Genomic DNA, 72,089 nt, shown 5'->3' with positions numbered 1-72,089 from the left:
TATGATAGAAAACATCATCATTACTACATAAACTTTCATAGCACAACTTTCGGACCACCAAAAAACAAGAGTGGCATCTCAAGGAAATAACCAACAACATACCAACTCATCCTGAATGCATCTACAACATATCAAGAATACAAAGCACAAACCAATCACTAAAACACAAAATTAGTACAGTTACATCAATGACAACCATATTGATATACCATCAACTTCATGTTCGCAAAAAAATTAATAATAGAAAATCCCACAACCTTATTTTTTTACTAATGAAGTAATCATATATATATATATATATATATATATAATTTCAATATATAAAAATATATTGAATTAAGATTTTAAGATCTCCCAACCATTTATTAGTATACCGACTATCTACTAGACTCTCAATCATTTGCAAAGGTGATGTTGGTTACTCATTTTCTCTAGAAAACTTGGTGCTACCATCATGAATTCCCTTGTTAAGTTGTTTTTTAACGCATCTTATTTAATTTTTATCAACTAGATAGTAAAATTGATAACTTTGGAATTCAAAATAACATCTATCCATCCTTTCTTGAGATAAGTCTTTTTTAGGTTTTATTTTTCAACGATTTCTTATTTCCTAGTTGTTTATTCTTACCACAAAATTTAATATTTTGAGGAAGATTTTATATTTTCGTTTTTCGTTTTTTATCGTCAATTCAGCCCTTTGTATATGTGATATTTTTTCTCAAACTCTAATAAATTTCTTATTTTATATGATCCACAAATTTATTTCCTTCCATCGAGAAAATTTAAGGTTAGTACAACAGACCATGTAGTATTTAAAGAAATAGCATATAAAACCAAAGGAATACTTAGTTGTCAAATTTGAAGAGTAGGTAAATATAAACATGTTCTTTTAATAATTTTTATTGAATCAATAAAAAATAAAAAAATTATTGAGGACTTCCTATTGGGTGCCAAAATTATAACTCTATAATCCTAGACTTTTAACTCATCCTTAAAGGCTAAGGACTTGTCTTCAAGTGGGCAAGATATGGGCTCATCAATATATTATGGGTAATTAAAGGTCATTTTTTAGAGTGGGTATTGTCTCATTTAGTTCAGGCTCAATAAAACTTAGGATTTCATTCCTAGAGGTATCTTTTATTGGAAACTTGAGTTGTTGTGTTGTGTTGTGATTGATGTCAACATGTCTTGTGTTGTCATTGGTGCCACTATGTGTTATAGGTAGTTATGTGTTGTAGATATTGTGTTGTCATTGGTGTCACTATGTGTTGCAAATTCTTATGTGTTACAGATGGTCCAAAAATTTATGTTATGATGTTGTGTGGACTGGAAGTGATATTGAGGGGTTTCCAAAAAGTTGGTGTACTGGAAGTTGATGTTTATGATTTGTGTATGTTGGACTCTCAAGTTTATAGGTCCTTTGTTGCTAAGACAGTGAAGCTTTTTGTTGTTGTTTCTGAAAGTGGTGATCTATTGGAACCGGTCCAGAGAATGCTTGGTGGTTCTCTGATTTGAGGATTCAAGTATTGCGGCTTGGAGGAATTGTTTATTTATCTTGTGTAGTGTTTTGGTTAAGTTTTTTGGTGATGGTTTGATTGGAAAGAGAAGTAATGGTGTTTAGAGTTCAATATCGTCAACTGGGTTGGTTTCTAATTAATAGAAGTGGTGTATCCTATCTTGATCTTTCCTTTTTAGTTTGGATATACTTTGGCTATTGATTTTTCATAATAATATGGATATCACCATATTTTGTAGATCTGCATTATATTTTATGCATTGTAGAATGGTTTTTGGGCTAACTGGTTGGCATGCTACATTGTTTATCTACATGTTTCATTTGATGTTGACCTTGGAGGATGTGTTAGCATTCATGGTGTGTAGGATGAAAATGAAATCAAGTAAACTAAGACCTAATCCTACTCTCATGCACACATTGGAATATTAAGGATCCTAAGGAGATGATTCACTTTGACTACTTGTTTCAAGAGAGAGAATCAAGGAATATCTTTAGGGTTTCTATTATTTTGCTTCTATGAATAGGAGATGTGCCAAATATAATGAAATGATCTATGCTAAGAGAGATAAGAAAGAATGACGTAAACTAAAATTCTAAAAAATTGTAGATCTAAAACCAATACACTGAGTATGGAATAGAAAAAGGAATTCAAATGTGCACCTATCATCATATTTTGAGGCTTACTGAGCAGGACCAAGGCATCATGCCCTAGTCTCTCATACTACACAGAGCTGTCCTTTTGAAAATCACATCCTCAAACCCTGTACTATTAAACTACCACAAAAGGTTGCAAAATACAAAGGACTAGGGCACCACACCTTGGTCCTAGACTAGGGTGCCACACCTTGGTCTCAAAAAATTAAGATCTTCTTCTGGCCTTGAGTCTACACCTCTATGTTATATCGATCCTGGAGATCATGCATTTGTCATATCTGTGTACCTGCACCAATAACTTGAAAAATGGTGTCTAGGTGGTTATATAAGGTTTTGCCTTAGTCAAATCCCTTTCTTTGGTGATATCCACTTCCATAAATAGTCGGTAATGTACTAAAAGTGTGTGTGCAAGATCCTAAAATGAACGAGGAAGTAAATCTAGAGTTCTACCCTACGCTTGGAGAGTAAACCCTAAATGAATGTAAATATAAATGTAAATGCTTCAAATCACAAATGAAATAATGGATCTAAAGCATCAATATAAATATGAAAATGATTTTTATGAAGCTCATACAAAGATATAAAAATAACATGAAACCTTACCGATCCCTAAGGGAGAGCTACAACCCAATCAATAGTCGGTGATCTATTATTCTTCAATATCTTCAAAGCTCCAAATTATAATGAAAATCGTTGATGTATACTTGAAAAATGCTTGACTTGTTGATTGAAGACTTCACATAAACTTGCACTTTCACTTCATAAGAGGCTCCTTCAAAATTGCTAGATGGATCTTTCAAATAATGAAAGAGAAGGCTATATGTATGAAACCCTACCTTTGTTTTTTATCATAGGCTGACCTAGAATCAATATAATTTTGCAATTCTTTAGATTTAAACATAAAAATACCACCATAGCAAGGAGACCTTGAATGGTGGGAGTAGCGAGAGAAAGTAGCAAAGATGGGAGCGTGTTGTAGAAGGATGGAGGGGTAGATGGTGATGGAGATGGCAGGAATGATCCAAGACAGACTACTAGTGTTTCACTCTTTGTTGGATCTATTATGGGAACTAGATTGGAGTATCCTTCCATGGGGCCTCATGACCTTCAAGTGGACCCAAGTGAGGAGTTGACTTTTGATAATCAGATCCCCCTTTCAAGGGGAATCATGCATTGTTGGGAGATCTGGCAACAATATTCAAGATGGTTCTATTTTGGGGTCCACTAGTGGTGCTCTGGACTTAGGAAAGAAAGTGATAAATTCAAATCTGAGTTTGGGCAGGAAAAATGCAGGAGTTCATTTACCTTGGGTTTCATTTTTTGGTATCAAACCCAATGGTAAATCTTCCTTTCCTCCTGTTACGGTTTCCTGAGAGAGTAGTTCACACAGTGTTTCCATAATTGTTTCAGACCCGATTATAGATCACAATATTTTCCTAATGGCTTTATCTCTGGTTGGGAAATTTATGGGTCCTAGGCCTAATATTGAATTGGTCAGAGAATTTGTGAAGAGAAAATGGTATTTGAAAGGGCAAGTGGAGGTTGTTGCAATGCCTAAAGTTTTTTTCTCATTTTCCTTTTCGTGTGAAGAGGGTATTGTTGCTATTCGTTGCAGAGGGCCCTGGGTCATTGGAAAGTCATCATTGGCTCTGAAAAAATAAAAAACAAATGGTACTAATCCAGGTAATGTTTTTGAAGCAGTTCTTGTCTATGTAAGGTTGTCTGGGCTCCCAACGGAGTTCTAGAATGAAGATGTTTTCAGAGGTATTGCTAGTTCTTTTGGGGATCTATTACTGATAGATCAAATGATTGTCGCTAGGAAGAGGTTATTTTTTTCCAGGATCTATGTAAGTATTATTCAATCCACTGTTCTCCCTTCTTCGATTGATATTCTCTTTAAGTTAGGGAAATTGGTTCAACTGATTGAGTTTGAAACCCTTCCTTTTGTTTGTTTTAAATGCAAAAAGTCAGGTCATTGGGTAAAAAACTACCCAATCAATGTTAATAAATCTAATGAAATGAAAAATAAATCTTAGAAAGCTAAAAGGGACCCTCAAGAAGGAGACAATCTAATGTTAGTATTGTCAACAATGGTCTGAGGGAAGATAACAATGCATCCTTTGAGGGTGATGGTATTCCAAAGAATTCAGATAGAGAAGTTGAGAAAGAAGAAACTAATCCCAAGGGGAGGCTAGAGAAGAAAGGTGAAGACAAAAATGGAGCATCATATCACAAGGAAGTAAGTAGCCATGATGCTAAAAAGGGCAATAAAGATGAGACCTATATTGAGGAAATCTCTGAAGCTCAGCTGGAGAAGAAAAGTAAAGAAATTGTTGGAGCGTCATATCAAAAGGAAGTAAGTAGTCGTCATGGTAAAAAGGGTAGTAAAGATGATACCTATATTGAGGAAATATTTGATTCTCCTACTATGACTATGGAGGAAGTTGTTAAATGTCAATTTGAGAATATCTCAAATGATTCAGTTAGCTGTGTTAAATATACTTTCCTGAATATTGAGATAGATTGTATGGGAGATGCATCTCAACCCAGTTCAGTAATGAATTGGCAGAGCTTAAATTTGGAAAAGGGTATAAATGGCAAGACAATAGAGAAATCTATGATATGGGTAAGGAAACCTTGAGTATAGAAGAAACAGATTTTGAGGATGACAATGGGTACACCACAGTTACCAGGAAGAGGAGCACTAAGAGGAATAATGTGCCTAGGATGTCTACAAGGAACATAGTTAGGGATAATGTGGGGATGAGAGGAAGTGTTGGTAGGAAGTCCTCAAGATGGCATAGAGATCACGACAACAACCAAGATATTTTTGATGGGATACAATGAACTATCCCTAAGATTTGTAATAATTTAACCCCTTATAAGCAATGAAGATTATGTCATGGAATTTGTGGGGGTTAAATAGCTCTCATAAACAATAAATTTTGTGTAAATTTGTTAGAGATCACAAGCAAGATAAAATTTTGGTCCAAGAATCTAAAATGCCTAAGGAAAGAGTTGAGAAATTGAAGTTCTTCACTAATTGTGGGGTTCATGGTAATAGTTCTAATGGTGCTTTAGGAGGAGTTGCTTCTTTTTGGAATCTAATTTTATAATTGGTTCAAAGTTCTGGGAAGATTCTAATAATGTGGCCATAAAATTTTATCATGTTAGAGGTAATTTCAGTTGGATTCTCTCTAAAATTTACGCCCTGAATAGTAAGTCGGTGAGAAGAAAATTATGGAAATCCCTAGCTGATTTCAGAGCCAAATTTCTAAATGAGGCCTAGTTGGTCATAGGTGATTTCAACACTCCAATCAGTGATTCTGAGAAATTTGGAGGATCCCAAGTGCAAATGGATAGTAAGTTGGATCTAATGGAGTTTATAAATAACCAATGGTTGATTGATATGGATCTTAAAGGTGCCTCGTTTACCTAGACCAATAGAAGAATTGGTAATGACCTTATTCAGGTTAGACTTGATTGTGCTCTAGTTTCTAATGATTGGGTCTGTAATTACTTGTGCTCTCTCTCATCTCTATCTAGAATTGGTTTTGATCATTTCCCTATAAGTTTTGTTGTTGATTTTGTGTCTAGGAAAAGGAACTTTCACTTTAGGTTTGAAAAAATGTGGCTTTTACATCCTTCTCTTTATGATAATATTAAGCAGTGGTGGAATATCAAAATCAATGGTTCTACCATGTTTAGAGTGGCAAAGAAGCTTGGAGAGGTCATGAAGAATATTAGAAAATGGAATGAGGAGTCCTTTGGGCATATTTTTCCTAACAAGGCTTCTATCCAGTTGGATTTGAAGGAAATTCAAGATAAAAGTCAAAAGAAAGGTAATAAGGAGGACTACTTAGCAAGAGAAAATGAAATCCTGTCAAAGTTACATGATATTATCTCAAAGGAAGAGGAGTTATAGAAGAAGAGGTCAATAGCTATTTGGTTAGTCATTGGTGATAGGAATACGAAATTCTTCCACCTCTCAACCATGAAAGATAGGGCTTTAAATAGGATCAACCATATTCTCAAGGATGGCACTATGCCTAATTCTAAGGTTGATATCGGTAGTGAGGTGGTCTAATATTTTAGTGGACTCTTATCTACTAACACGAGTCTAAGACCTGAGGCTCAATAGTGTCTCATAAACACCATTCCAAATATTCTTAATGATGAGTACAAAAAAATTCTATCGACTATCCCTTCTAGTCAAGAGATTAAAAAAGTTGTTTTTTCCTTTGAAGGCAATAAGGCCCCTAGCCCTGACGATTTTCCTATGTTCTTCTTTCATAGATTTTGGGAGATTGTTGCTTAATATATTTGTAATGCAGTGAAGGATTTTTTTGGATCTAGAAGGATACTTAAAGAAATTAATTCAACTTTTATTTTTCTTATCCTGAAAAGGCCTAGAGCTGATTCTTTTGATGCTTTTCAACCCATTAGTCTCTGTACCTCCTTTTACAAGATCATTTCCAAAGTGTTCATTTCTAGATTGTTGATTGTGATGCCTCTTCTCATTTCTTCTCAGCGGACTGGATTTATCCCGAGAAGACAAATTCTAGACTTGATAGTTATAGTGCACAAAAATATTCATTCTCTTGTTGAGTCTAAGAGACGGGGATTTCTTCTTAAGTTGGATTTGTCAAAAGCCTATGATAGGGCAGATTGGGATTTTCTTCTTAAGATTTTGGAGGCTTTTGGTTTTGGAAATAAGGTAAGTGAGCTTATATGGTAGCTTATTTCTACAACCAACACCTCTATTTAAGTCAATGGGTTGCCTTCTCATTTCTTCAGATCCTCTAGGGGAATAAGATAGGGGGGTCCCATCTCCCCTGTCCTTTTCACTATTATGGTGGAAATTCTTGGAAGGTATCATCAAAAGATGGTTAGAGAGGGAAGCCTAAAGGGCCTCTGCCCTTCCTCTGACTCTATTATTTTCTCTCATCAACAATTTGTTGATGATACCATTCTAATGCAAACTTCTGCTATTGGAGAGGCTAGAACATGTTTAAAAGTCCTTGTTACCTATGAAGAAGCTTCGGGATAGTTTATTAATAGAGGTAAATGTTCTCTCTTTTTTCTCAACACTCTTGTTGAAGGCGGAATAAAATTGAAAATTTATTGGGGTATTTTATTGGTGACTTCCCTTCCACTTATTTGGGGCTCCGTTTGGGATCCTCACTACCTGACTCTTTCTGTGTGTCACTAGTGGAGAGATTCAATAAAAAACTTTCTAGTTGGAAAGGTTCCATTCTCAGTCAGGCTAGAAAAATTCAATTGTTGAAGGCTACCTTGCACAACCTTCCAATTTACGCCTTGAGCCTTTTTAGAATTTTTGCTAAATTTGCAGACACCATTGATATTATGCAGAATAGATTCTTATGGTCTGGAGTTGAGGAAAAGAAGAGGATTCCATTGATTTCTTGGAATGAGGTGTGTAAGCCTAAGAATCTAGGTGGGCTTGGTTTGAGGGATATAAGTTATTTTAATAAGGTGTTGTTGGCGAAGAAGGTGTGGAGAATTTTCTCAAAGAGAATGGAATGGAACTCAATATTACACAATAAATACTTAAGCCAAATCACCTCATTTAAATAATTCATAACTTTTGAATCTTTACCTCAAGGATCCTATCTTTGGAACATTATTATTAAAGCTAGAAGCTTCCCTGCAAAAGGTGTTAGTCGGAAATTGGGTAATGGGTCAAGCATCTTGTTTTAGGAGGATAATTGGATTGGTAAAGAGCCTTTGGTCTTTAATTCCCCTTTCAATCCTTTTAGGGATAAATGCATTAGAATATTTGGCCATCTAGTTGAAGACAGCTGGAGGAATGGTAGCTAGGTAAATCTACTTTGGGTTAGTCAGGAATTTCTCCCTTTACAAATTATGCTTAATTCAATCTCTGTGGTTTTATCGGAGGACATGATGGTGTGGAAGGATGACCCTTATGGCAAGTATTTGGTCTCTTCTACTTTTTCTATGATGTTTCAGGATCAAAACTCTTATAGTCCTGTTTGGGCTAAAGCTTGGATCAAAAATCTTATTCCAAAGGTCAATATTTTTTTTCTGGATCCTCCTCCAAAACAAAATTCTGACCACAGATAATTTATTTAAGAGAGGATTTCAATTGCCAAATATTTGTATTCTCTATATGGCTAAAGCAGAATTTGTTCCTCACCTCTTCATTTCATGCCCTTTTGATCAGGAAATCTGGGGAAGAATGTCACAATTTGGCAATCTCAGTTGGGTCTTACCTTCTTCTATGCTGGTCTTTTTAACCAATGAAGGTCTCCTAGTAACAATCAAATCATCAAAATATTTTGGTCCTACTCTCTTACGCATCTTGTTTGGGGTATATGGAAAGAGAGGAACAATAGAATCTTTAGAGATACGACGTTATCTACTGAGATTATGTTTCAAAAAATTCGGAATGCTATTAAGGAAAATTTTAATTGTCTCAATGGTGTCAATCTTAGACAAGAGACTCAAATTTTCTCAGATTATGATTATAAGATGGCCACGGTGTGGAAAATTTAAATTGATATCTCTAGAGTTTTCAAGCTGAAAAGAAAACCCCATGTTGGGACTATTTGGCTTGGTCCTCCTATGGGATGTTTCAAAATTAATTTTGATGGGGCGACGAAGGGTAATCTGGGTCCTGCTAGGTGTGGAGGAGTGATAAGGGATAATAATGGCATTTGTATCTCAGTTGTGGCACTCCCCTTGGGTACCCAAACCAACCACATTGTCAAAGCCATTGGAGCCTACTAGGCACTTCTGATTGCTAAGCAGATGAATTTTCTAAGGTTTGGATTGAAGGGGATTCTAAAAAAATATACAATTCTTAAAAAAACTCTCAAGTCCCTCATAGAACATTGCAACTTGGATAAATCTTTCACTTTCAATTATTCAATCCTTTGAACAGAGTTATATATCTCACACTTATAGAGAAAACAATAAGGTGGCGGACTATTTTGTCAACCTAGGTATTAAGGCCAATGAAAAGTTAATGTGGAGAAAAGGGAACAAATTGAATGATGACATGAGGGGATTAATATGGCATGATAACCTCACTAGCTATGAAGTTAAATTATAATGATGATGAAAATGATTTATAAATTGTCTATCATATTTTGTATTATTAGAAGTAATGGTGGGTGGCATGCGAAGGACAGTGTTAGCATTTGCATGAAGATTGCATTAATGATATGTTATGTTGTCATTGATGTCAATTAATTGGTAATGATATTGTTGATATTGTTATAATATTGTCTTGTAACCAGTAGGAAGAGCTAAGTGAAGGAAACAGTAACTAGTAAGTAAGTTTGTGGAGTGAACCGGTATTGCTATGTATTGGAGAGTTGAACTGGTAAACCCTACTTGTTGTTTTTTATAAACCCTAACCGATTGTTTTGTGAATTGGTTATATTGGTTTATGATCTGATGATGAGCGGTAATGATTATGCCATGTATGATTATTGTATGAAGAGAATCTCTAGTGATTTTGGCACATTGGTGAAACATTTTTTGTCTAGGGAATGAGCAAGTATATTGCATGTAATGCAAAGCGTGTGATGAGTTACTAAGTTAGATAAAGTAGTGATCAAGGAGCGGTTGAGGTTTTCTTGATTGATGTGCAGAGACTGCTATGTAATCCAACGGTCATACTTAAACCAACTTGTTTGTAATCTCTATGAGAGAATTAGGTTTTTCTTGTGTTACCGACCTAATTGATTTGTTTATAAGGTCGATGAATTGTTTAGTTTAAGAGTTGGAAAATTTTTAGTTGTGTGTGTGGTTGCCAAACCGGATGATGTATCTGGAGTTTGAGTAAAGGCAAATAGGAGCATGAAAAGGATCTGAACAAGCAAGTGTAGTGCTATTCAAATAGATCAGCAAACTCTTGTTGTTTTCTAACAATTATAGCAGAACTGAAATCCCCTAACCGGCTAAGCTCTAACAAGCTTGGTGTGATTCAAGTCCTCTAACAAGGTGATCCATTATCTTGGATTTTCAAATCCTCTACTGAGGTTACTCCTCATAGGGTATTGCTTCTAACAAGGCATTATAGTCAATCCCTTAACCAGGTGATCCCTAACAAGATCTATTCTTAACAGGACTTTTGTAAAGCTTTAATAGGCTTGGCTCCTAACAAAGTGAACTTTAGAAGAGTTCAGATAGTTATCTTGGGAGTCTCATCTCACCATGTTTTTTCCCATTTGGGTTTCCACGTCAAAAATATTGTGTCAAGTGGTGAATGTTTTGTGGTTATTTTCTTATGGTTGATTTTCTTAACTACTTAATCCACTTCGATAAATCATGATAACTGGAAACATTGTGAAATAAAGTTTTACTGCATAAGTAAAATCATTTGGATGTTTATGAGTTTGAAGTTGTTTACTGTTAATTTGTTGTAACAATCAACCAGTTTATCTTAAGAGTTTTTATCTTGACAGTGATATTGCATTGATAGTTCTAAGTTTACTTTGAGAGATTGATTTTGAGATTGGTGAAGTTTGTATCAGTTTTTCTATCTACTGATTCACCCCCCCTCCCCTCTCAGTAGTTGACCGGATTCTTATTCTTTCATCATACCATCAATTGGTATCGGAGCATATCAGGTCCTCTAAGGTCTAAGCCTAACAGCTTGAGGTAGAGATCTTGCAGATCATGATGAAGAAGGAAGGTTCGAAGTTTAATAGAGAGAACTATAGGATATGGAGTGACAGAATGAAAATTTACATCAAGAGTCTAGGAAACAAGTATTGGGAATATGTCAATACTAAATATGTTGCACCTAATGGGATTATTACTGATGATCAAAAGAAAGAACTACAATAAAATAATCAAGCATTAGAGGCTATTATTAGTTCTTTGTCTGATGCAGAGTATGTATATGTTCATGGTCTAGAGACTGCATATGAGGTATGGCAAAAAATTGAAGAGATTTATAGCGGTGATGAACATGTTAAGATTGCTAAAGAAGAAAGTCTAAGAGGGAAGTTTGATGACATGCGGATGGCTGAAGGTGAGAATATCAAGCAATATGGTCAAAGGATAAAAGACATAGTCAATGAAATTAAGAGTGTAAGAGGTAAAGTGGAAGATTCCATAGTGATCAATAAGGTACTGAGAACCCTGCTACCAGTCTACACTATCTGAGTTGTAACCTGTAGACGTCTAAAAATGGTCAACGCTTGCGGAGTCATACTTTAACATGTACGCATTGCCTTATTTTAGGGTTCTTGCATCGCATTAACATTTCTTCTATGTTGCGCACTTGGTCTTTATCATTTGCAAGCATCGAGTCCTTCTTCTGCATTCCTCATTTTTCTCGCTTTCAAATTTGGTCTTGTCGATAACAATCTTCAGTCATGATTTTGGCTGATCTTATCCTGTCGCATCAATGTGCGTGCTCATTTATCATCATTTTGGACATCGTCAATCCTAATCGATGATAGAATTAGGGTTTTTGTCCTCTCGTCAATCTCATCATTTTGCAATAGATTTGTCATCGATCCTTGTCTTGATCAATCTCATCATTTTGCGATCGATTTGTCATTGATCCTTGTCCTTGTCAATCTCGTCATTTTGTGATCAATTTGTCATCAATCCTTGTCCTTGTCAATCTTGTCATTTTGCGATTGATTTGTCATCGATCCTTGTCCTCGTCAATCTCATCATTTTGCGATTGATTCATCATCGATCTTTGTCCTTTTCAATCATGTCAATTTGGATCAATTAGTCATTGTTCCTTGTCAATTGGCGCCTATCAATTTGATCTCCTTGTCAATCTTGGTCAATTTGTCATTGATTTTTGTCACCCAATCTCAATCATTTATCAACATTGGTCCTTTGTCAATCAGAATCATGATCGAACCTACATCAATTATCTTTTGTCAAGACCTAATTATCGTCCTTGCATTTCTAATTCATCTTCTAGGATTTTATGATTTATTCATTTAATCTTGTTTGTCATTTTCCCTCTAGGTTAAATAAATTATTTATTTATCCTAAGTCTTCTTGTCACAATTAAATATTTATTTAATTGGCTAATTAATTCCCTTTCTTTTTGTGAATTAATTAATGAATGAAAAATTATTAATTAATTCACCTCATTTTCTAATTTGCTAAATTCAATTTCCACCTAATCAATTCATCTCTAGTCTCTCCCTATTTTTGTGCTTCGGTGGAAGCATGAATTTCTCATGCGTCATACCGTTGGCATAGCAAGATGTCATAGGCTTTTAGTCCTCTAACCTTTGCATTGGCAATATGTCATAATTCATGACATAGAAGGTGTCATAACCTTCTTCCTTCAACTCAATTTTGCCATCTTTAAAATCAATTGCCTCTAATATCAATTTCATGCTAATCTTATCCTCTCTCCAATTTGTCTATAAATTGGATGAGTTTCTGAGATGGAATCAGTCAATCACATTTTTGAGTAACCTTATGCTACAAATTTCATCAACAACTTGCTTTCCACTTGCAAATGCACTTTGTAGGTGAGAACAACATCAAATTGGAAGGTGAAAGAAGAACAATGGAGCCACATGAAGGAGATATCTGCATTTGGTTTGCTTTGATTTCATTTTGAATATCTTGTCTTCATGTTTTCATTGATTAGATTAGGATTATTTTCATTGCAGTTTTAGGTTTTGTGATTGTCCTAATTGTTATTTGCTTTGATGCATCCTCAATTTCCTAGTCTACATTTTGGTGAACCCGACGTGAACTAACCATTTAACCATGTTTTGAGTGCTTTTTGAGTTGTTTGCAGGTGAAAAACTCAAGATACAGGGCAACTCAGAGCTTTCTGGACACTTCTGCGCCTGTGTTGAGGCATTTTGTGCCTGTGTGGAAGGGATCTACGCCTGTGTAGATGAGATCTGTGCTTGTGTAGGAGGGATTTGCGCCTGTGTTAAGGAGATCTGCACCTGTGTTGATGAGATATGCACCTGTGTAAGGCCAAAAATAGGGGTAAAAATTAGTTGTTTTTCTTGTAAGTTTGTTTGTTTGCAATTTGTTTCTTGCATTAGGGTTTTTCCTTGGTACTAATTCTCTGTGCAGCATCTTGGCATTATGTATGATGAAGACAAAAATGCAACTACTAACGAATCTTATATAGGACGCGGTCAAAGACTCACATAAAAACATCTTGCTTGCAAATTTTTTAAGTAGTTGCACATTTCGTTTCCTAAAGGATAATGAACACCATGCATGCTTTGTTTGTTTTCAATTTGATTGTATGTTTTAAGTCTTAGAGTTAGGCCTGCCTCCCGATTTTCCTGGCACTTCGTACAAGCATTGGTGAGAGGGAATGACCCAAAGTGGTGACAGGCTAAAGCCAAGCTCTTCCGAACCACTCTAAATAACTGTGGATGCAACAAAAGTTGTAGACAACGGGTGCTGGAATGGTATTGCGATGATTTATTCACCGAATCAATACCCACCCGAATGGATGCCCTTACTAGAATCTCTTGTTTATAGAGGCCAAAATCCTTCTATCTGTTGGCTCAGGCGTTGTGATACGTGCATGTCGAAGACACCTCTCATGTACTCCTTAGTTAGAGATAGCAAGTTCTTGGGAAGTGATGCCCCTTGAACTCGAAGCTTGGTATGCCCGAGAAGTGAGTGCACTGTAAGGGGGAGCCAGTGCTACCAAGCGTCTAGCTATCCGGCTGAGTGTTGTATTTTATGGTTAGAGGATTCAATAGATATTTCCCTTGCCAGCCATAGGATTTGTTGTGAATGTGCTTGATTGTCTTGAGTCAAAGTCAAACAAACATTTTGTCTTTCGTGATTGTCAAAAGTTAAATCAAAAAAACAAACTTTCAAAAGTGCTCATAATCAACTTAGGTTTTCAAAATCAACAACCTTCAATTCAAAAAAAAATCCAAACAAGAGTCCAAATTTGTCCAAGTATTCATCCAACATTTGAACATGGTTTGTCAAAACATTGAATACCTTGGTTTCAAAATTCATGTCACTTTAGGTTAGGTCTTTGCATAGTCCCACTTAGGTCCTAGGACATATTGTCATCTCCCTTCATTTTAGTCCTTTTCATTGCAAGCGTCCTCATTTTGCACTTAGGTTTAAAATCATTTCCTTAAGTTTGCATTTCATTGTCATATCCTAAGTCATTGTCATAATCATTGCCTTCTTGCATTTAGTCTCAAAAATTTGGTTTGTCAAACTTGAAAAATCGACACTTTGGATGATATCCTAAGTTGTTGTTAGGAAGCCTTGACCTTGTCTAAATTTTGTCTTTTCATTAATATCATTTTTGTCAAACCTAGCTTAGTATCCAAGCATATAGGTGAGACATTGTCAATTTGTCCTATTGTCATTTGGTCCTTTGTCCTTTAAGGTCTTGGCTTCATTTAAACTTCCCAAGGTTGAGTCTTTAGGTTTTCATTCCAAAAGTTTGTCCAAATCTTGAAAAACAACAAAAACATAGGTTGCATTCTTGCCATAGATTGCATTTTCATCTATTTAGGTTGAATTTAGTGTCATATCATACATCATCCTTTTAAAATCAAAAATCCCAAAAACATTGCATAGTGACATGTCTATTGAAACAAGGTTCCAAGCACCAATGATGCAACAAAGTTTGACATATCAACCAACAATGCAATCGAATTTTAATCCAAGGCAATCACAATTATATCCAACCCAACAACAAGGCAATATCGGTCAAACTTTTTATGATGAAACAGGGCTCCAAATACAAAAACTAGAGGAAAAACTAGTTCGAGAAAAGGAGATTTTGGAACAAAAAGTGAAAAACATTGAGAAGAATAGATCACAAATTTCCAAAACATTTTAAAAATTTCAAGGTCCAAACCCAAAATTTGAGCCAATTGATGTAAAAGCTCTTATCAAACGATCAGACATACCAGCTCTCATCTCTCAAATAGAGATGATGAAACAATTTCAAAAAACAAGCACAAATTTCAATCAAGTCCCAAATCAAAATTCATTTGGTCAAATTTCATTCAATCAAATCTCAAATCAACAACATATCCAACAGACACAACCAATGGTCCAACATATACAACCAACACAACCAATGGTGGAATATCAACAAGTTCAATCAACATATTAATGTCAACAACTACAATCACAAATTCACAAACAAAACTTGCAACATGCACCAAGCCAAATTTTGAACATGTCAAACCAATTTGATCAACATCTAGTTCAAAATCAAAACACGACATCAGACCAGAACCAACTCCTTTCCAAAAAAGTTCAAATTCCAAATACAACTATGTCAAAACCTCGAAAGAAAGGTGGCTTTATTGCAAGGATCTTAACGAAACTACCAAGTGAGTTCTTTGCGGAAGATCAAGATAATACAATTATGTCTAGCAATGCCTCATCTCCCCGCAAACAAATTGACTCTCCCATGGCATCTATCCCTACACCTTTAGAAGTTTCACAAGAACCTTTCATATTGTCCTCATCAAACAATACACCCAAGGATGAAATTATCCAAGGGCTATCCATAATTGATTGCCAAGATAATCCAATTCATGATGCACATCCTTGTCATGTTTTAGAAATACAAGACCCAATGCAACCATGCACTTTATTTCCATTGCCTGTTTTAGAGGAGCCCATTCGAAGTCCTTCTTCCTCATGTTCAAGCATTAATTCTATGTCAGAATCCATCACAAATGTTCAAAGTGCATTTCCTTCATCCCAAAACATTGAGCCCTTGTCAGAATCCTCCATGCATATCCAAATTCCAACCCCATGTCAAGAGGATAATTTAGAGCATGAAGAAATGTGTCTTAAAATAGATCAAGATCAAGATCCTGAAACCTTATCATCCCATCCAATTGTTGGCCAGGACCCCATGTTCCCAGACACTCATGATGATCCCCCTATTCTTGTCTATCCTATCCAAAGTCCTATTGACACTCCATTCCCCGAGCAAGATCAAGATATCCTAGTCCATCCAATCCCAAACGATCCCCTCCCATTTCATGAAAAAAATGTCCTTTCAAATCCCATTGGCATTCCACTTCCTAAGAAAGATCAGGATATCCTTTCCATCATTTCCGATGATCCCATTAAAAGTCAAGAGCAAATCACCTTTAAAGAGGATTTCAATGATCTTCCTCCTTGTCAAGATCAAATTATTCCTTTAAATCCTCCACAAGATCCTTTTGTTCCTCCATCTCCTTGTCTTAATGCTCCATATACACTCCAAGATAGCATTTCTTTTGATGATCCCATTATTTCTCCCATTCCATCTCTTGAAGAGCCTGTCATTGAACCATGTCCACTACACAATCCTAGTCCCCCTCATGATCCTAATCCCCCTCATGATTCTAACATGTCAGTGCAAGATGTTCATGAACCCTCGACATGCATAATGGGTTCTTCCTCTTTGGTCCAATCTGATCCACTTCAAGATCTCATTATTTCTCTCATATCATATCCACCTCATAATGGACTCGCGTCTTCTTCCCAAAGAAAAGAGTATCCTATGTAGGTCCCAGGGACAACTAAGAGGGGGGGGTGAATCAGTTGTCTAATAAATTCAAACCAAAATCTTATTGACCAACTTATTGCTTAATACCGGTAAGACAGTTAATTGTGTCGGTAAACAATGTTAACAGGAAATGTTGTACCGGTAAGAATTAATGCATGAAACATAAGCACAAAGTCAACCACAACACATGACACAAATATTTGTACGTGGAAACCCTGTAAGGGGAAAAACCACGGTGGGAAACCTTACCCACAATCAGATGATACTACTATAGATAGTAAGTGTACAAAGAGGGGTCTGCACATGCAGAAAGGCCAACAGCCTAGAGCTCACTGCTCAAACACAAATGGGAGTCACACTGACTACAGTTGGATGGTTAAATCCAATGAGAATGTACTGCACAAAATAGCATCTTCATATGCTGGATTCAGTACCAATGTAATGCTGATATGCTTTTCCAAAAACCTAACTTCACTTTCAAATGATGTCTTCGTGTATATCTCTGCTTGATCTCGCATATACCCTTCCTTAAATCTTTTTCGCATTCCACACTTGATCTTACAAATAAGATCTTACATTTATACCATACCCTAAGACCAATTTTAGTAGGTCGGCTCTACAAGATATTACAATAAAATATTTTACAAATAATACAATATCCGATGCAATAACCGATTGAACATGTCGGCTTAATGCATTTACAACAATAATAAATCATCTCCATAGCGTGCCATGCTGATCTGGAAAAGATAAACCTACCGGTGTAACCCTAGATAACCTGGACCTATTTGCCAGTAAAAGCAAATATGCAAATAAGAATATACCAATGATATTACTTCAAGGAAAAGTGTCCACATGATGTCTTTGACATTACCAAGTGTCTTCCATGTCATTGCAGGTACCGGTGAACATTATATCCTGTCGGTTAACCATATACCGGTGATTGTTTGAGCATTTTACTGATTGTCGGTGAATGTTGCTGGATCTCCAAAGTAGGTGTGTTAGCAGGTGTTGACATCAATGACAAAACCATACCAAAATACCAACGATCTCCCCCTTTGGCATTGATGGCAACACAAGATGGAAAAACCATCAAAGTGCCAAAATAGAAATGCCAAGTACAAAAACCAATTTTCCCCCTGGGAGTAATATGTGTTTATACAAAGATTTATTTACAATACCAATCTCTCCTCAAAAAGATAATGCATTTTTCATATATTCTTCTTTAATGTTTTTCCATATATCTCTCCCCCTTTGACATCAAATACCAAAGTCACAAAAAGGTCAAGTTCATACAAAATACCAACCAATTCAATATACCAACTGCTCCCCCTGAGAAGTAGCTTTCTCATCAAATACCGGAATAAAGATTTATCCATTTAATTTTGTCGGTTGATGACAATCATCAACTATCTAAGTCTCTACCGATGGAGGTAAGACTCCGAGCTGATCTCTGAGATACTCAAAAGTTTCCTTAGGCAAAGGTTTTGTAAAAATATCTGCAAGCTGTTCTTTAGTATTCACATAAACCAGTTTTATTTCCTTTTCTTCAACTTTTTCCCTTAAAAAATTCAGTTTGATAGAAACATGTTTTGTTTTAGAATGTAATACTGGATTCTTAGATATATCAATTGCTGCAGTGTTATCACAATATATAGTAATAGGTTCCTTGCATTTTACCTTTATGTCTTTCAACATTTGCTTAAGCCAAAGTACCTGTGTACAGTTTGTTGTTGCTGCAACATATTCTGATTCTGCTGTTGATAAAGATGTACAACTCTGTTTCTTACTTAACCAAGAAACTAATCTCTTTCCAAGAAAGAATGCTCCTCCAGTGGTGTTCTTTCTATCATCCACATCTCCTACCCAATTTGCATCTGTGTATGCATATAGATCAAAATTTTCATATTTAGGATACCATAATCCAAGATTTGTTGTGCCTTGTAAGTACCGGAAAATCCTTTTTACTGTTGATTCATGATTTTCCTTAGGATTACTCTGAAATCTAGAAACTATACATACTGCATTCATAATATCAGGTCTGGTTTGTGTCAAATACAGTAAACCTCCTATCATAGATTTGTATCTAGTTGGATTGACGAGTGTAGATTCATCCCTTTGAGATAATTTGTCATTTGTAGTCATAGGTGTGCTTACCGGTTTAGAGTTCTCCATCCCAATTTCTTGAGTAGTTCTTTCAAGTACTTAGATTGACTCAAAAATATGCCTTTATCAGTCTGTAAAATCTGCAATCCTAAAAAGAATTTTATTTCTCCAATCATAGACATTTCAAATTCATGCTGCATTTTAAGAGAAAATTCTTTGCATAATCCATCTTCTCCTCCAAAGATTATATCATCAACAAATACTTCCATAATCAAAATGTCATCATTAGTTACTTTGTAATATAAATTGTTATCTGCATTTCCTTTAGTAAAACCAATTTTTAAGAGATACTTATCCAATCTTGCATACCAAGCTCTTGGAGCTTGTTTTAGTCCATACAAAGCTTTTCTTAATCTACAAACCATATCATTGTTATCTGTCAAAGAAAATCCATCAGGTTGTTCAATATAAACTTCTTCTTCAAGATCTCCATTCAAAAATGCACATTTAATATCCATTTGATAAACTTTGTAATCCTTGTGAGCTGCAAAGGCTAAGAATAATCTAACTTCTTCAATTCTAGCTACCAGTGCAAAGGCTTCATTATAATCAACTCCTTCTTTCTGAGAATATCCCTTACACACTAGTCTTGCTTTATTCCTGACAACCTTACCATCTTCATTGAGTTTGTTTCTAAATACCCATTTGGTTCCAATTACATTTTTATTTTTAGGTCGGGGAACTAATGTCCAAGTATTATTTTTCTCAATTTGTCCTAATTCTTCTTCCATAGCTTTAATCCAAAATTTATCTTCACATGCCTCATTGATAGATAATGGTTCAATTTGAGATATAAGACATACCTCTTCATTTGCCAATCTTCCTCTTGTCATGACTCCTTTAAATTTTCTTCCAATTATCTGATCTTCAGAATGATTCAGTATTACATACCGAGGTGTCTTAGTCTATTGTTGTTCTTCAATTACTGTGGTATCCTCTGATGATACCGGAGTAACTGGGTCATCATTCTGTACTGGTGGATTTACTGTTGGTTCATTTGTCATAATTTTTGTTACCGGTTCAGAGTCTATATACCTTGAAGTTCCTCTGAATTGTTCATCAATCTTTACATTTGTACTCTCAACAATTTTCTGTAATATTTTATTAAAACATCTATAAGCTTTACTCTTAGATGAATAACCAAGAAATATTCCTTCATCACTTCTAGGATCAAACTTGCCAATATACTCATCTCTTCTAATATAACATTTACTTCCAAAAATTCTGAAATACTTAAGAGTAGGAGTATTACCAAACCATAGTTCATGAGGGGTCTTACCGGTTTCACCTTTGATGTGAACTTTGTTGAATGTATAGACAGCAGTGCTTACTGCCTCTCTCCAGTACACATGTGTTTGATTTGCTTCTGATAACATACTTCTTACTGCATCCAAAATAGTTTTGTTTTTCCTTTCAACAACTCCATTCTGTTGTGGTGTCTAAGGTGCTGATAACTATCTTTTGATTCCATTCACTTCACAGAATGTATTACAAACTCTAGATGTGAATTCTCCTCCTTGATCTAATCTTAAACATTTAATTTTCTTACCGGTTTCATTTTCAACCATTGCTTTGAATAGTTTTAACTTCCCAAGTGCTTCTGACTTTTCTCTGAGAAAAGTAACCCAACACATTCTAGAATAATCATCAATAATTAGCATGAAATATCTATCACCTTGTAAGCTTTTAGTTCTAGTCGGACCACATAAATCAGCGTGAATTAAATCAAGAGCATTATTGGATTTTTCTGGAATACTTTTGAAACTAGCTCTAACCTGTTTTCCAAATTGACATTCCTTGCAAATTGTATTCTGAGGTTTCACAATTTTAGGTAGATCTCTAACTGCCTTAGAAGTACTGATTTTTACCATGCAATCAAAATTTACATGACATAGTCTTTTATGCCATAGCCAACTTTCATCTATATGAGCAATTAAGCATGCATTTTCATTGTTATTCAAATGAAAGATATTACCTCTAGTCTGATTACCGGTTGCAATTTCCAAACCAGTTCTATTCATGATTTTGCATTTTCCATTTTTAAATTGTAATTGAAAACCTTCCTCAACTAATTGACCAACACTTAAAAGATTATGTTTTAATCCTTCAACATAGTAAACATTGTCAGTGTTATGTTTACTATCAAGAGATATTGAACCCTTACCTTTGATTGAACAGGCTTTGTCATCTCTGAATCTTACTAAACCTCCATTGTATTCTTGAAAGTTCAAGAATTTGCCTTTGTCTCCAGTCATGTGATGTGAGCATCCTGAGTCAATAATCCATTCATCCGTTATTTCAACTTTAGCTGCTAGGGCTTGTTCTACCGGTGGAGCAATAGGTACCGGTTGATCTTCTGTTATAGCAACAAAGACCCATCCATTGTCTGTTGGATCCTCATCAGAATCATTAGTCACACCTTCATCAGCAATGTAACAGGATTTATCTTTGTTTTTCTTAAATCTGTATTTCAGATATTCAGGATTAGGTTTGTATGTCCTTCTAGCTTCTTCTCTTAGTCTAGCATGTCTATCAGGGCATCTTGAAGCCATATGACCAATCTTATTGCAATTGAAACATTTAAAGGGTGCTTTACCTTCATACTTACTTCCAGTTGGACCTTTTGGCATTTTTCTTGCAAATAGTGTTTCATGTTCTTCAAGCTCTTCATTCTCCTTCCTGGTTTCTTCAAGTTCTCTTGCATAAAAGGCTCTCTAGTCTGATTTGTCAAAAGATGGAGCAAATGATGTTGATGCTTTGAAGGCCAAATCAGTTTTTATAGCAACAGGACCAAATTCCTCTATTTCAAAAGCTGAAAGTTTTCCAATCAATGTATCCCTAGTTACTGATGTATTAGGCATTGTTCTCAGCTCATTAATAGCACTAACCTTCATTTTATATGTCGGTGTCAAACCTCTTAAGATTTTTGAAACAATCTCATCTTCACTCAAGGTTCCTCCACAACATTTGATACCTAAAACAATTTCATTTACTCTTTCCATAAAAGCAGAAATTCTTTCATCTTCTTCCATTTTCAGATGTTCATACCTGACTCGGAATTTCAAGTTTTGCAATTTTGAGTGTGGAATCCCCTTCATTCAGTGTTTCTAAATGATCCCAAATAGCTTTTGCAGTAGATCTATCTGATAATCCCATGATTTGTTGATCTGATAATGCGCTCAAAAGTGCTTCTCTTGCTTTGCAATCATTTTCTTCATCTTTACCTAAAGTAATAGGAGCAGGCTGACCAACTACAGCAGCAGTATAACCATTCTTAGTAACTTCCCAGATGTCTTTACCAATGCAATTCAGATGTGTCTCCATTCTGATTTTCCATATTCCATAGTTGGTTCCATCAAGTTTAGGACTATCCTTCCTGAAATAATTAGTAGACATTGGATCTCCTCAAGTTGTTAAACTTCTGCAAAAAGAGGACTAGGCTCTGATACCAATTGTAGGTCTCGGGGACAACTGAGAGGGGGGGGGAATCAGTTGTCTAATAAATTCAAACCAAAATCTTATTGACCAACTTATTGCTTAAAACCGGTAAGACTGTTAATTGTGTCGGTAAACAATGTTAACAGGAAATGTTGTACCGATAAGAATTAATGCATGAAACATAAGCACAAAGTCAACCACAACACATGACACAAATATTTGTATGTGGAAACCCTGTAAGGGGAAAAACCACAGTGGGAAACCTTACCCACAATCAGATGATACTACTGCAGATAGTAAGTGTACAAAGAGGGGTCTGCACGTGCAGAAAGGCCAACAGCGTAGAGCTCACTGCTCAAACACAAATGGGAGTCACACTGACTACAGTTGGATGGTTAAATCCAATGAGAATGTACTACACAAAATAGCATCTTCATATGCTGGATTCAGTACCGGTGTAATGCTGATATGCTTTTCCAAAAACCTAACTTCACTTTCAAATGATGTCTTTGTGTATATCTCTTCTTGATCTCGCATATACCCTTCCTTAAATATTTTTTGCATTCCACACTTGATCTTACAAATAAGATCTTACATTTATACCATACCCTAAGACCAATTTTAGTAGGTCGGCTCTACAAGATATTACAATAAAACATTTTACAAATAATACAATATCTGATGCAATAATCGATTGAACATGTTGGCTCAATGCATTTACAACAATAATAAATCATCTCCATAGCGTGCCATGCTGATCTCGAAAAGATAAACCTGTCGGTGTAACCCTAGATAACCTGGACCTATTTGCCGGTAAAAGCAAATATGAAAATAAGAATATACCAATGATATTACTGCAAGGAAAAGTGTCCACATGATGTCTTCGACATTGCCAAGTGTCTTCCATGTCATTTTAGGTACCGGTGAACATTATATCCTACCGGTTAACCATATACCGGTGATTGTTTGAGCATTTTACTGATTGTCGATGAATGTTGCTAGATCTCCAAAGTAGGTGTGTTAGCAGGTGTTGACATCAATGACAAAACCATACCAAAATACCAACATCCTACAAGTCAAAATATTCATAAAGGAAAAGGAGTAGATCTCCATAAGCAAGAATCTCTCCATATTAAAGAAAATATTAAGGGTCATGTCTACACAACTCACTCTCAAGACGTTGGTATCCCTCCATCAAAATCAAAACATACACCTTCCCCATCATACTTTCCATCCATCTTAGGTCCTTATATCCCTTCATCCTCTATGCAAGGTCAGCAAAGGCACACATCCTTGAGTAAATTTCATCCATCCAAAATAACTCCATTTCATGCATATCCATCCATGCATTCCTTTCCTCCTCCAAGCAATTTGGATGTCAAGTATAAAAGTCATAAGTCTAAAAATCCACATGTATTCAAGGATCAACATGTCCAATCTAATCAACATGTCAAAGCAAAGAAAAATATGATCCAAAAAGAAAAGAAAAAATCCAAAAGGCCACAAAGGCCCACTAAGAAAAATAAAGAAAAGTCAAAATATATATGGGTTCCTAAATCCCTTATGCAAGCAATGCACTCCAAGGAACCACAAAAACATAAAAAATCAAAAACCATGTGGATCCCTAAGCAACTCCTTGAAGCACAAAAGCCTAAAGAAACATCCAACTTGGCATCCAAAGTTGCTATTCCTCCATCCAACCCTCTCAAATTTGTTCCTCCATCACCTTCTTCATCCATTTTGGGCCCTTATGTCCCAAAATCCCACGCCTTTCCTCCGTCAAAATCTCAATATCCAAAATACATCTTTCCTCCATCAGTCCATCACCCCTTAAGGTGTGTGCCAATGTCGATCTTGCCAACATTTCTATCCACTAAAGCACAATTCTTCCAATACCCTATCCATTATCCAATGCATATTTTCCATCCTTCGATCCCTTTGATCCAATCCTTTACATAAATCCATGCCTTAGTTTCATCTTATTTTCCATGTCCATATCCTACCAACGTCTTTGAGCATACTTTTAAAGGTCATGGTCCATTTTTTTTTAAGGCTACTATCCAAACAAAAAGATGTTTGAGTCCTTCTTCCATCCCCTATCATGTGTCCATCTTCTATTGAAGAAGTCAAAATATTAAAAAAAAAAAAAAAAGTGAAAAAAAAAAAAAAAAAAAAAGAAAAACAGTAAAGCAAAAATAATTCGTCTACTGGTGAAAACCTGGCAAACAGGCGCCTTGGGCAAGTACCATGATGAAAACCTGGCAAACAAGCATCATGCGTAATCCATGAACTTCTTGCACACCACACTTGGGGGTAGGTTTCCTCCTTCATATCTTATTTCCCTTCCATTATCTTATCGAACCCCTATCATTACCCTTCATATCCTATTGTCCCTCATGTCCATTTCCTCTTTCCACCTCTGATCTTGACAAGGCTGAGGATCGTCATGAGCATCATGCATCTTGTTTGTAGCTTTTAGTCTATCATAGCTTTTCGTCCTTATCCATTTTCTTATTATAACCTTTCATCCATATTCCCTAGCTTATTGCAACTTTCTGCCACTATCCCTTAGCCTACCCCGACCTTCAGTCCATGTCCCTTATCCATTCTTGGTCTTGCTTATCCTATCCATATCTTATCACTATCCATACACTCTTTTTCATTCCTTGATCTTGATCTGACATAAGGACGCAAAATTTAAACATGGTTTCAAAAACCTCTTGGCATGTCCCTCATGTCATGTCACTGCTTTACATTGCCATATCCAATCTTTTGTCCCATTGTCTCCATAATAAAAGGCCTTTGTCTTCCCTCTATCCACCATCATTTTATCAAGCCTATTTATTCACCTGTCATATTCCTTGCCTTGCTAGACACTGGGGGCAAAATCATAAAAATTGAAAAATGTTCTGAAATAATCAAAAAAATTGAAAAAAATCCTAAAAACATTCAAAAACATCAAAAAAATCATGTGTTCATTTTCAGCTAAAAATCAAATAATGTCCTGAAAAAAATCCCTAAAAATCAAATAATGTCCTGAACAAATCTCAAAAAATCAAATAATGTCCTGAAAAAATCCAAAAAATCAAATAATGTCCTAAAAAAATCCCTAAAAAGTCAAATAAAGTCCTGAAAAAGGAACAAAAAAATTTAAAAAACTCAAAATTTCTACAAAGTGAAAAATATCAAAATCCAAAAATAATTTCTTTGGCCTTTTGCATTTTGTCAATGAATGGTCCCCTTTGTGCATAGACAAATCGCTGAGCATACATCCAACGATAATCGATCAAACATTTGTGTAGACAATAAACAGCTAACATGTTACAACATTGTACTTTAATGAAATCATGCATTAATAGATGAACTTTTCAGTCAAACCAGGCATTCAAACTGATCAAAATTGTCATGTCAATCACTCAACATCAATATCATTTGTCCTTGTCACTATTATCATGGGTCTTATACATGGTGTGGTATACTCAAAACCAGACTGTGTCCTGTCTTAGATGGGGTACCGCATTCCTTGGAACCAGACAGCATGATCATTCTTGTTTTCCACTTTTGACAATGACGATCAGACTATTTGTTTGACTTGGTTGAATTTGTGCGTCTTATCTTTTTACTAATTTATCTTTGGCTTCGATCATGTTCCTATGTTGCTCAAGGATGTCACTAAGTGATTTAGAGTGACCGAGATGGTTCATGGTCCCTTTCCTTTTTTGTTGTGTTTGTTGTTTGTGGAATGTTTGTCACAAACTGGGGCAACTATATCATTGGGTGTCTGTGATAAGTACGTTCACTTTGTGAACGCCGCACATACCTCGACCCTTGATGTATGCACCCTAGGATGCTTCACTCATTCCTTGTGTGCAATGTGTTTGTCTTTTGCAAAAGGGGTTGCGTTCCAACTCTGGCCTTCAATGCCATGATGCTCTACATCCGCTTTGCTACATTAAATAAAGGTTCTCACCTACTTATGTGCATTTGTGAAAGCAAGTTTTCCTTCATCTCTAACTGTCCTCTGTCTAATTTCTTCTTACTAACATTTCTTCCGTCAGTCTTGGCGATCCGTTCAAACCTATCATCTTTTGTAATTCTTATCGATCAATTGGCCTCTTTTCTGGATTTTTCCGGCCAATTCCATGAGGGGGCATGCATATGTCATTGTTATTCTCTGGGGCATTTTCATTATTGTTCTTTGAAACAACGCTTAAAATCGCATTGTCTCAAAGAGGGGCAAAATGTAGACGTCTAAAAATGGTCAACGCTTGCGGAGTCATACTTTAACATGTACACATTGCCTTATTTTAGGGTTCTTGTGTCGCATTAACATTTCTTCTATGTTGCGCACTTGGTCTTTATCATTTGCGAGCATCGAGTCCTTCTTCTGCATTCCTCATTTCTCTCACTTTCGAATTTGGTCTTGTCGATAACAATCTTCAGTCATGATTTTGGTTGATCTTATCCTGTCGCATCAATGTGCGTGCTCATTTATCATCATTTTGGACATCATCAATCCTAATTGATGATAGAATTAGGGTTTTTGTCCTCTCGTCAATCTCGTCATTGTGTGATCGATTTGTCATCGATCCTTGTCCTGGTCAATCTCGTCATTTTGTCATCGATTTGTCATCGATCCTTGTCCTTGTCAATCTCGTCATTTTGCGATCGATTTGTCATCGATCCTTGTCCTTGTCAATCTCGTCATTTTGCGATCGATTTGTCATCGATCCTTGTCCTTGTCAATCTCGTCATTTTGCGATCGATTCATCATCGATCTTTTTCCTTTTCAATCATGTCAATTTGGATCAATTAGTCATTGTTCCTCGTCAATTGGTGCCTATCAATTTGATCTCCTTGTCAATCTTGGTCAATTTGTCATTGATTTTTGTCACCCAATCTCAATCATTTATCAACATTGGTCCTTTGTAAATTAGAATCATGATCAAACCTACATCAATTATCTTTTGTCAAGACCTAATTGTCGTCCTTGCATTTCTAATTCATCTTCTAGGGTTTTATGATTTATTCATTTAATCTTGTTTGTCATTTTCCCTTTAGGGTAAATAAATTATTTATTTATCCTAAGTCTTCTTGTCACAATTAAATATTTATTTAATTGGCTAATTAATTCCCTCTCTTTTTGTGAATTAATTAATGAATGAAAAATTATTAATTAATTCACCTCATTTTCTAATTTGCTAAATTCAATTTCCACCTAATCAATTCATCTCTAGTCTCTCCCTATTTTTGTGCTTCGGTGGAAGCATGAATTTCTCATGCGTCATACCATTGGCATAGCAAGATGTCATAGGCTTTTAGTCCTCTAACCTTTGCATTGGCAATATGTCATAATTCATGACATAGAAGGTGTCATAACCTTCTTCCTTCAACTCAATTTTGCCATTTTTGAAATCAATTGCCTCTAATATCAATTTCATGCTAATCTTATCCTCTCTCCAATTTGTCTATAAATTGGATGAGTTTCTGAGATGGAATCAGTCAATCACATTTTTGAGTAACCTTATGCTACAAATTTCATCAACAACTTGCTTTCCACTTGCAAATGCACTTTGTAGGTGAGAACAACATCAAATTGGAAGGTGAAAGAAGAACAATGGAGCCACATGAAGGAGATATCTGCATTTGGTTTGCTTCGATTTCATTTTGAATATCTCGTCTTCATGTTTTCATTGATTAGATTAGGGTTATTTTCATTGCAGTTTTAGGTTTTGTGATTGTCCTAATTGTTATTTGCTTTGATGCATCCTCAATTTCCTAGTCTACACAACCATTAAGGAGCTGAAATCTATTGACAAAACTAAGGTAACCCTTGACTCCATCATTGGCAAGCTTACTGCTTTTGAATTAAATGGTTGTGATGGTAGTGTACATAAATCTAAGTCTGCATTTAGAGCTTATGTTTCTAACCCATCTATGAGGAAAATTAGAGATGTCATTCACCATTATGAATCTAGATCTAGCAGAGAAGTTGATGATGAAGATAGTTTAGTTGAGCTTGAAGCATTGCTGGCCAAGCGGTTGCCCAGAGGCACTGGTATATATAGAGGTAAATTACCTTTAAAATGTTTTGCATGCAACAAGATTGGAAATATAGCTGCTAACCCTCACACCTCATGCACCCCTCCCTCTGCTAATTTTGGTGCCTTGGTTGGTAAGTTGTGTAGCCAGGGTAATAACCCTTCCCCCTTTGCTTCTAGCGAGTCTCGTCCTGCTCAAAACCTTGAGAAAAGACAGCCCTTCCCGATATCTCTTGATCCTAATTCACAATTGTTGTCCTCTAATAAGGAGTCTATCATTGATGTTATTTCTCTTTCTAGAGATGGGGCCATGTACACTTTTAAAATCTTCAAATGTGTCTTCTATGAAATTAAGGAGATTCGGCTCAAACAAAGACCTTATAGCAACAACCTAGAAATTGTTTAAGATAAGGTTAAGTAGATGGATAAAGGGAAGGTGTTGGAAGAGGTTTCCCCTAGGTCTGAGAAGGAGATTTCCTCTATCATTGAAATACTCAAATCCACAATGGATGCCTTTGACAATTTCAAATCAAGCTATGAAGCCAGGATGGAAGCTCTGAAAAATTAAAAAATGGTAAAATAAAAGAATCCATCAAGAATGTTGTTAATACTATTAGTGGGGTGCTTGGTTCCACAGTGGAGAGACTTAAAAATATGATTAGTAGCTTTGAAGAGCAATTTGAGTGGAAGAATATGGTGGATATGGAAGCCAATGCTGAATAGGACACTTCTTCGAGACCCAACAAAAGGACCAGAGGTACTTTGAAGAGGAAGGCAGTTGAACCTCCTCCTAATTTTAAGAAGCTCAAGAAGATTGTGGATAATATGATTGAGATTGAGAAAGAGACAAAACAAACTATAAAACTGTTGGATTAGGGCTGCTTCTGTGCTAGTCTTTTGTTGATTTTCCTATATTTTGTGTTATCTTTTTGCTTTCTCTAGTTTGTGCCCCTTTTGTTATTGGGATTTTTTTTTGTTGTGTTCTTTATTGTCTTAATTTTTGGTTGAGACTTCATGGAGCTTTTATTATGTAAAGGGTTTCTAGTCCCTGCAAAACCTTTTTTTGTCATAATCAAAAACATTAAAACATTGCTTAAACATGATCCCAAAATTCAGGGAGAAAAAGTAGGGACCAAGAGGCATCACATCAGTCTGACCAAATTTTTCCCAAATTTTTAGGGAAGTAAGGTACCATGATTCTAGAGTTAATTCTAGAAGGATGTGACGATTCAAGGTGTTAAGGCATGTGAAATCGGGCCTTGAAGGTCAAAATAGGACATAATTAGGGCTTTTGATGAATTAATTAATTGAAAGAATAAAATTAAAAGGGGCAAACTTAGGGTTAAGGGCCCAATTTTATGATGTGTGAAGTGATAAAGAAGACTTTTAGATTTAATTAAATTAATTAATTAAATTATTAAAGAGAATTTGAATTACAAGATGTAAACACACTAAGGCGGGTGCTAACCTAAGCATGGAATTGTACTGGACCTAATTAAGAGTGTACAATTTATGATGTTGCATTTAGCCCCCACTTAAGCAGCCATATGACACTATCTGCATATGCAAGATAAAGTATAGAGATCTAAACATTTCTTGAAAAATGATATATCCATCAGGTGTCAGACGAAGTCCCCAGCGGTATCTATAGTACATTGTTAGGAATTGCACCCTACAAAATCATATTGTTAGATAAAATCACAAAATCACCTAAATGCTTACTAGGGAAGTGATGAAATTTGCAAGTAACTATATTCCCCCCTATTTTGGCTTGCTAATTAGTGAGGTGAAATAGGGTATCATGTTTAGCACGTTGAATTGTGAGAAAAAGTGATGACAATTACTCTCAATGAAGCTTGATACAAGATCAAAGCGCATCATGGAACATCTGGTAAGAAAGAGGACTAAATCACGATTCCAACACAACCAATGGTGTATGAATTGAAGCTCTCTAGCTCAATATATGAATGATTAAGTAGAAAAAGTAGGATTAGGGTTTTGAAAAGCATATACCTCTTAAATAGTAAAAATGACAGTTTCATTTGTCACTTTCACACTTTTTGTCCCATTTGCAATAGAGGAGCCCACATAGCACCAAAATTCCATGAACACAACCTAAGACACCCACAAAAATAGAAATCCAATGTCAGTTTGTGATCGTAGATCGCCTACTTGATACGGTGAGTCCTCTGAACCATTTGCGTACTTTTTGTTGACTTTTAGTTGACTAATTTTGACTTTTTCAATAAGTAGGAAAGTCTTATTTCACATGTTCCCCCAATAGGGTGTCATGGTCCTATTTGGGAACCATGGTCCTTATTGGGTGCCCTGGTCCTTCCAAGGCGCCATGGTCCCTTTGGGGCACCCTGGTCCCTAGACAAGGTGACCAAGGGTAGTCATAGGATCAAGCTTTAGAGGCTGAGTTGATTGAATAAATTTTAAAGATAGAGTATTAATTTTTTATTATTTATTTCCATTGGTTTCCATACATGCAAGAGCATACTGTCAAACATACGTATCAGAATCTATGGAACTAGATTCCATGGTTGTCGTAAGAAGACAAAGAGCTACTTCAGGCAGTAGGCTTGTGGTACATATGTAACATGCCATCCATTATGTTTCAGCCAATGATGCTTATGGAACTCATGGAGAGATGGGATGCGGATACCTCCACATTTGTCCTACATGTGTGGGAGATAACTGTCACCCTTGAGGATGTGTATTGTTGCATACTAAGACTTCCCGTTAGAGGACAAACAGTGAGATATCAGATGGATCGCTCACCATCATCATTTAGAAGAGAGAAGATCTATTGTATCGAACGATCAATTTATGGAGAGATGAGGGGTCAAATATTGATCCATTGATTACTACATCCCATTGGCTCTAATCTTCTCATGAGGAGATTGATGATAGCCACAGTGGGAATAGCCATATGCCATGATGGACAAGGCATTCACATGCACAGGGGCCTCACATGAGCTATCTAGGCAATGGAGAAATGATAGACAGTATTCTCATGGGGACGGAGCATGATAGCCCATCTCTACCATGATTTGGGAGAGTATGTTTATGACAAGGGGAGTAGTTTGAAGACATGCACCCTTCTGCAGATCTGGATGTTTGAGCATATCACATGTACTAGGGCAACATGACTACCAATTGATTTGGATATTGGGGAGTTGTTATAGATAGATTGAGATCAAATGATATTGTTTGGAGACCATATTAGTGGATGGCCACCTAGCCAAATCAATGTGGATAGCTTTGCTTATGTAGAGGAACTGCCTCCTAGGGGGTCACCACAGTTACATCATAGGCCCATTCTACTTCAACTGAATTAGGTGGAAGTTTAGGCTATAGCAAGGAATTCCTCTAGATATATTGATCTATATTCGACACTCTCGAGGTACTATGAGACCAAGAGCAATTCCTAGGCCTACTAGTGATAATGTAGAGCTAACAGATTCAGATGATGAGGAGAGATATTGTACTCCAAACATCTATGATGGAATAAGGTACTCCAAACATCTATCAAGATTCCCTTAGCTACACAACTCCAAGTATCCACTTGAAATTAAATACCAATCAAGATATTATAGTCTGTCGGATGCTCTGATCTAACATACCATAATTAACCAAACATTCGCTCTAACTTTCATTATAAGAAAATCATGCACTATAGATTAGATAACTGAATTGGGTTGCCATCAATGACAACATCTGACTAGTTGTGCAGTGCCCCTTGCCAACAATCTCCCCCTTTGGCATTGATGGCAACACTTAGTGAAAATGGTTGTCGAACCAAATATGAACATACACTGCAAAGCTTAAAAAATCAAAATTTCCAAAACTCTCAAGACTCCCCCTAAGATGTATATAGTAATTTTTCAAATCCCTACACTCCCCCTTTAACATCAATGGAAAAGGCAGGGACCTGCATGCAGAAATTCACACAATTTTTTAATGAATAGACTGCACATATACAAACAGACTCTCCTAACTTACATAGTTTTAAATAAATCTACAAAAAATTTCTTTACTTAGATCATATCACTATCCCATCCTTTCTTGAGACTCTCCAAAAGTGAAATCTACGCACTGAAAAGAAATACCTAAATTTCTGTTGTCTAGAGGTCTAAGGGCTCATTGGGTGCCATAGCAACTTGGGCTTCCTTCAAAGCACTGAGTAGAGTTTCCAATTTGGGACCAATTAGGCTCTGAAGTTCATCGACTCTACTAACAGTCCTATCCTTTTTCACACATCAGATTCTTCATTTTATCAAGCAATGAAATGACTTGACCTTCTTGACTGGACACTAAAACAATCAAGGGATCAAAGGATTGGGATATACTTGCCAATACCTTTTCATTCTCTTTTATTTACTTCTCAATGTCCTTCGTGAACTTTGAAAACAACATACATGACTTGTCAACATTGCCTCCTGATAAAGAATTTTGAATACTCTTCGCGTAGGTGTCTAACAAGATTCTATCATTTGCACCCCCTCAGGCTAGCAGAGTTGGATTGAGTCTCGGGTTTTCTCCCTGAGGTCTTGGGTTTGGCTCTTTGGCCTATGAATTATTCTTTTGTGCACACTTTTGGGTGAGTGTTGATCATCGCACATCCCCAGGGACTAGTCTTGCATGACTCACACTGGTGGAGCAAAAGCTTAAAGTCATTTCGACGCCATCATGTCGCTTGCATTGAGACATGGGGATAGCTTGAGAAAAATATAAAAAAAGATTCATTTGCAATCAAACTCTTCAATAAAATCAACCTCTTGGCATCAAATTAATTTTGGACCTTAACCTCAGTTGACTTCTCAAGAGATTCAAAATGAGTACTTACCGAATTTATTAGACCTTTCAGCTGACCAAAGGGAGTATCTGATGTGTCCTTGACATATGAAGGCATGATCTTTTCTAATACACTGGATGCAAGAGTAAGAAACTCATTGTCCTCAATATGAGACTTTGGCATCTCCTCCCTTGCTTTGGCTTGAGCAAATGATGCTAACTGCAATATCTGGATGGAAGAAAGAGTGGTCATATCGATGGGCCCTTAGACTAACTCAAGATCATTAATTTCATGCTTGTCCTTCTCCAAAAATACCTTCACTACCTCTACAATGTCTATTGCTTTCGTGACTAGTTCATTTTTAATTTTTGCCACCTTCACTACTTCTCCACTAGATGGGACTTCACTCTTCATTTATGTCTTAGTTGTTTCTATTGGAGGACTCTAAGTATCCTCAATTGCATATGCTTTCACTGATTCCTCACCACTTATATTCACCTCTCCCTCTTCCAAAATAGAAGGAACATTCACCTCAACCTATTCATCTTTGGATTTCATTCCATGAGTTTCTAGAATAGATGACTCACCACCAACAGGAGCCTCTTCTGAGACAACATCAAAATTGTTCTTTAATAGGGTTGATTTCAAAATCTTCTCCAATTATCTAATTACTGCCTTAGTCTCCCCAATCATTAACTTATTTTATCTTGTTCTTTCTTCTAAACTCTTTCTTGGTTTCTTTCAAAATTATATTCACCTCTTCTATCGAAATCACAGGACAAATATTTATCAAGGCATGCTCTTTGTATCTGATATCCTCTTCCTTAGCACTCAGTCTTCTCATTTATAATATATCATATAGGATTTTACTTAATAGTGGCTTCTTCTAGAGTTCTCTAACCATCTTCATCAAACTTCTCTTAACATTCAAAGAGTGGCTTGAGAATGCCTTGAACAGTGAGAGATTTTTCAACATTGTCAGCAAACATACCGGATGGATCTATCTTCATCTTCTTGCTTGCTTTTTCTCCACCAAAGGGCTTGTCCATTAAGACTATTGATGTTTTGGTGCCTTAAGAATTTATCTCCTTCATAGCCTCTTTGCACTCGGTCTCTTCATCATCCTTCATAGTAACATATACCTTTGTGCTCTTTGTTGGCATTCTACACTCTTATGAGAATAGTTGATGTTGTCATTAATGGCAACCATCTGGCAACCAACTGGCAAGTCACTGGCAATTGGTTTCTACATGCCCAGAATCACAAACTTCATACACCGGCAGACACCAGCACCGGCAGGCACTTCACCAGCATTCGGATTACATCAACAACAAAGCATACCGACACTCCAGCTGACATGGGATAAAGTTTTGTTTATATGAATTATTTTGTAATATAATTATCTTTTGTAAACTAACATGGTATATTGTAAAAGACTCATATATGTATGAGATCTTATAAGTCATTTTGATATAATGAAAGGTAATAGTAAAATGTATAGGCGAATATTGTATAAGGTGATATAGTTGACAGTGAAGGTTTTGGTTATTGACTAAGCTTAAACCAATATTGAACCTGGCATGAGAGATGTTGTTTTGAGCAGTACATTGTATTGGATTTGATAATCCATTTTGTAGTCAGTGTGACTCTTTATTGAGTAGCGAGCTCTAGGTTGTTGGCCTCCCTATAGTGCAAGCCCCTCATTGTAAGTAGTATGTATTCATTGGCCAGTGAGTAAATATTGTGAGTCACAAATCCCACCGAGATTTTTTCCACATCGGGTTTCCTCGTTAAATATCTTGTGTTATGGTGTGTTTCTATGTTGTCTCTATTATTTATGTTTATTGCATTAATTCTTATTTACCAGTACACTTTTTTGGGATGCAAAGTTATAAATAAGTTTAATTATTATGCTAGACGGTTAGACACTAATTCACCCCCCCCCCTCTCATTGTCTTTGGGACTGTCATTGAATCTAACAATTGGTATTAGAGCCTAGTCTTCTATTTTCAAAAGCCTAACAGCTTGAGGAAGATTCTGACACCGGTACAGACGGAGAACGTAAGAAAACAGTTGGAAGGAGCTCTTGAAGATTTTGATACAGAAAAATTGAAGAATATCAAACTTGAAGATGATCTGAGGATTTTACAGGAATTCATTAAAGGACCTTAGGAGAACTTTGCTATAGCACAAAATAAAATAAAAGAACTTCATGAGAAGATGCAGAATAATGACGATGAAAAAGAGACTCTTAGAGACATTGCAAATAAGTTAAGACAAGAGAACAGTAATATGAAGAATCAAATGCAAGATATGACTATGAGGTTATGTAAGGATATTGAAGATAGGAAGAAGAATGAAGAAGACTTGACTAGGAGACTTAATGATGCTGGAAATGAAAATTTGAGACTTGGTCATGAAAATGATATGTTAAAGACGGATATTATTCACATGCAACATGATAAAGTTGAGCTTGTGAGACAAGTTGGGATTCTGGAAAATGAGTTGGATACTACAAATAAACACAAAAATAAATTCAAGAAAAGTTCAGAAGAACTTGATGACATGCTTAAAATACAGAAACCTGATAGAGATACTAATGGACTTGGATTTGAACATGGAGAAAGTTTTGGTACTGCAAACAATCAAGATCAGAACAAACTAGTAAGACAGCCTAATGCGTATAAATTTAATGGGAAATGTTTTAATTGCAACAAGTATGGTCACAGAGCAAATCGTTGTAGATTCAAAAATAATCAGAATACAAACTCACCCACCGGTCAACGTTCCAAATGTAACAAAGTTGGTCATAATTCAGAAAACTGCAGAATGAATGTGAAATGCTATGTTTGTGGAAGATTTGGGCATTTATCTAATCAATGCAGATCACAAATCGGTCAAGGATATGGAAAGGCTATTTAGAGGAATAATGTAATTTGTTATGCTTGTAACAAGATTGGACATATTGCTAAATTCTATAGAAGCAAGAATGCATCGGCGAACAACAAAGGATCTAGTTTGAAGCACAAAGAAAAGGTAGATGAAGTAAAACAAGAATTTTCAAAACAATGGATTAAGAAGAGTGATCAGAGAACTAATGAAACTATATCTTCACCAGTAGAACAGAGTAATCCTCCACTGATAGGAGATTCTTCATCTAATTGAGGATTAATCCTTAGGGGGTATTGCAACAAGTTGAAGATCATGCATTCTACCCTTGGTTGATGGTGAGAAGATACATTTCTTCTTTACCAGTGGATGTGTTAAGTTTTTACTTAACCAGTGAGCATTTAATGCAGTTTTAAAAACTTTTTGGCTATAAATCACCAAGAAACCCTCATTTCGAACTCACTGGGCATTCAAATGATCTGAGAGCGCAAAATTGAGCAAGGCATTCTAAGGCGAAGCTGCGAAGTGATTTTCAAGCATTCAAAATTTTGATTTAGAGGTATTTATCTTTGAAATGGCTTCCTCATCTTTTGTTCCAGAGTTTATTTCGAACCCTACCATTATGGAAAATGTTAAACACCCTAGACCCGTATTCAAGATTATCCTCGAGATTGCGAAACAAGATGATTTCGTACAAGATTTTTCAAAAATTCCTAAGGGTGTAGCATTTGCAGAAGACCCTAGAATTTACATACATTGCAACATAGAAAACCTAGGGACTAAGGAGTTGGAGAAAATATTTAATGAGGTCATTTCTTATGAAAATGAAGTAATCAAACCCAAACATAAGGTTGTGGAAAATTTAGGTTTTGTAGAGATTTTGAACATTCCTGAAGTTCCTAAGGAAGTTGTTAGACTTGTATTAAGCAGAGTCCATGGAGAATTCATGTGGTTAGAGTCAGTTTACAAGATAACTAGGGAAGTAATTAAGGCAGATACTAGTTTACCTTCAACCGATAGTAGACCTGATAAAACCAAGAAGATACCTAACAGAGGAGTTATGGATTTAACCGGAGCAACATTTGATAACAGGTCACTTAGAGTGAATGATGTTAAGGACATAAATGTAAGATATATGAGTATGGTACTAGGTTACAAAGCTACTCATGCAAATAGACTAAATTATGTTTCTAGTCTATGTATTCATAGTGCATATGAGATGGTAAACAATAATGTTAAGATTGATGTGTGTGAATGGCTTAAGGATGAATCAATTGACAACTTGAAGAAGATTAAGGGAAACAAGAAAGGTACTTTCCATTTTGGAAACCTTCTGGTATGTCTGATGTTGTACCTTACCAAGGAGATACCCGGCATAGGTCACAAGGATTTTGGTTATGGCATTCCAGTAGGAAAACAGATACAAGATGCTTTCACTGGTATGGGCACTGACAGTGTTAAGAACATTACAAACTATTTCAAGACACTCCAATCTAAGATGAGAGCAAGAGAGAGACTACCACAGAGCATAGTTGATATATATGACAAGGAAATCTGCTTTGTCATTAAGAGAGATGAAACTTGGATGCAAGCAGCAAGACCTAGATCTATTTGGGTTACGGAGATGGGTTATGAGGTAGATCTACATATTTCCTGGAAACATATGCTAAAGCTCTACTTGATGCACCAAGGGAGTCGTTTGAGGAATTCTTTGGTAATGCAGAAACTATTGAAAGTAATGTATCTATGCAGAAAAGGACTAAGAGAAGAGAAAAATTTATCAGAGATGCCTCAAAGAAGGTAAAGGAAATCAAAGAAAATGTCATGAACATCAGTGGTATATCGGCAAGTGAACTTGAAGGACTACAACCTGAAGCACATGTTTCACTGGTTGTAACATCTTCCCACACTGATAGTGGTAAGGTTGTTGAATTTAAAAGAGTAGAAAGGAAGAGAAAACCCTCACCAGCACCCTCTCCTTTACCTAAGAAAACCATGACACTAAGGAAGAAACAACAGGCAATTAGGGAACCGAAGAAGAAGCTTACACCTAAGAAGAAACAAACACCGGTTACCCCCACATTAGATGATTTACTGAATGAGATAATAGAGGAAGGTAATTTGTCTAATGTAATTAAATGGTATAATTCTTTTAATGATTCTGACAGAAACACCATTGAGGAAAGCATTGTTCTACACTTGGATATATACAAGAAAGTTTTGATAGAAGTGATTGATGAGCTACCAAATGATCTATACATGAGATTAGAAGAAAAAAGGCTATCTGTAATGGAATTGGATAAGAAATTGAAAGTTGAAGCACTCTTGGATGTTCATCCGATAAACTCCAAGGAAGAAATAGATGAACTTATCTCTGAAGCTAACCAGTCTGTATTTGTTAGTGGACACCGACAAGTAAGCCTGATGGCTGGAAGAGTTAAGGAGATTGCAGATGAGACTGTAGATAAATAAGATATATTTTTTGTTGAAAAGGAAAATCAAGAGGAAAAGAGCAGACCTAAAGAGACATTCAAAGTATATCAGAAAGACGAGGACAAAGGTACTAGCAAAGGGCCACCGGAATCTGAGAAACCGGTAGTAGAACTTTCAGAGAAACAAACTAAGGCAGAGGTTCATGTTGAGACTTAAAAACCAGTAGTTACAGAGACACTGAAACAATCTAAGAAACCATTAAAGGTTGAGATGCAAACACAGACAGATCCACTGGAGGAAAATAAAAGCAAAAGGGATACATCTGATGGAAATAAAGAGGAGATACTGAAGGTGATTGCTCAGACATTTGTTGAGATGAAATCTATAGCTGAACCGAGTACATCTACAGGTGAATTCAGACTTACCAACATCACAAACGTACTTTTGGATTCTATAAAGAGGATAATTGATTACAATGCATTTGTTTTTAAGGCAATTGATAACACTTTACCTATTCTAAAGATGATTGCACCTACATGTCAAATAGATCACATTAAGGATTATTTAGGTAAATTGGACACATTGTCCAAATTCATTTCTGATAATATTATAACTATAGACAGGGTGAATGAGGATATCATAAAGGAGAGAGTTGAAAAAGAGAAAAACACATTCTTTGAAAATACCATAAAGAATTGTACCGATCATGTGGATACACTTTTACCAGTACTCAATTCTACAATTTTGGAGTATAAGGAGATATATAGGGAAGCATGTAAACCTCACTGTTTGACTAAGGACATTGATAAGGAGATCAAGAAGACACAGAAAGAAATTGATGACATTGTGGATAATATTATAGGTTCATCCGGACTCATATCAATTTTTGAGCAAGAAATGGCAGTTTTTGAGGAGATTTAGAAAAAGTTGAGAAAGAGAAGGCAAGGATAAGGTCTAATGCATGGGAACTAAAAGATAAACTTGGTCTGAGGTTGGATAATCTAATTACTTAGAGAATTGAATTGTCTAAGGCAACAGTACAAGGAGAATGATCACCAGAGAAGCAGATGCACTATCTCACCAGTATAATCCAACAAACTGAGGCAACTTTAGATGACAACAACAAGTTTATGCAGAGTCTGAATATGATTTTGGTGGACATCTTTCAGATTGTAACCAACCGGTTACAAACCTTGAGGTAGCATTTTTATACTCTTTTGATTATTTATGATGTCCTTTGTCATTGATGTCAAAGGGGGAGTAGTGGAGAGAAAAATGTGCATGTACAGAGGAGATCATTTGCTCAGGGGGAGCACATCTTTTTGGATTTCAGTTTTTGGGGTAACAGTTTTGATTGTTCTCGTGAGCATTGCCATCAATGCCAAAGGGGAAGATTGTTGGCATTCTATACTCTTATGAGAATAGTTGATGTTGTCATTGATGGCAACCAACTGGCAAGTCACCGGCAATTGGTTTCTACATGCCCAGCATCACAAACTTCATACACTGGCAGACACCAGCACTGGCAGGCACTTCACCATCATTTGGATTACATCAGCAACAAAGCATACAGGCACTCCAGCCGACATGGGATAAATTTTTGTTTATATGAATTGTTTTGTAATATAATTATCTTTTGTAAGTCGACATGGTATATTGTAAAAGACTCATATATGTATGAGATCTTATAAGTCATTTTGATATAAGGAAAGGTAATAGTAAAATGTATAGGCGAATATTGTATAAGGTGATGCAGTTGACAGTGAAGGTTTTGGTTATTGACTGAGCTTAAACCGGTACTTAACCTTGCATGAGAGATGTTATTTTGAGCAGTACATTGTATTGGATTTGATAATCCATTTTGTAGTCAGTGTGACTCTTTATTGAGCAGTGAGCTCTCGGTTGTTGGCCTCCCTGCATGTGCAAGCCCCTCATTGTAAGTAGTATTAATTCATTGGCTAGTGAGTAAATATTGTGGGTCACTAATCCCACCGAGGTTTTTCCCACATTGGGTTTCCTCGTTAAATATCTTGTGTTATGGTGTGTTTCTATGTTGTCTCTATTAATTATGTTTATTGCATTAATTCTTATTTGTCGGTACACTGTTTTGGGATGCAAAGTTATAAATAAGTTTAATTATTCTGCTAACCGGTTAGACACTGATTCACCCCCCCTCTTAGTGTCTTTGGGACTATCATTGAATCTAACACTCTTATCCTACTTCCTCTTCTCTCCTTTTCCAGATGATTTTGATTTTGATTTCATAGAACTGGCTCGCTTTTGGGAACCGGAGGAGGGTGCAGAGCTCTTGGATTGTCTTATTTTTATGGAGGAAGCTTCCAGATTATCTCTCTTAGCCTTGACTGGCTCCTCTACATCTGGCATATTCCTTTTCTTTTCCTCTATGACTACTTTAGTATTGATACCAATGCTCTTTACATATTTCTCCACCTCCTTTCTTACCTTCCTTACCATTTCCATCTTCTTGAATTTCCTATGCAATTGCAAGTCCTTTTCAGCAAATGTACCAAACCTTTACTCTGAAGAATCAACCGGCTTACTTAAAAAATATTGAGAATACACTTCAAATTTTTTCTCATCAACCTCATACTACATGGGCATGATCCACATAGTCCTAGGCTCAACTGCTTCCAGTAGGCATTGGTCAATTTCTACCATAAAACATATTGTATCTTTGTATTTATCTACTATAGATTTAGGGATCCTTTCCCTAGCCTACATCATGTTCTGGAAATTATTGAAATATCCCCAAAGTTTAGTTCTTCAGGCTTTGTTATCTCCAATGATGTACAAAAGATCCCTAATCTGGACGGCCATCGGTCTGTCACTAGCCCATTGAATATATCAATACCTAAAACTTCATTCATTAAATAGAAGAATATGCATATGATCAAGGTACCAAATTTGAAATTATTTTTCTTGTCCTTCTTGATGTTGGTCAGATTCTCTATCAAATACATTTGGACTAGCTCACACATATCATACTCCTTGTTCTCCTTCACCATCTGATATACATCATATATAGTAGAATGAGACATCGAATTCTCCTGGATGGAGTGATAAAATTTGTATCTAATAACCATTGAAGCAAAACTCACATCTGACTCAACGATATCATTTATTGTCATAGCTCTTTTATCAAACTTGGAACTAGTTGCATTTGTGGTCATCTAATTTTTCATAGACCAAAGCGCGGACAAACCACCGGATGAGCTTAAACCTGTCACAATTTTGATCACTTTCTTTGTGATCTTGAATGACTAGTTCGACTACATGAATTCATCATGAATTTGGATCAAAACATACCAGACCCACTCATTCTCATCAAATACTAGAAACCTAACAACTTGTGTAAATTTATTTTCCCTCAATGCATTGTATTTGGGCTTAATCTTGAAATGCTCTCCTAATATGTGATTGGTGTACAGATTCAACAAATGGGATCCTCCTTACTCTTCTATATATGCATGAATGTATGCACTGATATGTTCGACATGAAGAACACCGTATGGAACTGATGAAAATGTGCCTTAAGGATCATCTTCCACCGATTTGTATAGGTGCTTCTTGAAATTTGGGTGAGATATCTTAGTTATATCAACTACCAAAGCTTTATCCATTACAAAGATATCAAATTTGTAAATTTCACAAAGAAATACCTTGCTCTTCTGAATTAGGGTTTTCACGAAGAACCACCTTCACACTTCGATCACTTGGTAACCTTCTTGCAGAGTTTGCTTCTACTCATGCAAAGTGACAAATGAAGGGTATAGGTTGCCTTTTAATCATTCACACTTATAAATTTTAATATAATAAATGTACTTGCCTTAACTCTTCTGGACACTCTGTTATCATAGACTGCTCACAAGAATTTTCCTATGAGTCTCCATTTTTTCTCAAACACTTCTGAAAATCCATCCAGATGATCTAAAAAACACTAATGCAACTATTGTCAATATGTCATAGTCTAGCACCAAGTACTGGAAGGGGAGGAAAATGGTTTCTTGAAAACTTCCCTTAGGCCAAAGGCCTTAAACTAATTCCCGAAGGAATTTCCAACACTAGATTCAGGTGCGGATCCACTTCCTACATTGTCATCACTCTTTTTCACCCATGTCTTCTTCATTTGAGTCATGATTTCATCCACTTTTGCTTTTCCTTTATCATCTATCTGCACACTTTTGTTCTTTTCTGTTAGACCCTTCTTGTCCACATTCTGGCTTCTACAAAATTTTGTAATGTGATTAGATTTGTTGCAATTATAGCACACAACATTTATTTATCTAGGCCTATAGTTCACTTGATTTCCCCTTGATCTGCAGTGATTAGCAATGTGACCAATCCTGCCATAACCATAACATCTAACATTATTTCTATTGAAAGAGTTATTTTTCATACTCCTAAATTCACTTGATCTATGACCATACTTATTACAATTGAAACATTGATCGGAGAAAGATGGACCATTCTGATTCATCTTATTTCTGCATTGACAATCTTTATGACTAATTTTATTGCAAACAAAATAGTTACCATTTAACTTTTGAGCATTAGGTTGCCTTATCGAAGACCTTTTAGATTTTTTCTTCTGATTTGTTGGCTTAGGATCGCTTTGACCAAATCTGGAGCTTTCACCTTTCTCATATCCAAGACCTCACTTGTCATCTTCACTCTTTTAGCTTCCAAGAATTTCATCAAGCTTAGTCGAGCTAATCTTGAACTTCTCCCTATACTCATTTGTAGTAGCAAGCTCATCCCTGAGAATGATAATCCGCCTTTCAAGCTCTTTTTCATTATTTCTGGATTATTATAATTAAAGCTTCAGCTAATCATTCTCACAATTGGGTCTGCAGCATTTGTCAAACCTATCACTCAAGGACTAAGCAAGATTATCCCCGTCCTTCTTCCTTTCTTCAATCTCCTTGTCAACCTCACTACTATAGATTCCATCTCATTTTTTTGGACAACATTATCTCTATCAAGCTTCTCACATTCTTTTATTTTCTCCTTTAAAGCTTGATTCAAGGGACCATCATCTATGCTTTGGCTTTCTTTCTTCTTTAGTTGATCAACAAGTTCCTTTCTCTTTTCCCTAGACCTATTCAATTTCTTCTTCAATGAAAATGAAATTCTCAGCATCCTTAAGATTCCCTTTCAATTCTTGAACTTCAACTTTAGACTGATCAAGGTCATCAAGTGCAACAAGAAGCTGATGTTGAAGACCACCGAAATCCATTGCACCACTTTCCTAGATCCTCCTCAAGTTGTTAGACTTCTTTCAAGGAACTAGGCTTTGATACTAATTGTTGGAATCAAGGATCACTGAGAGGGGGGGTGAATCAGTGTTTTACAAATTCTAACTTTATTAATCCATTCATTCAACCACTTAATACATTGAGCCAAAAGAAAGATGTAAGAACACAAAGCAAGCAACCACAACACCATAACACAAAGATTTTATACGTGGAAAACCCAGTCAAGGGAAAAACCACAGTGGGGATGAGACCCACAAATGCATATACTTAAATATAATGTTTTACAATGAAATGCACATGCATTTAGGCACACCACCTAGAGTTCACTGCTCAAACAAAGAAGGGCTACAACCCTAGGAACACTCATTGTCTTACAAATTAATTGCAACATATTACTAAAGTACATGAACTAAATAATAGCATCTACAAATGGTGAATTATAGTTTCAGTTAAGCACATTACACCAACTGTTCATACTCTTCCTTATGCTACTATGTTCTATTGTTCTACTCTGATCTGGAGCATAAATCTCTAATCTGTGCACGTGCAATTACGCACAATCAATCACCAACACCTTTTTCATTTACCACACACACTAAAATGATAAAATACATCTCATATATATATATATATATATATATGCACCAAGATAATAGATCATCCACATGTCAACTTCAAGACCACTTAGCATATTATGAAACGTGTACATATTGTCGGCTAAATCTAAAATCAAAATACTAATGTGGACCAAAATAATTGTCCACGCACTACCACAACCTTCCAAATAAACACCTGGATCAGAAAAATAATCACCAAAATTGATCCACATAATCTACATAAGGATTTACCACACAAGTCGATTGTCTTGCACTGATAAACTGAATACCGATATACCGGATCTTCTAACTGGCACAACAATTATCACCAGAGCCTGAAATCATGGAATTCGGTACTCCAAACATCTATCAATCTTCCCTTAGCTCCGCAACACAAAGTATTTGCCTAAAATGAAATACCAATCAAGATAATGTATTATGTGAGATGCTCTGATCTAAATTATCGGATGTAACCAAATCTTCACTCTAACTTCTAGTATAAGCAAATCATGCATTGTGGGTTAGATAACTAACTTGGGTTGCCATAAATGACAATATATGACTAGTTTTGAAATGTCTCTTGCCAACATTTGATGATGTGTTTAAGTTAAAAAATACATAACTAATGTGATCTAATTAAGGGTTTAATTAAACATAATGTGATGTATCTTAACCTAAACACACAAAGGAAATTGCATGATAAGCTAGCATAAGAAAATATAAATTCCTAAATATTTACACAATGAATTCAAGACAATCAAGACTTTAAAATATTCTTGTCAAGAACGAAGAAATATAAATTAAATAATAATAATTTAATACTGCACGCTTTAATGAAGACATGCTAACACATCATACAATTTTAAGAAAAACGGAAAAGAAAGGAATTTAAGCATGGTATCTATAGAGATGCATAACATTTATGGGTTCCTTAAGAGGCATACTTTCCATATCCTCTATTTTGTAAGCACCTGACCCATAGACCTCAATGATGATGTATTGTCCAAGCCAATTCAAGCTAAACTTTACTTTTTCTCTAGGTAAAGCATTCACGTTACGATGATTCTCATAGAGCACTAAATCACCCATAAAGAAGGAACATTGAATAGCTTTATCATTGTAACTTTGTTGCAAGGACTTGTGATATGCTTGAATATGCTCAAGAGAATTTATGCATTGTTCATCAAGCATTTCAAGTTGTTGAAGGTGTTGTTCCCAATAAGAATCATCATCAACTATCCCCTTAAGAGAAATTCTCAATGAGGGAATCTCTAACTCTAAAGGCATAATAGCGTTAGTACCATAAACAAGATTGTAAGGATTTGTACCCGTGGCTATGCAAACACTTGTTCAATAGGCCCAAAGGGCATAGGTCAACTGAGTATGCCAATCCTTACCATTCTTGTTTACGGTGTTATAAAGAATTTGCTTAATAACTCTATTAGAGGATTCAACTTGACCATTAGATTGAGGATAATAAGGTGTTGAAAAGTGATGTTGAATGTGATATTTCTCAAGTAATCTATTCACATATTTGTTCTTTGATAAAGTTCCATTATCAGAGATCAAATTGGAAGGTATACCAAATTGAGAAATGATGTTGTCTAGGAGAAACTGATAGATCACTTCAGTGGTAGTGGATCGAAGAGGAACTACTTCTACCCACTTTGTAAAATAATTTGTAGTGGTTATGATGAAAGTATGTCCTTGGGATGAAGGAGAGGAGATTTAACCAATGATATCCAAACCCCATAAGGAAAAGGGCCAAGGAACCACTTGTAACCTAAGTTCTTGTGCATGAGTATGGATCAAATTATTATGTTGCTAACACTGATGACACTTCTTAATAAACACTAAAGAGTCTTTTTCCATGGTTTTCCAATAATATCCCATTCTGAACAACCTTTGAACTAAGGATTTGCCCCCAAAATTCCCCCCACGAGCACTTGAATGTGCCTCCTCAAGAGCAATCGAGATCTCAGTTTTGTTAAGACGATGGAGGAGAAGACCATTATAACCTCTTCTATAAAGAAAATTAGAAAGGATAATGTATCTCATGGCTAACTTACAAATCCTATCTCTAGCATTCTTACTTGTAGAATCTGGGAATGTGCCATCAGTTAAATATCTTAAGATATGTGAATACCACTCATTAGAATCTATAGCACAACAATGAGCCACATCACTAAGACCATCAGAAATAGCCAAAGAAGAAAGGTTATGAATGACAAAGTTAAGGTTCACCATAGGGTCCTCTAGGGATACAAGGGAAGCGACCAGGGTTTACTTTAGTGGTGAATATTTCACGTCGGTGACCTGGAAAATGGCGAATATATTATATCAATCGAGGGTGGCCCTATTGCCCAAACTTTATAAATATCCATCAAATACATGGCCCAAACACCCATTGTTTTATGTAATTAATTGTATCTCTATCAATATTTTGCTAATAGAATCTACATTTTCCACATGCAAAATTCAATATTTTCACCTACACTTTCCAAGGTTGTCTTAATAGATGGCCATAATTCAAAAATAACCATATAAAGATTTATTGGCCATGAGGACCCAATTCACTTGGAATTTTGTGGAAGCATGTCTCAATTCACCCCAACTTTCAACAACTCTATTATAATTGCCAATTAATTGGACGACCCATAATCGCCTCAAAAATTACATAAGACATGTTATAGTTAAGTGTGATTTGCCAAATATTTATATACCATATAAAATTGTCGTTGAAATCGCCAAATAAGGATTGGTATAAATGCAGTCAAAGATCAGATTTATCTCTACACAATTTGGTCGGTTTTGGGCTCTCGATTCAGATCACTAGTGAAGTTTCAGACCAAGAACAACCATTATTGTTGACTGCATTGGCGACTGCTAGTGACCTAAAGGTAAGTGATCATATTTTTGAAGTGTTATAATATTATTCTGAATTCATCTCTATCTGTTTGCATTGTTGAGTTCATTTTGTATTTCTCTTAGGGACTTACCCAAAAATTTAAATTTGAAACGACTTTCTTGCACCCCTAAATCTAGATTCATCCCTTCCAAATTGCCCATAACCAACTTCGTGACACAACTGCCAAAAATAGAAAAGGCCACAATGGTACTAATATTCATTATCTAACTAATTCCCCTATCCAATTCCTATGCATACTCGGTCATCTTTGCCCGACTTCCACCAATCCTATTCTCCAGACGATCCTCCCATTTCCACATGATATCTCCAGTCTAAACTAGAGCAGATCCTTTGGGGAAAACAACTATGGATGGTTGATGCTAACCAATCCCCTGCCTTGGAAGCAGAGACTAATCTCCACCCTCCATGACCTATCTCCCTCAATTTCAATAGCTTCCTAAAAGGGAAAAACCGTGGTTAAAATTGGTTTATTTTTCTTTCTTTCTTTTATTAAAAACATTCATTTATTAAAATCTTTCATTTCTGACAATGCTCACACTTGTCTCTAAGTCTATTATGGGGACTTTCTGAAGAAACATGTGTCCTTCACAAATTGGGCCCGAAATAGAGCTTATGTCATCGATTAAAATTAATTAAGTATATACTAACAGTTAATTAAGTATACGATTTATAATAGTTAATTCATTATTAGACAATGCTCAAACATGTCTCTATTTCAGCAACTTTTTGAAGAAACCTTTGTCCTTCAAAACTTCAGGCCGAAATAGAGCTTATGTCGTTCATCTGCGATCATCCAATAGTCATTAAGTTGATTTATTAATTTAGTATTTAAATCTAAGTAATGAATAAATTTATACTTTGTTTATTTCATTTTATTTGCATGTATTTTTAGTTCTCTATTGGTTAATTGAATTAGTTTGTAGATCTAGGGTTAGTAGTTAGATCTTTAGGGTTTACAAATAGGTCAATATTTAGCATACATAGATGTATGTATCTATTATGTGATAGTTACATATATATAAATTTTTATACTATGATGTTATAGACAATTATGGATGTATTTATGATGCCTATATGTAATAATTTTAATCCATATTCTTGTGAATATGATGCTATGGATTATGACCTAACCTTTATGTTGAACACGCAACAAGATTGAGGGGGGGGTGAATTAGTCTAAACCAAATCCTAAACTTCTTTAATCACAAGTACTTATCAATTATCATTAAGAAATTAAACATCAATGCAAGATGAAACAAAAAAACACCAAACACATGAAAACCATAATTTTTACTTGGAAAACCTAGCATGGGAAAAACCATGGTGAGAATCACACTCACAATATAAATATAATAAAAATTAAAATTAATGACTTTCATATTTTACCCTATTGTGTACTTCCTTTGATATCAATGGTCTAGATCTCCGCACGACTGCACATTTAGATCAAGATTCTCTTTTACCTTAACTTTGCAGCCATGTTGCACACATGGCACATGGGCCCTACTGACGGCAGGCTCTTCTTAAGTGGACCAATAAGATTATGCATATTGGAGGTCAAAGGACACATCAGAAAGGTTTGGCCCAATCTATCCTCCTTGTTGGTCCTTACAACCGAAATGGCAACTAGATGATAAAACCCAATTCAGGGTTTGGAAATCCTACTGAATAGCTAGCTTTCCTGTAGCAAAGGCTTGTTTACTTTATCGACCAGGGACATAAACTTGAAACGGGCCAGCACGGTATGTGCACTAAGTTCATATTGCAACCATTTCTATCCTACTACAGGAAAGGAAATTCTTTGAAATAAATACAGAAACATAACAACCAAAAAGTAACTCAAGCAACTATTACCAAATGATGAAGTTCAAGCCAGTTAATAGGAACTACTCTGCCCATTGTTGTTGCAGGAACAGTCATAGGAACTGTTTCCAATGGCTGCAGGAATAGTCAATTGCCAAATAGCAACTATTGTGAAATGGAGACTAACTTCAAAATACAAAGGACTACTCACCAAGTGGGCCCCCTTGAGTGAGTATATCTAGAATTCTTAGACAACAACTGATAGGCTCAAAATAACATTGATTTCTTTATTCTGAATTGACTGCAAAGTACATAAACTTGAGAGCTGGATATTACAAAGTCTATGGTCATTGTGTCTTTGAGAGGAGAGAGGCCTTTTATTTATATGGAAACTTACAATAGATTCCTAACTGATCAATCCATATTCCAATGGAATAGGTGAACAGATTTATTACTAAAAGAAGAAGTCAATGCAGGAAATCAACATTTGTCCTGCAGCTGAGAAAATATAGCATGATCTCCTTCCTAGATTTGAGTTCCATTAAGAACAAACATAAATGTCCACAACCACTCTATTGAAGAAGCGATCAAGTGGTTATAGGCTCCTTCAATGCTACTTTCTTCTGATTGGGTCTACGTCATGGCAGTATGTTTGATGCTCCTTTAATCCACCATCTTAGTCTTCCTTACTTCACAGTCGACCATGCATCATGGTGTTAACGTGCACAGAAAGCATGTGCATCTACCAATGTTAGCATGACATAAATTAAACCATATTTAAGATTGATTCAGATATTTTGCATAGATAAACCCACTACAAATCATTAAATGACAATTTTAAGTATCAGACAAATCAATTCATAAACACTTAAAAAGACACCAACTAGGGAGTTTTCCTGATCCAAATATTGTTTAAACACAAGACCTAGGAAAGAGTATTATGACAAAATTCTATCAAAATAGAGCCATTATTTGGGCTCATCACTCCTCGTTAATTAAGTATACAATTTATAATAGTTAATTAGACAATGCTCAGACCTATCTCTATTTTGGAGACTTTTTGAAGAAACATTTGTCCTTCAAAACTTCGGGCCGAAATAGAGCTTATGTCCTTGATCTGTGATCATCCAATGGTCATTAAGTTGATTTATTAATTAATTACAGGCTTATAGTTAACTAGCACTTGCAGCTCATTGTATGGATAACCGAAAGAAAATTAAAGATAAAATTTAATGTAGTTTAATATTACAAGTGAATAAATTATTCTAGTATTTAAATCTAAGCTATAAATAAATTTAAAACCAAAAAGTGCCTCATTCGCTTATAGAGGTGGAATTAATGTCGAATCATACAAATTAAATGTATAACAAAGCTCAAACAATACATTGATGGTAGAGCATTGGGATTAGAATTTGAAGAGGATGCAAACATGGTGAAGAGGGCCTTGCAAACTTAAATTGTTGTAGAATACCTTGGAGGGATGGATTCAATTTGGGAGTGGGTTGTTCCAAGAGTGGGTTTCATCATTTTTGAAGGGTCGGTGGAGCCTGCAAACCCACTACCCTTTGTTCACTAGCAAGAAGATGAGCTAAAGGCGAGATGTAGAGAGCTCACAAGGAGGATGGGAGTTGGGTATTAGGGTTTGATTCAGAGTTGGCTTTGATGGTGGTGGGTATAGATAGATGGATCAGATGGAGGTTATTTGATCACTCCAATCTTTGTGTAATCTTTTTTTAAGCTTTAAATAAATAAAATATCATATTACCTACGGGTAGGTCCATAAAAGTGACAATCTGATAAACCCTAACAGTAAATAGTTGTGCAAGGCCAACACCCATTATAATATATTTTGATTCCCCCAAAATAATGAAAGATTCACCAAAATAAATCATTTGAATAGTTTTTTTTAATAAGTGAATAGCTAGGTAGGGCCAACACCCATTATATTAAGATTTAAGAAAAAGATACAACAGTATTTGTCTTGTAGTCGAAAATACATTCTTGATAGAATTTCCAATGATCACCCATAACAACCCATAACCCACAATACAAAATTCAAGTATCAAAACAAAATGAATCATCTACACCAAACTTCAGGGCTAGGAGACATTCCCATTCCACCTTTCCACCTTTGTAGCTTCACGTTCCTCCCTGACTTTCTTGGCTTGTAAGATGAGCGGGCAATCCTATCTACAGTTAGCATGAGCTTCACCTACTACAATTTCCTCCACACTGCATCTGTCATCCCCAATCCATTACTCTCCACTCCCTAGCTCCAGCGCCCCTACTATCTTAGCCACATCCTCCTCATCAATTTCATCTTCATCTACCAACCCTTCAATGGTCAGGTAGTCCCAATGCCAATCGTCCTCCTCGAGTTCCTTGATTTTGGCTACATACATGAGGAAATTGATACTACATGGTATATCACTGCTTCGTGCCTACAACAACTGCGCATCTTGTGTTTGCACAATTGGAAATTAAAAAACCCTTCCAATGTAATATTTATGTGGGAAGGGAATGAGGAGGTTCTCATCCACATTGTCGATGACTACATTAATGTTGCACAAATATGCATGCTCGAACACCATCTCGATGAGTTTTTTCGCCTACTCCTTGGAAACCCTGACATATAACAACATGGCAAGAAAAAGGTTGGAATGTCTGAACTGACCCTATGCATGTGATATGCCATCAGAAACTCCAACCCTATCACTTTCTTGACCACATGCATTATGTACAGGTGGCCATTCACCAAGACCCCCCCTAACCGTTTATTTGTGACTTCACCTACAAATTTTGTCTGTGGTTTCGTTTCCCTAAGCATAATTGGTGTGTCCGTCACTCCCACCTCACTGTTTCCAACTCGAACATGTAATGTGAAAATATGGTAATACCCTAATGCCTAATTTAAAGGCATTCGATCAGCTTCAGCATAAATGTCTCATTAAATGCACACTTACCATAAGTTGCCTTGCGCAATATTTATTAATAGTGTATATATATATACTCTAATTTTTTATACAAATATATAAACCCATAAATAAAAATTCACTTTCACAAGAGATTTGCAAAGACAAATAACAAAACCATTGATATTATCATTCATGTGAGATCAAGAAGTACATTCTACAGACTATATCTATAGTAATTGTCATGACAGATCATAAACTAATTAATATTGTTGAAGAAGTATATACATTATTTACTGTGGAAGACTCCACATTCTAACATAGACACTACTACTATACCCTTTTCCAAAGAGACCAAGATTCCCTCAAAAAAAAAATCTTAATTATAGTCTTGTAATTCCTTTTATAAGAGTAAGGAATGCAACAAGCTTCAGGTTGTATACAATTGTCATGTTCTATTTGGCATATGTTTGTTTTATACGCATGGAAATGATATATTCCCAATATGAAACCTAAAATAGAGCAGGATAACTTATCAAACCATATGACTAAATCTATCATGAAAGTATCATGGACCATGATGAAGAATAAAATATTGTTGAAATTCAACTACTTGAGTCGCGCCACCATCGCATTGCTGATAACTTTACGGATGCAATATTATAACTATAAAAACTAGAGTAGTTTTATAGATGAAATATTCTAGCTATAAAAACTATTGGATGAGCTCCAGATATGGGTATTGTAATCAAAATAGGGTTCTGACTTTAGTTATCAATTTTAACTAAACAGGCTCTTTGCTAGAGCTGACTCTTCCCTATCCTCATTGTTCTCCTCCCCACTCCCTCTCGCTCTTAGGCTTCAGGAGATGAGAGGGAAAATGTAGGCAGCTAGGGAAAGGCCATATGTAGCCTTTAAAATCTCTTTAGCTACCTCCTCCGATTTGAAAGTCCCTTTAGCTACAAAGCAATTTGTTGTGTTGCTATAAACACAACCTTCCTGAAATATTCTCCACCCAGTGTCATTAAACCTATATCTTATGAACACACAGGAAACATCTGCATATGGGAATTCCATTTCTGACATTGTTCTTGAACAAGTGTAGAGGGAAATATTTGTAATGCTCCTTGATCAACTCAACTGCTACCGATTTATGAAAAACCTCAAAGCTCTAAATTTAAAAGTTCACCTTTTTGTCTTTCCAAAGAATCAGAGCTCTTCATGCCACCTAATGAAAGGATCAAAACTCATTAGTCTGCTATGATCATTTAACCATCAATTCAATATTTTCTTCAAGAACAAACTAGCATTTGTACCCATGCAACTCTTCATCAAAATGACAAGCATAAAGTCCTCTGACAGGAGGAGTGTTTTCTATGCAAAAAGATCGCTTAGAATCTGAGATGAAGATTTCATACATGCTAAAAAGTATGTTTCTCATTCCAATGGATATGCAGTACACTTTCTATATGGGTTATTTTCCAAAAAAAACTGTGAAAGATGCACAAATGAACTACAAATGAAGACAATGTTAGAAACGATAATAAATATAGTAGTCTATTCATGAAATAATTAAAAAAACTACTGAAAGAAAGTGTACATTCTTTCACCATGAAACCATCCTACACAGTTGACAAGACAAAGCCTCATTTCTAGTTCTACTCTCCCCAAAGATGATAAAATTATAGAAACCTTCTTTACGGGCTTGATATTCCTTTTATAATCATAAGGAATGCAACAAGCTACCAACCTTTTACAAGAATGTGTAACATGTATTGCAACAATGCAATGTCGTAAAACCTCCAAGCCAATATTCATGAAAGATTTGGTTTAGAGACACATAAAGCTTCCATGAATGTGAACTACCTTATGATCCATGCCGCTATCTCACATTTGTGGTTATTGATGAAGAGAATATCAAGAAACAAGATTCTCATTGCATTTCCTAGTAGGTGAGAACTTTAAGAGTTTTGATCAAGAAAGGATGCTTGACTCCAAAACCGCATCTCATGTGTCTTCACCTAGCTTTCTCTCTATGTTCTACCCATTATAAGGGGGACATGGTGGTTTCCAGAGAGATCAGAATTATTTGCAACTGCAGTCGAAGCCTGCAGTTGCACTCGAGCCTTTTAATAACCCTCTGGTTATCTTTGGAAATTTTAATAACCCTCCGTCTACAAGATAAGTCATCAATTTTCTTTACTTCATGACATCTACAAACCTTCAGCCATATCTTCTTATGCCAGAATTTAGCTGCACCTTCTATGCACTTCATTTTAAATCCTCTGCAAGCAAGGCAACAACACTTCCTAAAAACTTATCTCTATAAAATGTCTATCTCTTACATTCTAAAATGCAACATACGAATAATGACCCTATTTCTCGATTTGCGAAGTAGCAGCAATTTACTGTCAGGTCTATACTTTGGATTATTCCACATACTATATTAATCTGTGTGGGATGTACTTTTCTCTCATTCCACAAGAAAGATTTCATTCCAATAGTCATGACTCCTATACATGACTCACAGACCTCAACACAAATTAATACTAATAGCTTCTCATTGAATATTAAATATGTGTTATCCTCTGTATTTTTGTTCCTCTAACACATGCATTGTTTTGAGTTTTCTATGCAAAAGGATAACAAAGAATCCTCGATCAAGATTTCATACGTACCAAAAAGAAGCTTTCTAAAAGATTTCATATGGATATGAAGAACACTTATAGCTCAGATGTGATGTGTTTGCTATATTAGTTTTTTTCTCCAATGAGTAATGGAAGATTGGCCTTATTTATTATATTCCCCCAAAAATAATGAATGATTCCCCTTAACTTTTCCATTTTTTTCATGCAATATGAACAAAATCGCCAATGTAATTATTATTTTTCCCCAAAAATAGTGAAATATTCACCTTTATTTTTCAAAAAAAAATCCACAAAAAGAAAAAGATTTGCCAATAAAATTATTTTCTTTTCCCCAAAAAGAATGAAAAACTTACCTTAATTTTTGTAGAATCTTATGCAACTGAGAAAAATTTGCCAACGGAATTTAATATTTTTCCTCTATTAAAAAAAAACACCAAAAAAAATAATATTTTCCCCCAAAATATTAAAATATTCGCCAAGATTTTACACCTTTACCCGAGGGGGTGGGGGGCGGGGGTTCTTAAATTTATCCCTGGAAGCAACACATGTCATTGCATCAGCATGTCTATTATCCTTCTGAGGGACAAGCTCCATGGTGTAGGAGATGAACTTTTCCAATAAGGATATAGCCAAGTCACAATATTGTGATAGCTTATCTTGCTTAGCTTGATATACCCTCGTAACTTGTCTAATGATCAATTGAGAGTCACCATAGATGTTTATGTTTGATATTCAAAGTTAAGACCTCTTTAAGAGATACTATAAGGGCTTCATACTCAGCAATATTATTAATACATAGCAATTTGAGACTGTAAGACAATGGAATTGGTTTTCTGATAGGAGATATTAAAAAAATGCCTGCCCCCGAACCTATACAATGGCTAGAGCCATCAAAGTATAACTTCCAAGTCTCATCAGTGTTAATAGGAAGGACAAATTCATCAAGGAAGAATTATTGATTAGGTAATGTGAGAGGTGAAGGCGCGTCTACTAGATGGTCGGTCAATGCTTTCCCTTTAATTGCCTTTAGAGAGACAAATTTAAGGTCAAATTCAGTCAACATCATTACCCATTTCGCTAGATATCCTGAAAGATCCATTTTAGAAAAGATATGTTTCAAAGGATCAAATTTGATGGTAACATGAACCTCGGCATTCAAAAGATGATGTCTCAACTTATGAGTTGCAAAGACAAGGGTGAGGCATTGTCTTTCTATTGTAGTATATCAGATCTCATAATAGAGTAAAGTGTGGCTTATATAATAAACCAAGCATTCTTTACCATCACTATTATGTTGCACCATTAAAGTTGTCAGAGCATGAGAAGAAGAAGTTATGTATAGAAGAAAAGGTTTAGTTGGAATAGCAAGTTGTAGGATAGGAGGATTAGCCAAATAGGATTTTAAATCTTCAAAGGCTTTGTGACGATCCTCATTCCATTGGAAGGTGATGTTTTTCTTAAGCAATTGAGTGAAGGGGAAACTTCAATTTGCAAGTTGTGACACAAACCTATGAATAGCTTGTATTTTTCCTTGCAAACTTCTTTATTGGGAAATATTTCTATGGGGTGACCTATTAACTATGGCACCTATTTTCTTTGTATCCACCTCAATACCAATATGCGAGACTATGAACCCTAATAGTTTTCCACTATCCACACAAAAAACACACTTTCGGGGGTTCAAGCACATGTTGTATTTACAAATTCTTTTGAAGACCTGGCGAAGGATATTAACATGGTCTTGACGAAATATAGACTTAGCTAAGATGGCATCAACGTAGTCTTCTAGGATTTTGTGCATGTAATAATGAAAGATAAGACTCATAGCACATGGATAGGTCGCGCCTATGTTTTTCAACCCAAAATGCATCACATCCCAACAAAACATGCCCGAAGGGGTGGTGAAAGAAATTTTGAATTGATCTTGAGGATTAATGAAAAATTGATTAATCCTGAGAAACCATCCATAAAAGATAACAAATCATGACCAGCGGTAGAATATACTATCATATCAATGTTTGGAAGTAGAAAATCATCCTTCAAAGAAGCCTTATTGAGATCTTGAAAATAATCGCACATCCTAATCTTGTTGTCAGATTTAGCTACAACGACAATGTTTTAAATCCAAGGGGAATAAGCAATAGGGCAAATAAATCCTACATCTAAGAGTTTTTCAATTTCATCTTTGACAAGCAGGGCTATTTTAAGATTCATATTTCTAATTTTTTACTTCACGGGTTTAGCATCAAGGATTAATACAATATTGTGAGTAACAATTTTAGGATCAATACCAGGCATATCAGACTATAACCAAGCAAAGATCTCAAGAAATTCATGTAGAAATTCAGAATATTTGTTTTGTTCTTCATTGGTTAGGTATTTCCCAATCTTTATGGTCTTTTTCTCATTACAAGGATCCATCTTGACATCGACAAGTATCACTTATCAGGAGGTTGCTTTGTTAATGGATATCCACTGGTTGAGGGAACTCCTTAATTATCTCATTGTTATCTTTGATTAATTTAGCATCTTCCCTAAAGTATGCTTTTGCATTCAAACAATAGGGAAATCCATGATTATGATGGTAATGAGGAAGGCTATCATAGGCTCCTAGAAACTCGGTCAAGGAATCATCAATAGAAAAGACATCCAAAGATAGCACAATAGAATCAAAGTCAATATGCTCAGGATGCTTTGACGAAAGAGACTTGCAAGAAGAGAAAATGACATTGACACTAATAGATGGTCTCTTGGAGGCTTTAGTGGGTTTGAAGGTATTGTATCCAAGTCCAAAAGATAATTTACAAAAATTATTTTCCAAATAAACTTTTGTCCCTTGTTCTTGAGCACCACAACCATTTACATTATATCCACTCTTAGCTAAGATATGGAAACTAGGACCATAGAGATTAGCCATTTTTGTAAGAGAAGGTGAGGTATCATATGTCTAAATGTTATAATCAATTGAAGTAGAAATAGGTGAAGGTGTAAGTCTTGAAGAAGCCACAAAGTTGTTACTTAATGGTTTAGACAAAGTGGGTTGCTTTTTGGGTTCATTCTTATCTTTCTCCTTTTCAATCTTAAACTCTTATGGAGGGACCTCATATTCTCCCACAAAAGTAGGAGTAAATTCTAAAGACCCCCAATCATCATCTAAAAGTACCTCTTCAGGAGAAAAGGTTTCTTTGGGAGAAAACTCAGATTGAGTAGAATCCTTTTCAAGAGTATTAGAATCGCTAGGAGAAATGGGGTATTTTGAGGAAAAAGGGATGTTAGAAGAAGCATCAAAAATAGTTGGGGAAGAACTAGTCAAGGAAGACTTAGAAGAAGATGTTTGTAAACAAGGTTGGTGATTGGTATCGAAAAACAAAGTAGCATCTTGTTGTTGTAAATGAATTTAACTTGCCTATGCAAAGTGGAAGGGACGGCTTGCATATTATGAATCCATGATCTTCGTAACAATTAATTATAAGTCAAACTATCAGGCATGACATGAATAAGTGTGGGTCAAAATAACAGGTCCTACCTTAACATGTAAGGTTATAATACCTAGCGAAGACCTAGCCATATTATCAAAGTCATGAATAGTAAGAGAATCAGGTTTGATAAGAGAGTTGTCTACTTTAATCTTGTGTAATAGGTTAACTATAGCACCCCTCCTTGATCAGACTCTTTTTGTATGTTTTTGATTGACTTCAGTGGAACATTATTGTATATTGATTCAGATGATATGCGATGTTATTTCATGCTTTATCTGGATTTGTGGTGTATGCTTTTATGTAGTATCTCAGTGCTTATGATTAATGTTATTTTATGTATCATTATCATGGACTGACACTCTTACCCTATATGTGCGATGTGTTATTTATGTGTTGTGTGTTTGCATGTGTATGGGATGCAAGGAGATGATTTTCCTTCACTCGCTCTAGTGAGACAGGGAACATCACGACTCTCCTTCATCGGTGTGTGTGTCGTGTCTGTATATATATATATATATATATATATATATTTGTCTATATGCATGTGTGGTTCTTTGGTGCAGGACATTGCAGGTACAAGTACCGGGTTGGTACGGGGTATCGACTCCACCTGGCTTCATAGGTCTGAGCATGCCTTATATGTCCGATGGGAGTGGAGGAGATAGTTGTTGGACCCTAACTTGACCTACAGTTACACTCGTGTGAGTCTTGTCAGTCGGTTATCTTTCTCATCTGGCTGGTATGCAAGTCATAGTGCTTTGGTTTGGTCATTTGCGAGTCGTCATTTGATCATTCTTCATTTTGTGTGTTTTCATTCATCTGTATGGTTATTTAATTAAATGGAAGATGCTATCTTATGTTGGCGTAATTAGTTAATTATTATGCTCTGAGATTGTTGATTTAATTAAATTAATGATTTGCTAGATTAAATGGTTAAATGGCTTATTTCATTGTGTAAAGCGCATAAATATATATTGTGGAAGAAAATAAATAATTGCCTAGCCATTTAAATGTTAAATGATTATGTTGAAGGAAAGTATTATGGAAAATAGAAAATAAAATAAAAAGCTTTTCTTTTTACCTTTCCATTTGACTTTTTCATTTTAATTGTTGGAAAAGAATTGTTTTTGGAAAAAGCTAAATCTGATTGTTTTTACTTTAAAAATATTAAAATCTGATTGGATGGAATAACTTTCAACCTAGAAAGTTTAGGTTAAAAATTATTTTTCCATATATGCCTGGAGATTCACGGGAAGAAGGGGCAAGAATTTCTGGAGAGAAATTTGGTAAATCATTCTGGAAGGAGGAGCTAGAATTTGATTTGGGTTTCAAGGATTGGGATTCTTCCATCATTTTGCTTGCTAGTTTGCTTCAAGGTTGGATAATCTCTTCTTGTTTTAAATTTAAATTTGAATTTTTCAGTTTGCTTCCTGTGTGTTGAAATTATGCAAATCTTCCTATAGATTCTTGTGGAATGATTGGAATGGAAGAAAGAGTGTCTATTATTGTTAGTTTTGTGAAATTCATATCATATGTTTGCATTTAGGAAAGAAATGGTTCATTTCTCTATTTGTTGTATGTTGTGTTCTTGAAAATCAACTTCTTAGATTTCTCTTCTATTTGGGAATAGAATGAATTGGATTTAGTTTGTTGTGTGCTTCCTATTATCTTATTGCCCAAGATTTGGGATTCTTGTGTGATTATAGTTCACCATTTACCTTACTAAAAAATATCCATTTGAATTTTGGATCTTGGCACTGTGTGTGTGCCTGTGAAACGATTTGGAAATGAATCTTTTTTTATGTTTAAACGATTAGTATCTTGTGATTTTTTAAATTCTTAAGAAGTAAGAATTTGTATTATTTTGGACTTTACCTTACCCCAGGGCAGGATAGTCCCACCACGTGGGTCGGTAGTGTCTGCTACCCGCAGGTAGAAGTACTACCGGTCAGCAGCACCGCTATTGGTTGGTAGTAATGCTATCGATCAGTAGCAACTGCCACCGACAGTAGCAATCCTACCAATCAGCAGTAGCGCTACCAGTTGGTAGCGGCTACTACCAGTTGGTAGCAGCACTACCGGTCGGTAGGCCCGTTACCAGCGGTAGCGGTACTACCAGCAGGTAGTGTCTGTTGCCTCGGTAGCAACACTACTACGGATTGGCCTTGGCTACCGCTTGACCTTGTACCCTTACTGGTACAAACTGGTTTATGCTATGAACTTAAATTTTATAAAATGAAATATATTTTAAAGTGGTTTTAGTGTTAAATGAAAATGGTGATTTTTCATGTGATTTTTATTATGTAATTTAATAAATTTATCAATGCAAATCAAGGCATGAATTAGTAATGCAAGTTGGTTAAAGTTGGATATATATTCTAGAAATGAATTAAATGCCTATTAGGAATTCATGTTTTCATTCAGTTGAGTATTTGACTTGAATTTTATCCTAGATGGAATATTGATTTGGAAGTTGAATAGATGTGAATGGTAATAGAGTGTTTTATTTAATTTTCAATCAATGATGTTTCAAGTGCTTATGATGCTGATTTTTCTCAAAGATTGTCTGAGTGTGGACTTAGTGAAATTAGTTTTCCTTGCAAGAGTTATATTGTTTTGTTTCTAGTCTATGGTTCATTTGTCCTGTGGTGGCGTATTTGGTACCTTTGACCAAGTGATATATGATGACTTTGTTGTCTTAACCATGTAGTGTCTTTTCCTTATGGTTAACCAAGAGTCAGTATGTCATTGTTTTGACCACTTGTTTTGGATAGTGGTTTTATGGTTGTCTGTGTCGCCATAGGGTCCTCATGGAGTGACCATGTTTGTTTAGTGTCCTTTGAGAGAGTGGCTTTTGAACGAGAGAGGGTTGCACCCAAAGTGGTAGGCAGGATGACCCTTCAAAAGTAAGATAATAAGTGATAATCTAATTAATTGATTAGGTGAGTAGTTCTCAAACATTAATAAAGATATTGTACCTCGCGCATAGGTGAGTGCTTGTATTGAGGCTCATAATATAGTGAGAAGGCCTGGAATGGCAAACCGACCACCTTGTCTTTGCGAAAGGCTGGTATGGTCCGCATGAGACTTAGTTGGAACCGGAGTTTCAGGAGAGGTTACCAAGACAATGAGCCGGGACCTATGGAGGCCGACCATGGTAACCATCGTAAGCTATGTGATGACACTCTCTCTTTAAGTTCACTTGTGTGTGAGATGTCGGTTGACTTGTACTTTGTGATATCAAGTCATTTGTGTATTTGTGATGTTGAGTCACCTGGATTATTGTGGAGTCTCTTTGTGTTGTCATGGTGTCATAATGTTTTGTCGACCATGTCATGCTTTTGCTTGCTTGAGGGTCCTCAGTTATCTCCTAGCATGGTGGAGTGATTCCATTTTGGGAATTACATGGTCGAGTGGTAGTGCCACTTCCCATCGGATGTTCTTTTTTGTACTCTCATGCGAGGATTGGCTTCGCAAGTGTTTTCTGTGGTTCGTGGCTCATGCTTATCTCATATTTGGAGACCTATGTGGTCATTGTATCATGATCTTTTGTAACCTTGTAATTGGTTAAGTTGTATTCTTATATGTATATTGAGAAGCCATGTATAGGAAGAGCAATGTAATCCTAAGATTGGGATGTTGTTTATCAATTTCCTTTATGTTATGTGTACATGCTTATTGAAGAGAAATTATATTGTATCCTTTCAATCTTTCAATGGTGTAATCTGATATTGTATATGGCTTCTTGTGAACATTGAGTTAATGATGGATTCTTGGATTAACCTTAATTGTGGAATTTATCTTTTGGTTTTAATCCTTCGTTGGTAACCCTTAAGGAATTCTGGTGTAAGTCTTTCACTTGTGTTATCATGCATGTCGTGTTTTATGCACTTATTATGTTTATTCTTTATAAAAAATTGTTTCGCCCTTGTTGTGGGTTTTCCTTCGGGGTTCCTGGCGGGGCATTACATTAACACTACAAACGTTAAGGCACAAACCATTATCCACAAGGGTTCATCTTATAGCATTAACATTGATAAGAACGACAATCATAAGAGGATCATATTGGTGTTGAACTTCACGAGGAGGTAGCTAATCGTGTGTGAATACAATTTGAGCTTTAGGTGTTGTCATGGAGTCAATCAAAGAAGCCATATTATTAGGTGTCACCATGGGTGGGACGTCTAAGGTCTTTAAAGCGTCTTGTAACATTCCATGATGCATGGAAGAAGTTTTAATTAGATCCCAAAGGGATATCTTGGCAAGAGTAGCTTTAAGTTGTTCAATAAGATCATACTCCTTACTAAGAGTTTGTGAAATATGAGGTGCTTTAGGAAGAATAGGTTGAGGATTAGGCAGTAAAGATGGAATAAATAGAGTATGGTTGGGTTGCCTATTGTTTCTTGTGTTGTATGTATGAGCAACCAAATTATAACTCTCTCTAGTTAATTATTTAGCATACTCATAAGGACTCTTAGTGAGATACCCTCCTTGCATGGTGATAATGGGTTTATTGGTAGTGCAAAAGGGATCATTATCATAACCACCTTGAATCACAAAGAGAGGCTTATTAGGAGGTGTTTGAAAGTTTTTTTCATTCACATTTATCATGTTAATTAACCTTTTAGATGTGTGATATTTGCTTGAAGGAATTGGAATGTCATCAAATCATTAAGAGCATCATCCAACATAGTGATAATGCAAGATAATGGCAATAGTGATATTTGTCTTTAGACTCAAAAGGAGACAAGTCATCATTAAGAGGATTTTTTTAAACCATCATGTTACCATATTTGGAGGATGAGTTGATAGGAATGTATTAAAGGGAAGAACCATTCAACTTACCTTCATCATCACTACGAAATAACATAGTAACAAGGCTGATTAGGTTTTAGTAAAATGTTGGTTTAGAAGGATTAGGGTATAAAAAATCACCAAGAGCTTCATCAAGTTCTTCCTTACTAAAATCATAAACATTTTAAGCAAATGCATTATCATATGAATGAAAATATTGCAAATAAAGATCTAATGTTTTTTAAATAAAAAGTGCATATAACACTTAAAACACACAATGCATAATTTATTTATTTTTAAATTATGTTTTTGAATGAAAAGAAAGATGCAATAACTAGATATAACTAATAAATTCAAACCTAAGAAGATTGGATTCATGTCAGGTTCACCAAAATGTGTAGGATGAAAATGGAATCAAGTAAACTAAGACCTAATCCTACTCTCATGCACACATTGGAATATGAAAGAGCCTAAGGAGATTATCCACTTTAACTACTTCTTGCAGGAGAGATAGAGAGTGTGTCAAGGAATATCTTTAGGGTTTCTATTCCTTTATTTCTATGAAGAGGAGATGTGCCAAATGTAATGAAATGATCAACTATGCTAAGAGAGATAAGAAAGAATGCAAATGTAAACTGAAATTCTGAAAATTGTAGATATGAAACCAATACACCGAGTATAGAGAAGAAAAAGGAATTCATATGTGCACCTATCATCAAAATTTGAGGCTGACTGAGTGGGACCATGGTGCCACGTCCTGGTCTCTGATACTACACAAAGTTGTCCTTCTAGAAATCAGGTCCTAAAACCCTACAATATTTAACTACCACAAAAGGTTGCAAAACACAAAGGACCAAGGCACCATTCCCTGGTCTCATAAAACTAAGATCTTCTTCTAGCCTTGAGTCTGCACCTCTGTGTTCTATCAGTCTTGAAGATTGTGTGTCTGTTAGATCTTTGTACCTCCACCTACAACTGTCTAAGTGGCTATATAGGGTTTTGCCTTAGTCAAACCCCTTGCTTTGGTGATTTTCACCTCCACAAATAGCTAGTAATGTACTGAAAGTATGTGTGCAAGATCCTAAAATGAACGAGAAAGTAAATCTAGAGTTTTACCCTATGCTTGGAGAGTAAACCCCAAATGAATGTAAATGTAAATGTAAATGCTTCAATCACAAATGTAATAATGGATCTAAATCATGAATGCAAATCTGAAAATGATTGTTATGAAGCTCATACAAAGATATGAAAATAACATGAAACCATACCAATCCCTAAGGGAGAGGTACAGGCCAATCAATAGTCGGTGATCTCCTATTATTCTTCAATATCTTCAAAGTTATAGTACATGATTAAAATGGTTGATGTAGACTTGAAAAGTTCTTGATTTTTTGATTGAATACTTTACATAAACCTGCACTTTCACTTCATAAGAGGCTCCTTCAAAATTTCTAGATGGATCTTTCAAATGATGAAAGAGAAGGCTATATGTATGAAACCCTGACTTTGTTTTTTTATCATAGGCCAACCTAGAATCAATATAATTTTGCAATCCTTTGGATTTAAAAATAAAAGTACCACCAAAACATGATCCCAAAATTCAAGGAGAAAAACTAGGGACCAAGAGACATCACATCGGTTCGACCAATTTTTTCTCAAATTTTTAGGGAAGAAAGGTATCGTGATTCTAGAGTCAATTCCAGAAGGATGCGATGATTCAAGGTGTTTAGGTATGTGGAATCGGACCTTGAAGGTCAAAATAGGACATAATTAGGGCTTTTGAATTATTTAATTAATTGAAAGAATAAAATAAAAAGGGGCACACTTAGGGTTAAGGGCCCAATTTTATGATGTGTGAAGTGATGAAAGAAGACTTTTAGATCTAATTAAATTAATTAATTTAATGTCTAAAAAGTTTGAAATACAAGATGCAAACACACTGAGACAAGTGCTAACATAAGCATGGAATTATACCACCCAATTAAGGGTGTACAATTTACGATGATACATACGGTTCATTGTAATAATTTGGAAAATATGTGTAGTGATATGTTTGGATCCTCTCTATCTCTTGGAGTGGACCACATTTGATGTTATAGATCTAGGTGGCCAAATTTATGTAATATTGTTTATTCTATCTATGGCCAACCCTTAACTAGGGTTTCAATGAATTATCTTGTGTACATAGGAGTGTGGATGTATGAGTTGAGTATGGGATGTATCTAAATTGAAGTGAAGAAGATGTGACTAATGCACAAGAAGATTTGATATTGCAAAAGTGTGAAAGACAATTCAGAAGAGCTTTGAGATAGCAGTTGTGATAAAATGTGTTTTCCATGATATTGGTTGCTTGACACAGTGGTTCAAGGAAAATTTCATAATTAGGAGATCTTGTTCATTTTAGTTCATTGATTCTTTATACATGCTGAAATAATGTGTATTCCTTTTGGTAGCTAGAGTACTCATTTGTATCTTGCCCTAATATAGTGAGTCTTGGTACTACAAATCATTTGTTTCTTGTCCTAAGGTTGTGTGCCTTAGTTTTGCAAGTCCTTTTACGGTAGTAAGCTCCTTGGCCTCTAGCCTAAACATTGTAACCAACTATGTTGGAGTACAAGAACACGGAGAGGGGGGGTGAATCAATGTTCCAATAATGTGCCATAAATTAAAACAACTTAAATAACGTGTTTTGATTTGCTTGAATATCCATAAGAAGCAAACAACTAAAACAAATTGATCATACAACCATGAAAGTTGACACAAGGAATGTCATGAGTGGAAAACCCTCTTGGGGAATAAAAACCACTTGTAAATGTCTCACTAGCTTAATCTGAAATCTTCATGTTTATAATGCCTCATTGGCTGAATAATATGTCACTGATAGTACTATCTCACTGATAGATTGTAAAATGCCTCATTGGCTATACATCAGTTTTAAATCATGGCTTTGAATTAATACACAGAGGATAAAAACTTCTAAGGTCTTCAAGATTTAGTTTAAAAAATTTATGATGAAATTTCCTAGGATGAAAACTTTAACATCTCCCAAATGATATAGGATATTGAGATTTTTCTTTCACCAATCATTTTTATTTTTTATTTCTTTCCTTTGGCTTATCTTTCATGTTCATGCATGCCCATATAGGTTAAATTACTAAAAATAATAGGTGGTTACTTTTGGTCATTTCAAACTTTAGACTATCGTACACCTCATAACTATCATCGTGGGCTTCAAGACAACTAAAGGAACCTACAAAATAAAAGTAAAATACATTTTTTTGGTTGATGCAAGATTTCCCTTGTACCACTAAATACTCTTGCATTAGATACCCAAGGTAATTTGAGAAGTGACCTTGTCACATTTCTTATCCTAGAGGAAAATCAAGATGGATAGTCTCTACCTTAGACAACCATGATGAATCCTCAACAAGCCTTCCTTTCGACTTAACTAGATATTCTTCATACTACCTATTTCTTTTACTCCTTCCTACATGGCTATCCAAGATCTCTTCTATCTCTTCCTCCTTGGGATTAGATGTCGGTTACTCAATTGTGCTTCTATTGGTCTCACTTCAATGTCTCCTTCATGATACTCTATCAAATTAGAAATTTTGAACATAAGTGATATGTTAATTCCATTTGATAACTCCACCTCATATCCATTTATCGAATCATGTTTCAATTAGATGCATTCTTTCAATCCATCAAGAGTCATGCAATTTTTCTTCTAGTTGAAGAATTTAATGTATTAACACATCCTTCTAAAATAAAATTGGCCTTAGATCTAGTAAATGATTTGGTATAGATATAATATCCTTCATACAATTAGAGAATAGTGCAATTCTTATTTCTAGATGTGTGATGTTTAGCATTACATTCATAGAATCACTTAGGCATCCATAACTACTTTCAATTTCTTTGCATATCCTTGTATGTAGATTTATGTCTCTAGTGGGCTCAATATATTTTTTGTAGAATTTTATTAATGAAGGGCTACTCCACCCAACACTCACACAAAACATAGCATATACTAATACAAAAAATGTAAAAATTAAAAAAAAAACACTTTCAATTTCTTCAATAAAATGAAATTATACATTTAGAAATTACAATGTTATAGCCACACGGGCTTGCTCATTACAAAGAAAATACACTATCATAAATATATACAATTTGAAGCCACTATTTGCACTAATGGGGTCATCTTTTGTAACCTCGATTTACCTCTTCATTGGCACCAATAACTGCCTTAGAATGTTCTGGAAACTGGAATTATTTATATCTCGACATATGGCATCTTGTTCTTTTCATAATTATAAAAAATGTGTAAATTTAGAAACTTTGATGTTCAAATGTGTAATTTGCAATAATTGTTTGTACATTAGTGTATTGTACTATTTTCCATCCTTGGAAGTGATGCAAACTCTTATTTATTATGGTGTACCCAAACCTATTGTCTAGTTGTGTATAGTTATGATTAATATCATTAATATGTATTCTTTTCTTAACTCTTGGAGCTATGCACATCATAGCCTTACTAGGGATTAATTCTCCTTAGAAGAATGTATGATGCTCTATTGTCAATGATGTTTCTATCATCTATGTTTGTTTTTCCCTCATGAACGTTGTCACTTTCTTGTATGAGTTGTTATTAAGAAAATAAATTTTCATCTTAAGGATTAGATTTTTTTCTATGGTATTTGAGAATTCCTTACTTAGCCAATGCAGGGACCACATGTTCCCAATTTCTTGGTCAATTTTGTTCTGGTACAATATTGAAAACAAGAAAGTTATGCCTCATTTCAGTTAAAAGCCTTTTTTGTGTGTTCCTACCTTGTAATTCCTTTGCATGCAATTATAGGTTTCTAAATTGTAGTGCATAAGTTGCTCATCCTTAGCATTAAAATTTATATGTTTATGGTTTCATTTTAGACATGAAAATCTAAAATATGTTAACTTTAATTTGGACTTGCCACCTAATTGCCAAAGTGTCAATTGCATTATAGGGGCTAAACTCTAAAATATAAGCTACAAATCAAATAAGTCTATTTTGCAAGCTTGTAGTTGCTCAACCTATATCCAAACGTTTGCATGTTTTTTAAAATGCACATCACACCCCACAGTCCAAAAAGCATATTGTTAGTCAACCTCTAAAGGTTGACTTGGTCTCCGGTTAGAATTTGCGTTTCTCTACACATTATATAGGAGCTTCCATTTGTAATTTAAAATTTAAAGTTTGATATGCTAAATTAGGATCACACTTTGACTCCTAAATTTTAGCATCCTTAAATTCAAATTATTAATATTTATTGCTCTATAAAGGGATTAAGATTTGCATAGTTTAAGCAATGTCTAGAAAACTTCAAAGTCTAAACTATAAATTACAAGTTGGACCCCAAAGTTAAAGGTCTTGTAGTTTCAACCCTAAAATTTGAACTCCCTATGCAAAATGAAAATTGTTGGCCAAATCTTGAAGCCCAAGTTAGTATAGGGACTATATTGTTTGGACTCATTTGCCCCTTAACTTTCATTCTAGGTTGACATATCCATTTTATTCTTAAACCAAAGATGTTAAGAAAGTATCTTGAAAGGTAAGATGTAGGGTCCTCTAAATCTCATTGGTTGAGTTTGTCATAATGACTCTAGCCCATAGTAAGTATTTCACTTGATTCGTCATGCTTAGTAAATTATTGCGCATGCTAGGTGTGTCATAGTGTATTGCCTTAGCACCTTGTCCACATAAGAGCACTAACATGCAACAAGATGACTAAAATGGGTGTAATGAAAAAAAAACTGTAAATAATTTATAAATTTACAACATCATGTTCCTACAAAAATGTGTCTATGGTTCTAAACTAGGGTAATTAGTGATCAAATATGGAGACTTAATCTAGATCCTAGAGATGAGTGATGATAGGGACATGTAAAGATGGGATTCTTTGTCAACATTCACTCAAAATGTGTCATCTTGCACACTATTCAAGATAGCGAGGATAACTTAATTGTTGTGGATCTAAAGCATTACAAAAAAAGCATTAGTCTCCAATTTTCAACACTACATCTTGCGCCCAATTTGACTTGCATGTGAGCTACAATGAAAATGCAAGTCGAAGTCAAATCAAGTAGTTAGCATGAAAATTAAATATTTCAAAATATTGAAAACAATACATATCTACTTTCTTGAATTTTTGAATGATCATAATTATTCAAAGCATGACATCTTGAACACTCTTCAATACATCAAGGATAACTTAATTGTTGTGGGTCCAAAAAATTATAGAAAAGGCATTAGTATCTAATTTTCAACACAATTTACCCCAACTTCAACTTGCATGTGAGCTACAATACAAATGCAAGTCAAAGCTCATTCTTGAATTATCCTTGTAATGAGAGCTCTGTCAAAAGAAAAAGTTTCAACGAATAGCATATATAATGCATTTAAAAATGAACATAATCACAACTTGGTAAAGTCTTTTTTTAAGGTCATCAAGCATCTTTAAATTGAAATATTTGCAATCCATTAGTATCAGAAACACGAATCTAAGATGACAATTCTTCCACTGAGAGGTATCCATTCTACTAAAGCCACCCAAAGCACAATCTCATCATCACCCTTATTTATTGCATCTCTAAAATTTTAAACCTTGATCAACAACGTAATAAAAAAACATACCATCATGTACTCAACTTGTTAAAACTTTATTAAAAATATTGAAACAAGATATTTAAATAAATGGAAAGTAGTATCACTTTGACCAAACACAAAAATAATTGATTGGTATGAGACTAGCAGGTTCATGAAAGCTCTAGGACAATCATCCATTATAGAGATTCTTTTTGGAATTGGACGTTGGGGAGCGTGCATAACACACAATCCAACCCCACCAAGACTTCATTTCCACCACCCGTTTGATTATCATCACTGCCCCATTTTCATGATCAGATTCCTCCTCCACCTTCTATAAATCATAAGCACAGACTACCCATTTCCACATATCAACTCATTCTGCTATTTCTTTGCATTCATATTCACACCACAATTTCCTTTGTTTCTTTCATCTTCTTCCCAACATGTCTTCTACCTGCGGTAACTGCGACTGTGCTGATAAAAGCCAGTGCACGTAAGCCTATAACTTCTTTCTCTTGTCATAATTTGTATTGTATTTTGAGGGGTTTGTTTCTCACAGTAGATTGATAATCAGTTCTCTTGCCTTACTGTTTTTGAAGTTATGTTTAATATTGTGATGATTGTGGGATGATGGCAGCAAGAAGCGTAACAGCTTTGGGGTGGAGATTGTTGAGAAAAACTTCAACATCAGGTGGGTTTTTTCTTCTATTTCTGTGTATAGTTTTGTAATAGTTAGATTTGATATTAATTTTGATGGGATAATTTGTGGGGGGTGTTCAGCTTTGAATTGGAGATGGGTGAGAATGACTGCAAATGTGGACCATCCTGCACTTGCACTGGTTGCACCTGCCACAGTGCCTGATCATCATCATCGTCATCATTTATAATTCCATAATGGAAGTATACATCTAGATCTAATATTGTGGACATACCCACAGCGAGATCAATTAACACCAAATTGATCTTGTTTGTGGGTTATCTATATAGTTTTATGTGTGTTGCAGCTATGTAATAGCTCTTGTATTCGAAACAATTTCTATTAAGAATAGTCATATTTTATATTTGAGTGTGTTCTATTAAGAATTGTCATATTTTATATTTGAGTTGTTTTATTAAGGATTTTCATATTTTAATATGATCAATTTGGAGTTCTATATGGATAAAATGGTGTTTAATTTTAATAAGTTTTTGGTGGAATTTATATGGGTAAAAGGGTGTTTAATTTTAGTAAGTTTTTGGTAGAATGTTAAACGGGTAAAAGGGTTTACTTTTTAATAAGTTTGTAGTGGAAATACTGAAAGTAATTACATTTATTTATAAGAGGATTAAAGCAAGTTGTGCTTTTATATTGTGATAAATTATATATTGTTTTATCAAAGTTTAATTGTGTAGTTTTAGAATCAAACTAATATTTTATGAGCAAGGGTTTATAAGAATTCATCTTTTATGAGTATGAGAGAAACTTGTTGTAAATGGGGTAGCAAATCAGATGAACTTGATCTTGATCTTGAGAAAACTTCATAATTAAATGCATCTGAAGTCAAAAAAATATAGGAATGGGAATGCATCTGATATATCTCTCTTATAAATATTAAAGTGTCATAAAATATTTGTAAAGCTATACAAAAATTAAAAATTAAACATAATAATCATTTATTGATTCAGAAATGAAGAAGAAAATGAGATTACGTATTTTCCACATCATTTTAATTACTGTAATTTTGATAAAACCGCATACAAGAAGAAAATATAATAATATGGTAGTCATTTATTGAATTATAGGAGAAAGAAAATTATGGGTAGAAACTATTTTCTATGATTTTGTTTTTCAATATTATTTAAATGGTCAAATCTAATGAATTTGTTTCTCATAATATTAAGGGCAAAATAAGATTACATCAAGAATGGTATCCATTTTTGTTTGTGCTATATTTTTTTAATAACATCAATAATAATCTACTTTGATCATTTTTTTTTTATTTAAAGTGATAATGTTTAAAAAAAAGGATAAAAAATAGTGTACATCTTTACCTCATTAATATTACAAATTTTACTTACACTGATGTTTTTTTTGATAAGTGAATGTTAAAAAATCATCTGTGAATTGTGAAATAGGCTGCTAGAATTTTTATTCTTTTAATTTTTAGCAATGTTGATACTCAAAATGACCTAGTGAGTAACTAGGATGAGGTGTAGCATGTTTGATCGCATTCTCCTTTCTTCATTGTTATGGTTATGGTATTCTTGCCACTCCTTTGTTGTTATACTATCTCACTTGAAATGAGTGGCAACTATTCACTTCTTTTGAAATTCTTAGTCGAATTAAGAGCTAATACCATCCATTGTCAAATTATATTTTTTCATTCCCTTCCTAACATATAATGAAATTTTCATCCATATGTAAAAAAAGGAAATTTATACCAAAAGACTCATCTTTTATATTTGCTTGAGTGAGTTTTTTTTTTTGTGTGTGTGTGTAATAAATTAACTCAATTGAAGAAGAAATGAAAGAAATAGTAGGGGTTGATTTTTAGAAATAAACTAAAAGAGTTTGGATTAAATATTTTTTTCATGAAT

The 72,089-nt window shown here is 35.2% G+C and overlaps 1 protein-coding gene across 1 annotated transcript; it reads left to right on the top strand.

Annotated features, from left to right (window-relative positions):
- Positions 1-38,303: 38,303 nt before the first annotated feature.
- LOC131876611 (uncharacterized) lies at positions 38,304-70,573 on the top strand. The gene is made up of 5 exons (XM_059222050.1): positions 38,304-38,411; positions 38,508-38,645; positions 69,828-70,005; positions 70,150-70,203; positions 70,293-70,573. Exons 1-5 carry the CDS (start codon positions 38,304-38,306, stop codon positions 70,397-70,399), a joined length of 585 nt encoding a protein of 194 aa, XP_059078033.1. The 3' UTR covers positions 70,400-70,573.
- The last annotated feature ends 1,516 nt before the right edge of the window (positions 70,574-72,089 follow it).

This window comes from Cryptomeria japonica, chromosome 6 (assembly GCF_030272615.1).
Source record: "Cryptomeria japonica chromosome 6, Sugi_1.0, whole genome shotgun sequence".
NCBI classification, from domain to species: Eukaryota; Viridiplantae; Streptophyta; class Pinopsida; order Cupressales; family Cupressaceae; genus Cryptomeria; species Cryptomeria japonica.
The sequence above is the reverse complement of the archived record's forward strand: the minus strand, read 5'-3'. Positions and strand labels throughout refer to the sequence as shown.

Excerpts from the sequence above, each read along its gene's own strand:
- LOC131876611 (XM_059222050.1), top strand. The coding sequence starts at position 38,304 with ATGGAATTGGATAAGAAATTGAAAGTTGAAGCACTCTTGGATGTTCAT. Across the intron at positions 70,006-70,149 it reads GCTGATAAAAGCCAGTGCAC|CAAGAAGCGTAACAGCTTTG; the intron begins GTAAGCCTATAA and ends GGATGATGGCAG. Across the intron at positions 70,204-70,292 it reads GAGAAAAACTTCAACATCAG|CTTTGAATTGGAGATGGGTG; the intron begins GTGGGTTTTTTC and ends GGGGGTGTTCAG.